Source organism: Strix aluco, chromosome 2 (genome assembly GCF_031877795.1).
Source record: "Strix aluco isolate bStrAlu1 chromosome 2, bStrAlu1.hap1, whole genome shotgun sequence".
Classification (NCBI taxonomy): Eukaryota; Metazoa; Chordata; class Aves; order Strigiformes; family Strigidae; genus Strix; species Strix aluco.
Genome location: NC_133932.1, coordinates 34042605 through 34111212, shown reverse-complemented (window position 1 = coordinate 34111212; position 68608 = coordinate 34042605). Strand labels below are relative to the sequence as shown.

At 41.7% G+C, this 68608-nt stretch overlaps 1 protein-coding gene across 1 annotated transcript; it reads left to right on the top strand.

Annotated features, from left to right (window-relative positions):
* The first annotated feature begins 9102 nt into the window (after nucleotides 1-9102).
* URB1 (URB1 ribosome biogenesis homolog) lies at nucleotides 9103-67583 on the top strand. Its single transcript, XM_074814216.1, is given in 40 exon segments — nucleotides 9103-9239; nucleotides 9538-9677; nucleotides 11066-11217; nucleotides 13256-13388; nucleotides 15831-15927; nucleotides 17376-17461; nucleotides 19368-19493; nucleotides 21256-21386; nucleotides 22519-22714; nucleotides 23990-24127; nucleotides 24522-24695; nucleotides 25302-25452; nucleotides 27947-28069; nucleotides 30267-30379; nucleotides 31596-31715; nucleotides 35054-35170; nucleotides 35829-35967; nucleotides 37059-37229; nucleotides 38455-38651; nucleotides 39223-39447; nucleotides 39989-40168; nucleotides 41177-42032; nucleotides 43209-43410; nucleotides 43602-43779; nucleotides 44980-45038; nucleotides 45775-45968; nucleotides 47701-47811; nucleotides 47903-47966; nucleotides 49732-49903; nucleotides 50464-50566; nucleotides 54971-55131; nucleotides 55511-55622; nucleotides 56615-56721; nucleotides 57254-57397; nucleotides 58156-58265; nucleotides 59458-59634; nucleotides 60581-60822; nucleotides 65110-65712; nucleotides 66333-66517; nucleotides 66519-67583. Coding segments are annotated over 40 exon segments (6855 nt in total). The 5' UTR covers nucleotides 9103-9106; the 3' UTR covers nucleotides 66552-67583.
* The last annotated feature ends 1025 nt before the right edge of the window (nucleotides 67584-68608 follow it).

The following is a 68608-nucleotide window of genomic DNA, read 5'->3' as shown; positions in this document are numbered from 1 at the left end:
GAGAGAACAGTAGCTCTGCCAGGTGTGTGAAGCTCTTCCTTCTGGCTGCTTCAGATAAGGACAGTGTTTTCCTTTGAACTGAATCAGCTACCCTGTACCTTCCAACTGTGGTACTGGAAGACTTGTGGGAGACTCCTGCCTACTCCTCATTTTTTCCCTTGATCTTGCCATACCTGGTCATTTAATCTGACTTCCTGCACCTGTTGTCACAGGTCAGTTCCACCAAAGGCAGAAATGAATGCCAGCGGAACGTTGTAAGTAGCACAGTAGATTTTTACCCCTCCATAAAAGAAAGCATTTGGGGGCCATACTCAGATCTTCTAGAAAGGTGTTTAGGTGACTACGATGAACTTACTCGTCTACCCTAACTTCATACCTGCCATGTCTACCATAACTGCATATCTACCATAACTTCATGTGAGTGCGGTCAGATGATCTATAGCTTCAGGATGCCAGACTCTCACTCCCTATACAGTCAATGGAGAGGTATCTCCTATTCAGGCCACCTGCTATAGCTCTAACAAGAAGTGTTTCACCTCCTCCTCTCTGAATTGCTCATTAATCCCTAGAACATACATGTCAATGATGGCAACTCAGTCTGCCGTGTGTGACTCCGAGTAGACAATGGATCTGTCATAAGTACACAATCAATGCAGAAGAATATATAAAATGTCAAAAACCACTGAGAGATGTGCTGTACTCATGCTTGAAAGGCTTTGAATTGGAAGATCCTGCGGAGCTGTTTGCCTAATGAGAACTTGTGAATCTTCTCTTTCCAATCGCCTTTTCTAGCCCCGTGGTGCTGTAAGAAAAAGACCATCCAGTGGAGCAGGAATGAGCCTGGTATGCTTCTGGCACTGTGCAGGTATAACCCAAAGGCAAAGGCAGTTCTCAAGTGGAATGACTGAACTGGGACGGATTCAAAATGCTGTAGGGAACCTCCAGGGAGGTGAGGCAGTGAGGGCTGAACAACAGTGCAAGAGGCAGCTGGGTGCTCCTACATGTAAATATCTGCCTTTTAGGGAAGTCTTCTTATGGAGGAGAGCAACTTATAAACATTGCAGCAAACGGGAATTGAAGACATGCTTTCAGTAAAATGGCACTGACAATGTTTTTTCCTGGCCCCCCCCCCCCCCCCAACATTAACCTAAAATCTGCAATGTTTTTGGTAATCCCTGCTATTCCCTGCTATGGATAGTGCTTAAATAGTTAGAGACAGCATTGTAAAACTTTAAGGTAAGGAGGCAGAAAGTATTATTTATCCTGATGTGCAGAATGTGTTTCTTTGCCACAGACTTGAAAGCAGCTTCTACAAGCTGGCAACACTCAGTAGTTGGAAGACAATATACTAATCCAGACACGTTCAGCATGTAGAATTACAGAATCTCTCAGCCTTGGCCTTCCTTGTGAGCAACAGGACTGAGATTCATTTTTTCCCCAAAGAAAAAATGAAAGCCGATAAGTTAAAATCCAGGCTAGATATCCTGTCTGCTTCAAACATTTCTCTCTTTTGAACTTGGGGAGAAAAGAAATCATTGCACTGTGTCAAAAATGCAGGAACTGCATGGAAGCTCAGAAAGAGCAAAGCCAAAATCTGAGTTCTTTATTTCTTATTTCTCCATATTATTCATTTTTCTCTGAACTTCAGCCAAATTGCCAATTTGAAACTCATATCATGACTTAGTGCATGGAAATTCAAATAAAATTGGTGCTGTCTGTTAGGAAATAAACAGTGTGGAATAACAGAAGACAGTTGAGTTAGATGTCCTAAAATTTTCTATTAGTAAAAAAATCACAAATTTAGTAAAAAAATTAGTAAAAAAATCACAGTAAAAAAAATTATCAGAAATACATAATCTCAGGAATACTTTTTTCACATGTATATATATACATGTCTCCCCACTACACATTCTATGTTTTTTCTTCCTCCTTTCTCCCCAATAAATTTATTGGAAGCTCATTTATGTAATTTTAGTTCTCCCAGAATAAAGTTTCCAAGAAGTTCACTAATGTTCTCTTTGGCTTTTGGAGTTAAAAAAACCTCTAGAGTACAAAACCCCAGGCTTTTCCCACATTTTTAAATGCTTTATATTCCTGCATTCTGACACAGATGAAATCTACAAGACAGTTCAAACAAGTGGGCTGCTATCCTCTCTCTGTTTCTATGGAAATGAGTGTCAGACTGGTTAAAACAAAGCACATGCTTTACAGTAATCACTATATGGCGATTATTTAAAATAACATAGCACATTTTTCCCAATTCAACCTCTATTTCTATGGATACAAGAATGAAAATAGTGGTAGAGAAGACTCTCTTGTATTTTTTCAATTCTAAATGTGTTTTGGATGCTGTAAGTTCTCACGGGGTGCTACAGATTTTAAGTTCTAACAAGGTCTTCAAGTGTGCAGTAATTTGAACTTGAGAGGACCAATTCTGCAAGCCGTAGTTAGGAAACATTCTCATGCATGTAAGTAGAAGTTTGAATGAATACAGAGCACAGTACTTCACCCAGCAGGTTTAGGAGGAGGGGAAATATTTGCTACTTTCTGCCATTTTTTGACTCACTTCAGAGAGCAAAGTTAGCTAACAAGTTTTGAGTTTTGTGGTCATCAGCTGCTTCTTGCATAGTCAGCTCCTGGCCGAACTAATCATATGAGACCCTGACCACTTCACAAAAAAGAAGTAAGATGTAACACATGAGGTTTGTAAAACCAATCTTCTTGCGTTTCTTCTCATGTTTCATTCCATCTGAAGGAAATCTCATTTCAGCTTCCTCACCACATGCAGCAGAAAGGTCACCGCTCCTCATCCTCCTGAATGCTGACAGTCTTACTGGCACCTCTCCTGTATACAGATTATTTTTTCGAGCATACACCTGGGCACTTGTATAGACATGAAGTAAGAGGCATGCCCCATCTTACAGAGTTTACTGCTGGAAACAAGAGAAAAAAAAGACCTAAGGTGGAAGAACAAACGCACCAAGAAAAAAGGCCTGGCTTTGTTGTTCTTGCCCTCTTAAAGCACTTATGTCATCCCTGGCCACTTCCTGACATGAATATTCAAAGTCAGACTGGAAAAGACTATGCATCTTGCCTCTCAGTTTAGGAAGGACATTAGGACAGAGTTTCTGGGTGGACCACAGTCTTGGAAATCAGCCTGTTTACTTGTGAAAGTGCCTTATTATGGGTTTATGAGCCTGCCTTTTGGCTGGTTGCTGTCACTGTTTCTCCTTTAATATGTATTTAGGCTAAGATTTTCCAAAATTACTAATGATTTTGTGTACTTGAAATTCAAGATAGCTGCTTTTTAAAGCCACAGAATCAATGTCAAAGCACTGAAAAAGCAGTGACTTTTCCAAAAGCCTTGGAAAATCAGGCCTCAAGGTCTTTCAAGTTAGGTATGCAAAGGCGTGTAAAACTGGTAATGTTTCAGAAAAAAGTAGCCTGTATCAATATCTAATCAGTGAGAGTTAATAGTTTTGAGATCCAGACCTCACACTAATTCAACCTGAGCACCCCAAAATTAGAAGCAAATAACAAAATCTGAAAAGAATATTGCATTGTTTCTAAGTGCTTGCTTTTCCTCTCAGAGCCCTAAGGGATCCATGGTAAATTCTGAATATATGTACAGTGACTATGTTAAACTAACTCAGGCTTGATGATGATTGAAGATTATTCCATGTATAGAAGATGGGAGGGATTTCAGTACACATGGAAGATACCCTTTTTCTGCCTCTGGATGTAACTATCCCATAGTGCCAAAGGTCCTGATCTGTACATTGAACTAAAGTGTTTATTCAATTTATTGCAAGTAGGTACCTGTGCTGGTTTTGTCCAGGATAGAGTTAATTTTCTTTATAGTAGCTACTATGAGGCCATATTTTGGATTTGTGCTGGATACAGTGTTGATAACACAGGGGTGTTTTAGCTGTTGCTGAGCAGTGATTGCACAGAGCCAAGGCCTTTTCTGCTTCTCACCCCACCCCACCAGCGAGGAGGCTGGGGGTGCACAAGAAGCTGGGAGGGGGCACAGCCGGGACAGCTGACCCCAACTGACCAAAGGGATATCCCATATCATATGGTGTCACGCTCAGCATGTAAAGCTGGGGGGAAGAAGAAGGAAGGGGGGGACATTTGAAGTGATGGTGTTTGTCTTCCCAAGTCATCATTATGCATGATGAAGCCCTGCTTTCCTGGAGATGGCTGAACACCTGCGTGCTGATGGGGAGGGGTGAATGAATTCCTTGTTTTGCTTTGCTTGCATGCGGGGCTTTTGCTTTATCTGTTAAACTGTCTTTATCTCCACCCACAAGTTTTCTCACTTTTTCCCCATCTCATCAGGGGGTAGCAGTGAGCGGCTGTGTGGTGCCTAGATGCTGGCTGGGGTTAAGCCACAACAATACTCATAGCTGCTTTCAGCTTATACCTCCTCTAGCTCTTCCCAGCCTGCTCACTGACCTTCCTGCTCTTCTGTCCTCTTCTCTTCTTTTCTGATCTTTCCATCCATCTTCAGCATCTGGGCAAGCAGCCTGATTCCCGACTCATACCGTGCTCTGGCTCAAAACTCTGGTGCTAATGCACGTTCATACTGCTGACGCTGCAGGCAAGTTAGGTCCTTTGATATCAATAGGGCTCTAGTGTAATGGTAGGGAAGATAAACTGTCATTAGTCAGGTTTTAAATGCACTCTTTAGCTATTCAGAAAAGTGCTGCTCCAGCTGAAATAACTAAGAAGCTAGCAGAGGAGGGGGAGAGGTGACTTTGTTTTTCAGCATCAAGAGCAAAAAAAGTTGTTTTACTACATTGGTGTAACTGCTTATGCCAGAGTGGCATTTGCACTGCAGAACCGTTTCACCGGGGTTATTGCCTTAGCCCAGCCTACCCACCCAGTTCCTGAGCCCAGACACCATTCTTGCGCATCACCCAGCCCCCTTGTTTCTAAACATCTGGAATTCAAGCTCTGCGATGTCTGCATCTCCAAGCGTGTGAGCTGGCACTGGGCTGATCAGGGTGAGGGTGGTGGGAGCATGGGGCTCAGGGCATTTGGACGTGTGACGACAAAGAAGTGATAGTGTTGGGCTGTGTTGGGAATATTCCCTTCTTGCGAGGCTGTGTTAAGGAAGTGGTCCTGGCACTTAGCCCATCTGTTGGCAGCATCCATTCTCTCTCCCTCTGTGATCCCATGCCTCAGGTGTCAAAGGCTGGAAAGCGGGAAGATCTGATAAACAGCTGTATCTTGCACAGGAACTTAAAATTTTAGGAAAAAAAAAAGGAAACTTTTCTGTGAAATAATTCTGTAAACCATCAAAGAACATTCAGAACAGCAGTTTCAAAGATGTGGGTTTTGATGAAATTCAGTCCCTCTGAATGCTTTCTATAATTAATTTATACATCAAATAAAAAATTTATGATAAACTAATGCATTTCCTACATGCTCTGGACCAGAGTTAGTGTGGAGTACGGGATCACAGATCATGTATGGCCATTAAGTGATACCATCACTGAGAGCAGTAGTGGTGCAGTGGTACTGTAACTGGCAGGGTCTCCACTAAACCAAACATCAGTGGATTTAAAGGTCAAGTCTGGTCTGGAACTAGCATGGGCTGTATAGGTCTGTTTAGGAACAGGTCTATCAGCAGCCCTACTCATAGTGGTAGTCATTTATCTGTAGTGTGAGGCTGCAGGCCAGGAGGTCAGGCCAAGTTTGGTAAGGGTCACCAGGGCATGGTTAGGGAATCATATAAATTTGCATCAACACACTTGAGCTTGAGGGCTGGCATAGCAAGTATTGCTGAGCTATAGATGAAGACTACAGATAGGGGCTGGGTGAGTGGGATGGGAGTGTTTATGGCTGAAATCAGAAGATAGACCTTGATCGTAAGAGGTGGCCTAATCTACCAAAACAGATTTTGTCTTCAGGATTGCATGACTGAGGATTCTAGAGTTCAAGTTTGGGAGGCAAAAACAAATTAGGCAGGGCTGGGACTTGCTACTTTAGACACTGTTCAAGCCAGTAAAGTCTTGAGAGGTCAGATTATGGCTGATGCAGGAAAGGGTCACGTGGCTTGATTAGTTTTGTATCTGGAATTGTTCATTGAACAAGAGCGAGAGCTAAGGTTCATGTGAGGGACTTGGTATTATTTTTCAGACTTGCAAATGCCAAAGGGGCAATACATATCTTGGGTATGATTATACGTTCATCTGGCAAGAACCAACAGAAGTGTATTTCAGGTTACTGAAAACTGGGCAGCTCAGAAATTAATACTTGACTCATTCACTGCTTACATCTGTTAAAAATGTAGGCACAACAGAGCAGTGAACTTTGTCTGAGCTTGATGTCTCATTCTTCGACTGGGCCTTCATGAATGGAGCTGGGCAAAAAACAGACTTGGGGAAGGAAAACTTTTATAGGTATAACAGAGAAAGAAAAGGACATAGACTTCAAAGTACACTATGGCAAGAACATGGAAGTAATCTGGCTTGAAGTGAAACTAACAGCCTTCCTCACCATCCTCATTAAAGCCTATGACAGCTACTCAGGCAGCAAAGGGAGAGAATAATTGAATTTAAAGTTGAAATTAAAATATTTTTTAGCATTTTGCAGTAATATTTTTATACTGATATTCTACGAAATATGGTTTGATGATAGTGATTAGGCTTCTAAGTCTGACAACTATGACTTTCACCTGGAAGATATCAGTATGGGTGCTTTGAGCCTTTTAAAAGCTGTGTTAAATACATATTTTTCAGTTCTACTAGCTCTATCCTTCCTTTTCATCCCCTCAGAAACAAAACAACTCCCTCTTGAGAATGTTGTTTACTTGCTATATTATGTGCCTCCCAATTTCTGGAATTGCAAATGTATATTTTCATACCTTCAATTAATTTTCAAGAAAACTGTAAGGCTGAAACAAAGGATTCCCATCATCCTGAACAACCCATCTATAATGTTTTATGGAAGAACTGAACAGTCTCTGCCTTTGCATAAAAATTGCTATACTATGGTGAATTCCAAATTAAAGTGCCATCAAAACAAGCAGAAAAATAGTTGAAATCTACTGAGTTAAAATTTAACTATTTCTGGAAACATCATGAATGATTAGCAGAGTTTGGAGTATGATGCAACTAGCAGCATTAAGGTGCTTTTTAGCCTTGTTCTTCTAAGCTAGTTTTAAAAAGCCTTTGTATCTAGTAACTAGCAATTCATATTTTCACGTTTCCTTTTCTCCCAGTCTCATGTACCCTTTTGTTTTACCCTTTTGTGCCTTCTAACTTCACCTTTTACTTCACCATCTGTTATCAAAATATCGCGGCATCTTTCATCAACATTAAAGCATTTGTCCACCCTAAATCTTAGAATGGCTGTTAATGTTGCCCTCTTCTGGATCACTTTTTTTAAACAGTATTTTGTTAAAAAAAGTTTTAACAAAAACTCATGCCAGGAAAAACAGAAAAATACTGATGTTGCTTTCATTTATTACTTGTTAATAGGAAAAAGAATCCATTTTTGGTAGATGTCTAACTTGATTTTAGTTTTTTCTTACTGACATAATATAAAAAATCTCCTTTATTTTCTGCTACTGTTTCAACTGCTGGCGTTTCATATCCAACAGTTTATCAGAACAAGGCTTTTTCCATTCCTCCTTATTGTTGTGCTTCTCCTGGAATAACTTGCTGAAAGCAAAACCTCTGGTTTCTGTTTAAGTCTAGAGCACAATATATTTGGCCACCTTGAGTGATGTGTTTCACAGGCTGACAGGCGACCAGTACCCTTGTATAGTGTCTCGTTGGTTGTAATCGTGTTTATGACATTTTAACCAGACAGATTTGAAAATGTAATGGAAACATGGCCTGTTAATTGGAAAGCATTTTATGACTACTGCTTTTGCAAATAACAATCATTTTACCTTTTTCCTAGTATCTGAAGATGTTTTCTCCTCTCCCTGCTTCCTAGCACCCCATGCTTTGCCCTTCCACTCCAAAGTTTGTGTCTCCTTGGTTCAGGACTGCATGGGACTGCAGTCCTGTGAACCTGTGATACCAATGGAGACAAAAACCTGCTTGGCCTTGTGAGCAGCGGTGGATGAGAGACTGTTGCAGGGTGCTGGAGATCTGCTTTCGAAGTCCCCTACTCCAGAAGTTTTCACCCCTCAGCGGTACCAGCCGGGACTGTGTAGCTGCACTTCAGATGAGGCGACTGAAGCACCCCGAGAGAGAAGCGCGAGGAAAGAAAACGTGTGGTAACTATTTTTAACTCTTTTTGTCAACTTGAGCACTGGCTGCTCTGACAACCAAATGCACACCTACAGTACAAAAGGTACTTCGTGCTTTTATGCAGGCACACGCATCCAGTGCTTTTGCATTCGCCCCCTGAACGCCCCACCGGGAGGTTGGCAGCCTGACAAGCGGTACCCCAGCACGGGGCAGCTTCGCGCAGGGAAGCGCCAACTGAAACGTGTGACAGGGACAGGGGCAGGTCCGCCAGCAGACGCGGGCGGCCAAGCGCCCACGGCTGCCTCGCAGGACTGCGCCCGCGCCGGCGGAGGGGGACTTCGGAGTGGGGACACTGTCCAGCAGACAAGCCCCGAGGGGACACGGCCGGGGGAGGCCTCGGGAGAGCGCGGCCGGGCAGCGGGCTCCGTACGAGCCGCCAGGCAGCCGGGGCAGAGGCGGGAGGCGCGCAAGGCCGGGAAACAGAATCACAGAATCGTCTAGGTTGGCAAGGACCTTGAAGATCATCCAGTCCAACCATTAACCTAACACTGACAGTTCCCAACTACACCAGATCCCTCAGCGCTATCTCGACCCTACTCTTAAACACCTCCGGTGGGGGGGGACTCCACCACCTCCCTGGGCAGTCCAACCTCACGGAGAGACGGCAGGCGAGGCTGGAGAGGCCGCCCTCGCCTCGGCTGCTCCCGGTGGGAGCGGCGCCGCGGTGCTGCTGCCAGCCGGCCGCCCGCGCTGAGGGCCCGGGCACAGCGCCACTCCGCTCTCGCCGGCAGCGGGGCCGCGGCGGGGAAGAGGAGGAGAACGCCGCGGCCGCTTCCTGCCGGGGCGCGGCGGCGCGGCCGCTTCCGGGGCGGCGCTGGGGGGGCGGCAGCGCCATGGCGGTGAAGCGCGGCGGCGTGCCCGCGGCCGGCGCGCCGGCGGCCAAGCGAGCCCGTGGCGGGGAGGAGCAGGAGTTCAACGGCGCCCGCTTCAAGGCGCTGCTGCGGGACCCCGCCGCCGCCGGGAAGGGTGAGGGGCCGGGCCGGGCCGGGCGCGAGGTGCGATCGTGAGGTAAAGGCGTGCTCCGCCGGCGCAGCGGGGGCCGGAGCGGGTCCCGGGTGTCCCCGTCGCCAGAGCGACGTCGTGGGGATGGCGATGGCGATGATGCCGGTTGCTGTCGCGGTACGGCGGGCGCGGGCCGCTCCCGCACGGCGCGGGCCGCCGCGGGCCCCGGGCGGCAGAACCGGCGTGTCCCGGCCCGGGGGGGCGGCGCGTAGCGCGTCACGGGCCAGGGGTTGGCTCCGCGGGTGAAACTCCCGCCTTGCAGGTCTGGAGACCTTCGTCTCGGTCGCCAAGACGTTGCCGTCACCTGAAATATATGATGTCGTGGAGGGATACGTGAAAATTTCCATGGAGTGTGCTGAAATATTCAAACTTCTGGACGGAGAAAGGAAGCCTGAAAGTGAGGTAAGTTGGCCGCGGGAGTTAACACTGACGACTGGCAGCGTGCGTCCCGACAGGGAGAGGAACTGCCAAATAAACGCTTTGTGGCATAAATAACTCTGCTAATTTGAAATGGATTTGGTTTTTGGTTTGGTTTTTTTTTTGAAAGTCACAGTGGCAGAAGCAGTGATCCAGTGGGAAATGGCCTTTTCAATCCAAAGAAGTTCCTGGACTTAATGATAAGCACAACCAGTAGTCCTGCCAAAATCAAGCTGTTAAGGTTTTTTAAATGTTATCAGAAGACCATTTATGAAATAAGAGGGTCAACAGAAGCAGTTAAGCAAAGAAAGTAAGTAGTCCAGTGAAAGTATTTGTTTTTAGATAACTAGACGTCTCCCTGATACGTCAGTATTTCTAGGAAGCCACTGGTAAAGTTGACCTCATTTTTCTCATCTGAGCTGGACACAATTTTTCCTCATCAGAATATGATGAATGAACTGAAGAATTAAAAAACTGTGAATACTGGGGCAGCATGGTTAGCTTAAATCTGCTTACAACATGAAGTTGGATAGTGTTCTTTTTAACCTCCACTTGTTGGTCTTTGCATTAGATAATCATTTGTTCTGTGTAATGACAACCTGTGTGATGTTCAGTGACATCCTTTCTTCAAGATCCTTTTACTAATAGGGTCTATTACTTGTAATGAATAGAGCCCCAGTGCTGTGTGGACTCTGGATTCATCTAGAAGGAGTTAATTGCAAGACTAGAGCAGCTCACATGGTTTTCTCCAGCGCATTCCATTGTTTCATTGTGCACTTACTAGCAGTTGTCTCTTAAAGCGTTGGTTCATTAGCTGTAGGCCTTGGCCTCCCACTTGAAAAGGGCCTTCAAGATCCATCAGCCTGTGCTGAGATTTGCACTGTGGTCAGTGTTTGCATCCCCAGAAGCGGCTGTTGTGCACATGCAGGTAAAACATTCGTATGTGTGTAGGTCCCAATTCACGAGTGAGGAGGGGTCCTGTTTTACATTCAGTTTATTTGTCCAGGATTGTACTGGTCTTCAGTCAGCACACTGACTTGGGCTTCTAGGGGAGGTTGTCCCTCCTTACTACTGAATTTCATGAGTTTAGTAACTGAAAAAAAAGGAGTCAGCTGACCTCCTGTGATTCTCTAGTCTTTCATATAGTATCTGTATAGGGTCTTCTTGAAAATTCACGCTCTCAGAACTAATCCTTTAGAAGAGGAAGCATTAATTTGGGAGAGAATTCGGAAGTTAACTTCGCCTTAATATGTGGAACCTTTCCTCTTATGGTGGGGTTACTCTTTTTTTTCATGGTGTTACTGTTTGCTCAGCTACTAATTTCAAGCCATACCTGATACTGGCGGATATTAACATAATTCTTTATCTTACAGATGCTGTTAATTTTTCAAGCTCTAGAAGCCATTTTACTGAGGACAGCCAGTGACCTCTCCCATTTTTCTGTTGTGGGAATGAACATAGTCAAAAAGTTGATTCATTCCTACATGAGATTGGTCTATGCTGCTTTGTATTCTGAAAATCACAGGTAAGCCTTCTCCATACGGTTGCGAAGAATCTCTGTCAGTTGATCCCGAGGGACTGTCTGGGTCTTGGACATGTGTACAAGATGCTGAAAATTCAGCGTGACTTATTTCTAATAATCCACCTTTATTTAATGATACTGTTCCACATTTCATAAAATAATTGCACGTGGAAGTCTTTACAAGGTAGAAGCTCTGGTATAATATATAACGTAATGCTATATGATACTTTCCCAAGGCTGTAGTTTTCATTGGTTGTGCCTGTACTAGTGAGAGGTAAAGTGGATGGTATCTTGAGTCCTATTATTTTAATGCTACTTGTTTGTGAAGTGAAATGTACTGCATGGACAGGGAGGAACAGGCTTTCGTGTAGTTCACAGAGGCTGAGCAGTCTTATCTTGTGATGACAGAAAGAACTGCTCTTGAGTGTTTTACTTCCCTGTATTTTTTGTAGTCTGATTTCCATGTTTATAATAGAATTTTTTCTTTCAGACTGGCTTTTCCTCTGTAACTTTTCCCATTTCTTAAATCTAAGGCCATTTTAGGTCAATTGAAGCACTACTCCAGTCTAAACAACAATTTCTCATGCTCTGTGGGCAGGCTGAAAGGAGTTCAAGTGCCAGAGACATTTTAATACAAACCGGGAGGAAGTGGAAGGGAGAGGAAAAAATTGGAGACTGCAAATGTCTTGTCCAAGGCCAGTGTCTTTCGGCCTTTGGACAGTCCAGAATTAGAAAAGCATTTTCTGCTTTCCAGTTCATGGACACAACCACACTTCCAGTACCACTCAGTTGATCTCATTGCAACAAGCATTTTAACTGTACATAGAATCCCAAATACATGTGGATAGGTATATTGTGAATAAATTTTGAAACTATGCAACATCTGGACTTCTTTATTAAGTATTTAAAGATTACAGCTTTTGGAGAAATCTTTCTAGAACCTGCAAGGAGGAGGCTGCAGATTTCTCATGGTACTCTGATGGTATATGCTCTGCTTTTTCTGTGCTACCTCTTTGATGTGCAAAGGGATTTTACTGTGGTGGTACATCTGGGTGGGATCTCTGCTTTAATCTTATGGCTTTCTTACAGATTGTCTGTGAATGAAATGTGATGGACAGATTCCAAAACCCTTTGTGGAGGTTTGGAGACTTGTGCCCAATGGCCCTGTAATGTTCCCATTGAAATAAATGGCAAACTCCCACAAATTTAGGAGTTCTTATTTTTTGGCACTTTCTTCCTTTTATCCTACTTTATAAAGTGAATGTCCAGCCTCTCATTACAGCTTTATTTTTGGGAAGAATATATAGGCATTCCCTTTTCCCTTCTTCTCTCCTTCCCAGTTGCCATTATCGCTGCCTAAAATAATGGTTTTGGTTGTTTTAACTTCCGCTCTATTTTCTCAGGCAAATTTTCCCAGTGCACAGTGAGCAAGAATCAAAACTGAGTGTAGATCTTGGGATTTAGTTAATGACAAGACCATGCTGCATACTTAAACTGAAGAAAACCTCTGTCATTCCGACAAAAAAATGCGGTCTTACTTGGGCCTACGCTGTGTGCGTCCTTAACTTTAGCATCAGCTGTAGCTCCTATGGACCTGCTTGTGGCAGTAAAGTGCATAAGCATTTGCAGGACTGGGGGCTCTGTCCAAGACATACGCTTGTAGAAATAGGCTGTTCACAAAGATGACCAAAGTTCTTTGTGAATAGCGGAGTAACATTTGTGTTTGGCCTAAATCTGTGTTGTGATTGTCATTAAAATGGTTGGCTACATATTCAACTAAAGCTGCCATCAACTGCAGCAAGAGCTTTGCATGACCAGGGATACTTTCCTAACGGCTGTCTTGGTTGCTTGTGTTGGGACTGACTCAGAACTGCTTCATGCCTGAAATGGCTGAAGGCTTGAGTGGGTGTTGGAGGTGGAGTGCGATAATTTCTTTTACAGGAAAATGGTCTTTCTTTAAATTTTAATCTCTTGATTTGGTTGTTTGTATAACTGTCACCCTGGAAGTAACCTGCAGGTTTTCCTCTGCATTTCGTTTTAGGATGAGCCGAGTGTGCCTTACCCTGTTGTCAGCAATGGTGGCTCAGGGGCCAGATTCAGCAAGGGATGTGTATAGCCATTTTGATTTCAATAATAAGTTTCTGCCTGGATTATTGAAAAAAAGATGTAAGAAGGTAAATTAAGTTTCTTTGTGCCATGAAATGGTACACCATGGCTCCATCAGTTTTCTTCTGCCAAGTATTTAAAACTAAGCTGTTGCCACAGTCTCTTTGCTGTATTTTGGTCTGCAAGAACTTACCTCTTCCTGTCCTGTGTCAGGCTGAAATGCTTCTTGATTGTTTCTAATTGGCAGCAGAACTGATCTGTGGGACAAGAGCTTCCCATCTCCTTACATGGAAAATCCCCAGGGAATGTTTCTGAGTATCTGCCATAGTGGGAGAACTGGCCTGCACCCTTGAGGTATAGGTTGCTTCATTTTCCGTCCTGCTCTGGTCATTCTCATGTTGTCAGGGTGCAGAGCTCCTCAGGATAGCCTTGTTTTTACACCGCTTTGTAGAATTTATTGCAAAACATCAAAGTGCCTCATCTGTTTCTAATAAGCTGTGGTGAAATGTATAGTTTAATGTATACATGCATAGTTTCTGTGGGCTACCCTTTCAATGTCTAAATGGAGTGAAATACTTCTGAAGAGTATTCAATGATGTGTTTTGGAAGAGCTCAGTTTTTTTCCAGTGTAAGGATTGCAGTTTGAAATAAATGGAGGTTGGAAGTTCTGTGGTTGTTTCAATGGAGAGAGGATTTTGCACAGTACTAGTACAGTCAGAGTAATTACATTTGGAAATATAACAAAGAGTTTTAAACAGACTCTTGGTGGAAATCCTTGAGGAGGATATGCAAGTGACTAGAAAAAAGTCACTCCTCTTTTTCCAAAAGGAACTTTATTTCTTCTTTCCTCTCCCTTTGCTAAAAATAATCAGGATTGACCTGAACCAGTGTTTTAGAACAAGAATATTTATACGTCGTTCCAAATACAAGTGGATATTTATTTATATATTTAGAACAAGAATATTTATATGCCATTCCAAATCCAGTACTGGTACATTGTTTCTGGTTTTTAAAGATGACTTGCAGAATGAATGTGTACATTTGTGTTGGGTTTGTGTCATCTATGTTGACAAATGAGACTGTTTATATATAAAGCAATCAAGTAGAAGGCAAAAAACCAAACACGCACCTTTTTCCCTGAAACCATCTTTTACAAGTCTGGGAATATCAGATTTCATGGGTTTTGACCTTACTTCAGAAGTTGTCTTTAGGAGTACCTCCACCCCTTAAATTTAAATGCTCGGATGTAGTCTTTTGACCACAAGCTTATTAGATATGCAAGTAAGGTACAAGGAAAAAAGTTTCCAAAACCAGATTGAAGCTTACTCTTGCTCAGCTTTCAGTGAAATTATTGTCACGACTGGCTGTGAGAGGGGAATTTTTAATACAAAAATATCAGGCCCAAAGCTTAGAGCTTTCTTTCTCTTTATTTCTTCTTTCAACCCTTTCATGAGACACTTCTGCGCCTAGTCAGTATCTTCTTCCAGGCATTTTTACATGCAACTTAATTTTGCATAATAAGTTTCAAAAAATTACAAATCATGGAGGGACTCTTTATCAGGGAGTGTAGGGATAGGACGAGGGGTAAGAGTTTTAAACTGACAGAGGGTAGGTTTAGATTAGATATAAGGAAGAAATTCTTTACTATGAGGATGGTGAGACACTGGCACAGGTTGCCCAGAGAAGCTGTGGCTGCCCCCTCCCTGGCAGTGCTCAAGGCCAGGTTGGACGGGGCTTTGAGCCACCTAGTCTAGTGGAAGGTGTCCCTGCCCATGGCAGGGGGGGTTGGGACTAGGTGATCATTAAGGGCCCTTTCAGCCCAAACCTTTCTATGTTCACATCCTGTGATCCTTTTCTAGGCAAAGTTTTCGCTACTTTCACTGTGCCTGAATTTGTAGTTTTGTAACATATTAGCCCCTTTTTTAAGGGCTTTTTTTTTTTTTTTTCCTGGCCGGTCTAAGTCACATGACCTGCATAGCTCCATGAGCAGCTGTGATAGCCAGATGTGTGTAAGGCACAGAGATGGCAACAAGCTGCAAGGGTCCCTGAAACTGTCACTACTCTGGAAGGCTGTACAGTAAGAAATTGCAGCAGCACTACTGCGTTCTTGAGTATTTTTGTGAATTGACCAGTGTACCAAGCGGTGCAGAAGTGAGGATGTTCAGTGATGTGTGTACAGGGTTTGGCATGAAACTGTTAACGTTTTCTTTTTTTTTTATTATTTATGGCCTATCTCATATATTGAGAATTGAAAAATATGTGAACTAGAACACCTTCCTTTTTGACGCTAACTTTTAACAGACTGTGATCTGCTTAACACAAGAAGTTTTTCAAATGAATATACTGTGGATGTATTGCATATAAATGTATGTGTGTGACTATGTGCAGCATGTTTATAGAAGTTGCTTAATTTACCGTTTATCGTACGTAGAAGGGTAACCAATTGTTGCAGTATTGGTTTTGCAGTTGTGTGCAATCTGTATGCTAACAGTGCCTTTTATCTTTTTTAGGGGAGAGCTGATGTCCGTATGGCCTATATTCAGTTTGCTCTCTCCTTTTTAATTGCTGGTGACAATGCAATCTTGTCACAGGTGCTGGAATTAAAAGGTACTTCACAATTGCTTCATTTGGTTTTTTTTAAGGTGGAGTCTTTTATAGGTGATAATAAATATGAGTTAATTCAAAATGTGAATCAGTTAAACAGCATGAATAAGATACAAAATACTTGCTACTGAAAAGCTTTAAACTTCTACAGTATTCTAGTGAGTGCCTCTTCTGCTTGAGAATAATGTTTGCTATCCAGAAAAACTTTGCAAAAACAGAAAGTCCGTAGTGACACAGATGTAAAAAAGGTAAAAGTAATGTAACTTTGAGGCCATAGAGTCAATAAGCAGGAAAAAACTTCATGGCCTCCAGCCTTGCTCATAACACAGTAATAGTGTATGTGTTGCATTACAGTTTTTTAAAAAAGTGTTAAAGACTGTGCGTACTTTAGTTTACATTCTGCCCTCATGCAGGACAACTGTTGTGTACTCCCTTAGACCACTTTTTGTCTATGATTCGGGAGATGAGTGTAATGTCCTTTGCATCCTTTATGGAGGCATTACATGGGAGTGCAGTCCAGGAGTATGTTACACCCATGTCTCTTAGAGAAGGGAGTCAAACTGAACTGACAAAGAAGGGGATCTAGAAAGCTAGATCTTACATACTCTTGATTAATACGTAGTCACTTATGTGCTGAAGATAATGTAAAACTTCTTTTGACTTCAGTGATTTGAAATCTACTGCTGGTATTTCTTAAGTTGTGAATTGCAACCCTTGGTAAGGTTATGAAGGAATTCAGAAGGGATCTAGAAATACTCTAAAAAAACCTCCCAGAAGTAATTAGCTGGCAGAAATTCATTTTTTCTACCATGAGGGAATGAGAACAGGCCATAATTATTTACTTCTGTTGTTCACACTACCCTGGGGGCTGCTGATTTCCTTTAATTGCTTTCAGTTGTTCAGTTCATTCTGTACAGGGAATGGCAGTACACACCTAGACCCAGTCAGCACAGCTGGCTTTCATTCCCCTGTAAGATATTGAAGTTATCTATAAACTGAAGTTCTCTAACTTTGGGATGCACAGGTGAGCCAAAAGGTGATGCATGTGGTTGGAGATGTAACATCCAAACAGCTGAGAATCACTCAGTGAAACAACTGCGAGTCCTTCAGTGGAAAGTATAGGCACTTGCTCAGGTTTAAATACTGCATAGCACACTGGGGCCCAAAATGTATTTGAAGTTGACAGATACTGTTGACATAAATGTTAATAATCAAGTTGGCAAATTAGCTAGTTATGATGAGAGTAGGTTTGGCAGCATTACTTGTTCATCACTGTAGTTACAGACACATCATCCTTCTGAACTCTTGATTGCAGCCTTTTGGTTCATCCTTAAATATAACAGCAAGGTAAATAATATGACATTGAAGAGAAATGGGTATGAATTCCCTGAAGCATTTTAGTATGAAAATAGCTTTCATGTTTTCGCTTAACATTTGAAATGTCTTCTTAGATTTCATTCCAGATATTCTTCGCTCTGAAATAAAGGAAGACAAAGTTTCTACTGTCAATCTTCTGCTTTCCACACTGAGAACTAAGGTATGATATGCCCTTGAAACTGCATTGTTTCTTGTTTTTTATTTTCTTTGCTGCTGAAAACAGGTTTGTAGTAATTTCTCATAAAATGTATGGCTCTTTCAGATGTTGGCACTGTGCTGCTGCTGCTGAAAGTTTGTCGGTGTGTCCATTACTGGTAGTCTTTATTGGAGATTGATAGCTTGGCCATATTACTGTTTCAAGACTGAAGGTTGTTGTACTTTTTCAGTGCCCTCTTTTAAAGGAAGTCAGTGCAATAGCTTGTACTTGGATGCTAATTTCAGCTCATCTTTAGTGTGTGGTGTCCAACAGATTCTGATTGTTTCATGGGTTCTGATTGCATCAGTGCCAAGTCTGAAGGTCAAAAGTACTGGAGACTTTTTAGTGCTTCCAGTGACAGTAAGATTGGTCCTTCAGTTAATATGTCTCATGCTGAAATGGGGAGGTCAGCTAGATTTGAGTAGGTTTGTTAGCTCTGAGCTAGGTAATGACATACAATCTTCTTTCCAGGAGAAAAAGGATTTTGTGTGTTTTTAGTGTGGGGACTGTGACATGAAATGGGTCTCTAGGAGCTATCTGGTTGCAGCTGAAGGATGTGGGGTAGTCTTGGCAGGGCTCCGTTGAGACCACATCCTGTGGTCCTGGTTAGCTGGTCTTTGGACTTGCTTACTGTTAGGATGGCAAGGTTTCTGCTGCAGGAGATAAATTCAGTCAAAGGTATTTCTTGGTGGGGTAGAAGAAGAGGGAAGTCATATCATTAAATTGTCTTCCCGAGATCAGAGAAGTTTTTGTGAAAAAGAAGGGGTACATTCCATGTGCTAACAGAAAATACTGTTGGAGAGGTATGTCTGCTCCCCTTTGAAGTTGTTTTTACTGATTCTTTCATAGCAGACAGAAATAACCTTGTGATATAGCAGGGTTGAAAGCGGGAATTGCTGAAAGGTGTGAGAGTTGCTTTAGTCTCGACTGCCTTTCTTGTGCTCTGTTGTTCCTTAGCTTCTGAGCATGGCTGTGCCTCTTTCCCTGTGATGCACCAGCTTGTTGCTGCTGTGGGTACAGCAGCTGCACCAGAGATTTATTTTATGTCTATAAAAGAGTTTAAAAAAATGTTTTTAGTTCCAGTATCTATGATTTTTGAATCTCTGTTTTGAATTACTGTAGCAATGTTGCACAAGCTGTTGTATGACCAGTTGGAATGAAGAAAAAATAGTTTCAAATTTAGAGTGTAACCATAAGAGCCGGCCTCAGACTCAGGCTTTTCATAACTCACAATTTAAAGACAAAAGTATTCTTCCATTTTTCTGTTGCAATAACCTTGGAAGAAGAAGAAAGCTAGCATTTAAATGTAAAATAAACCTCCTTGAAACTTTATTTTCTAAATGAAGCTTTTCCCATGTGGAATCATACATCATGTATTGTTATGTTATCGATGAAACCTAATGCACTGTACGACTCCTTCAGTTTAGCAAGGAAAATGAGAATTAAAAAAATGCAGACAGGAGAACACAGTAGAACTTTTGAGAACTTCCCTCACTGTGTTTTCCCTTGCATTCAAACTTTATTTGTAGCAGGTTCTACCATCTCTATCAGCAGGTTTTCTTGATCCTAGTCTGTGGCTGTGCTGCTCTAAAGTTGAGCTCTTTAGTTGAGCTTGAAAGTCTATCCTGTCCAGCATGTGCAGTGTTTGCAGAAGTTGGTGTAGAGTCCTATGGCTTCAACCATATCAAGATGGGAGCAGAAGTGTGTGAAAGAAGAATTAACAGGACATGCAGAACCTTTTGTCTGCTGTAGTCCAGAGAGCAAGCTATGTGTATGCTAGAAGAATGAAGTATGTTGCTGATTTGCTATTGTTTTATGATAACTTGCAATAAAGGTAAGAGCTGTTTGGTTTTTTTCTCATTGTTTTCAGGTGGTTCAAAATAAAAATATCACCAAAACCCAGAAGGTGCGCTTTTTTACTGCAGAAGTGTTGATTCACATCGCTTCACTTTACCGGTGGAATGGGATTACTGATGTCAGCCCTGGGGATTTAAAGGTCTGGTAATTTATTTCTTTGTAACTCCTAGTCCTTGTCCTGCCTTTTTTTTCCCCCCACCTGTCCTGCAGCCCACAGGTTTTGAAATAGCTCCCAGTTACTCTAACCTTGATGAGCTCAAGAAGAGAGGGATCTGCTGAGGCTACTTAAGAAGAAACCCCAACTTTGTGCTGCTTCTCACCACTTGAGGACGAGGGTTTGTTTCCCCTCCCTGATTGCCAGAACTGGGTCTTTTGGGTGCGAGTACTGTATTCCATTTCCTGGACACATTTGTGTCTCTGTAGGAGAATATATCAGGGAGCAGTGTTCTGACCGCATGCCTCATTCCCATCCTACACACTGACCTGGTAGGAGAGCTAAACTCCCAAGATGGTTGCCAGCCTTTTCATCTTACACTGTTTGAGAGGATGGCAGGGTTTCTGAGGGTTGAGCTGTTATTGATTCTACTGGTCCATGAAATCACATTCCTAAAGTCATAGATGAGGCAAGGATCAGAGCCACAGCGTGGGTGCGTGTTAGTACTGCAGATGTTTTGTCATCTTCTCTTCATAAATAGTTTACAATTTTGCTTTTTTATTTTTCTTAATCATGTAATCTCTTTTTGTCCCCCTTTCACTGTGGGAATGTCTAAGGCGTGGCTGTAAGCTCAATGCAAACAGTAGAAAGACTTCTATGCTTCCACTGGGTTTTGGCTGCAGACTTTTCAACTTTGTGTTGCTTGATTTTTAGAGGCCCAACCATTCTTCTTCAAAATGTCTATCACTGAACAACTGTTAACCTGTTATACTTCCTTTACTGTTTGTTTATGCTTATGCCATTCCAATCCTGATATATTGTAAACACCTTTTGAAGAAGGTCTGTTTCTAGTAGGTGTCTGCTTGGAGCTATGCAAATCTATGACCCTATTCATAAACATGCATTTCAGTTTTGAGTAATTTTAAATTCTTACAATTCCATCCAGTCCTTGTGAGGTATATGGTTTGTGATTTTTCCCATCCACAATTGTCAAGAGACTTCTCATTTATAGGGATCTTGAGTTGTGCTGGATGTAAAAGGTTAATGGAATATGGGTTCATTTTTCTTTTTCTTGTTTGACATGGATATTTGGTTACTTCTTCCATTTTTGTATGGTGACTGTAATGGCATTTCTGCCCCACCTTTCTCTGAAGTCTTGGCATATTCAATCCACCTTTCTTGCCTGGTATTAAAGTTGTTCCGTCTTCTGCCAAATTGGCCCAAAAGGCATACACGTGCTTGCCTCACATGCTTTATGCTGAAGGCTTCAGTGAATTTTTTTAAAATTTTTTTTTCTGGTCTTTCTGAACTTTCTCATGGTGAACCTGGTCTGTATGATTGAAAGTTGGTTATTTCAGATTAAATATTAGATCCTTGACTTCAGAGTCCCAGGGTGGCCTTGCCCAATTTATGCAAGTTTTATATTGCTACTTTTCTTTAGCTTGATTTTCTCTGTCTTTTCCTGTCTGTTGCCTTAGCAGATGCCTTAAGTCAGTAATGTCCTGCAAATAGTACATATGTACCTAAATCTGGGAGGTTTGCTTTCCTTGAAACAAAAAGCATTGTAATATTGAATGTGTTTAATACAGAAACTGAAACTTGTCTTGTTAATCTGAACAAAAGCCAAAATGTCTTTTAGCATTTCTGTAAAAGGAGCCTCATAAAATTTAGAGATAAATTGATGGAAGATTTTCTTCTGTGATACCAAAAGTCATATGCCTTTTCTACTTTTTTTTGATTTTTATAGGTGACTCAAGGTTCTGAAGAGGTAGGAAAGACGATGGTACGGGATCTTGTTCATAATTTCTTAATGGACCTCTGCTGCTCTCTGAAACATGGCATAACTTTCTATGATCCAAGTCTTGGAACTTCTGGCAAGTAAGTCACTGGACAGCTGAGAATGTATGTGAGCTTTGTGCTAGGAACAAGAGAGACCTCACTAGTTGTCTGCCCTTCCAGGCCTTTGCCGGTAGCTATACTGAATTCAGCTTCCATCTCTTTCTTCTGTGGCAGACGAAGGAAATATGTTGGGATCTTTGTTGTTTTTGTTTTTAACTTACCAAGATCAAACTACTGGATCTCCTTATACCTCAGCATACTAGACAGTGCTCTGCCCTATTCACAGGGGCTTAACCAATGTCATGTTACTCTGAGCCATCTCCATTTATAACTAGATACAAAGTCTCCTGTTGTAAGGTGTGATTTTTGGACCATAGATTTTTTTGATGTGTCAATAAAGCATCAAAGCTGCAGTGTTAACCAGAGGGTGGTAAAATACCTAGTCTAATTTACATGTAGAACCAGACATGGTTTATCCCAGATTTTGGCAAAATGCTGACATTGATTTTGGTAGTGCCAGAATTTGGCCTGTGACACCTAATCTGGAAGCACCTATTTACCCTACTGTTTCCATTTGCTGATTAAAATATGTGTGCACTAAGATTATGACTGACAGAGAAAATAATTGAGGCTCTTGTAATTCCATGGAGGGGTTCTCATAGGGTGGATATATGCTTCATCACATTACCTGGGAAAAGAAGGTACTAGATTGTAGTAGCAGGTACTAATACTGAGTGGTGCTAGAGCAGGTTGTTTCTTACTTTGAGCAAAATTTTAACTGGTACTCATGTGGTATCTGCGGTATTCTCACTTTGTTTATGGACATACAGAAGAACACTTAAAAAAAAAAAAGGGACCAAAAGACCACAGAAAATACTTCCAAGTTTAATATTAAGTTTTAATTCTACATTTTTAGCTTTGTGAAGTTTACTTAGAATATTTCTGAAACTGTAGATTTAATTGAAAGTAATTACTGTTTGTGATGCGGAAAGCCTGGAGGTAAATTCAGTTCTTACTTTTCTGATTATGAACTCAGAAATTATGCCAGCATTGTGAGAGGTCTTGCCTTGAATTTCACTCCAGCAACAGTTAGAGGAGTTGCAGAGTTCCATCACATGTAAAGTATCGAAATAAGGATTTCTTTTTTAAAGTTTTTTTTTTCCTTCAATAGGGGAGGAAATGTGGTGCTTCTGCGCTTTCTGCTTGGTTTAAAAACTGCAACAGAAGATGAAATGGTTGCTGATCTCATGGTGAACATTCTTAAAGTATGCCCAGATTTATTGAATAGATACTTTAAGGAGACCCGGTATTCCTTTGTTCCTAGACTGAAGTCTGCTTGGATGGACAATATGAAGTTACTCAAAAAGGTAAGAGTATGAATGATGCACACCACCTCTCAACAGAAATGTGCAATCCCAATACTCTTTTTTTTTTCCTCCAAAAGTTGAAGTAGTTTTTATTAAACAGTAGTGCAGAATTACACAACATCTTAATAGGAAAGATGGTAAAGTCAGACATTCCTGATCTACAGAAAAGTTACCAAGCCAAGGAGCTTGGTAGTATATTGGTAAGCCTGCCTTTGATTGCTTTTATTACAGGTAGATATTATAATGCCATTCCTGTTACAGTTTGGGTACTGTGCAGTACGGAGCCCAGACGGCTTGTGGTGTGGCCATGTTAGGTTTAAAGTAACTCTGAATTCATGGATTTAGCCAAGGTCTTCCTAGTGACAAGGAACAAGATTCCACTGATTTCAGAGGAACTAAGCTGAGGATCAGGGTGTGGGTTTGTTTTTGTTTCAGAAGCAGCTGTCCTGTATCAGAGGAAACTCACATGTCTGAAGATGTATTGTGTTCACAGCTGTAAATGCACAGTGCTTCAGAGTTTATTAAAATCACTAGAAAGCAGACAGGCACAATATTTCATAAATAATGATTGTAAAAACAAACCAGTCCAGCAGTGGGGAAGTTAGATGGCTAAGTGAACTAAACAGGAAGGACTTAATGGTTCTGAAATAATACCATCAGTTACAGTATGTTAGGAAAGAAGCAACAGGATGCTGTTAAATGTTGAAGATGGTAAGTGATAGGGGGGAAGATGGCATCCTGTTTTCTATGGGTGCTGAGGGAAAACAAGCCATGGCTGAGCCACAGCTGCTTTAAAAACTGTAGACATAGAGTGAATTGGAAGGTCATTTGGTAAAAAGCCATACTCAGAGCAGGAGGCTATCTAAACATTTAACTAAACTGGAAAAGAAGGAATTGACATAAGAAGCAGTGGGAGATATCAAATTGATGATACCTTTTTTGAGATGCGGCAACGTTGAAGCTCAGCTAGAAAAACCTTTTGTCCTTTTTTGAGTGTTCCTTTGCTTTTTTGCTTGCCTTAAAATGGGCAGGTAGGATCTGTAGCCTGTTTGTTGAAAAGGGGTGGCCTTTAGCAGGGATGCAGGTCACATACGGATGTTCCATTTAGTTGAGTAGGAGTCTGGGGGATGCTCTGTAGCATTTCTGCGTAAAAGTTGACATTTAGTGCTGTCGTTGCTTTTGGCAAGTCAAAACCCTTCTGTAAAATGCTCCCCAGAAGAAGCTGTTATCTCCAGGACTATATTGATGTTGATTAAATTGTTACTTTTATTTCAGGTCTATGAGGCTCAACCAGAGATCTCCAGTTCTTTTAAGACTTCAGAGTTCATTCCTCTTCCCAAGTTGCTTTCAATGGTGATGGTAACAACAGTCCCTGCAGTGTGCAACAAAATAATGTTCACCCAAGGGCTAAATGTAAGAGCAGTCTGTAGTGTTACAGTGGGTTTTTCTGTCCCAGTTAGTACTGTTTGATTTTAAGTGTGTGGTCATCCAAGAAGTTTCGTAGGTTGGTTAATTACATACATTTTATATTGTCTGTCCCAGCATAAATCTGGCTTGGGGAAGCACTAGGAAATGAATTATAGCCCATTGATACTGCTTCTAAGAGCTGTTCACAAGCACCAATTCTGACAGTGCTCCCTAGTAGTTTAGGCTGGGGATCTGAAAACCTACAGATTCTGTCCTGCAAGCCAAGGTTGAGGAAATAATGAATTTGCTAACAAATTTTAACATATTTTCAGAGTACAGATTATGTGCAAAGCATAAGAGGAAGCACTGAAATGTCATTAATTCAACTTCCTTCTTGTAGTTACCCAGCACAGTAGTGAAGCACAGTATACTGTCACTTGTGTCAATGGTTCTGAGAAGAGCCTTGAAGAATATAGAATACTGTTTGAATGAAGAAACTTGGCAAAAGTCAGAAATCTACACACTGTCAATGATGCAGGAATTCGTACAGCTGTACAGAGAAGCCATCAGCAAGGTACAAAGTAAAAAGAAAATTGGGTTCTAACATGAGTCATTTTGCAGCTGATAACTACTCTGCACTTTCTCCCCAAGTGGTTGTGGCCTGGGAGTGAGGAGATGGTATCTTTGGGCAGGGGGAGGGGAAGGCTGTGGGTTAAAAGATGTTAATAATGGGTGTGGTAGTAGACTACATTTCCTAACACAGCTGGCTGATGGAAAGCAAATAAAATTTTGTTGGGAGACAAATTGGTAATATAACTCCTGTGCTGCAAATGAATTCCGAGAGCAGGCTCTGAAGCAATTATCTCCTGGTTCAAGTAAATTGTAGCCAGCAGAGTTCACTCAGAGTTAGAAGTTAGACAATGTAGCACTTGAGTTGAAAATACCAGGAGGGTGAAGAACCAAACAAATTTTCACAGGAAACTTCAATAACATGTTCTTTCCAATATTTATGTTCTGTAGAAGTGAAAGTCCATTACTTGATTTCAGATCTTTTTCTGATTGCATACAAGACCTTTGTGAAGAGCAGCAAATTCTCGTGTTGGTTGGTTGTGAATATTTTTATCACAGCGGCTTTGTGTCACGCAGGAGAGCTACTGCAATTTACTCTTTTTGCTTTTAGCTTTTACCAGACATGAATAATATAGTGGCTGTCTGGCAGTCCCTTCTGAAGCAAGGGAGAGAACACCACAATGGCCAAGAGGAGAAAAGGGGAAGTGATATCTCCGCTGTGAAGGCAATGACTGAGACAGCAGAAGTTACTGAACAGCATGGTAGGCAAACAGGTGGAGTTACTCCTTCTTCCATGTATGTGACTGGCTGTTGTGAAATCCTCACCCCATGTAAGGTTGTTAACTTCAGCAGAGTCCAGATGTAACTTGTGCATTTACTGTTCATATTTTGCTTTTTTCAGTTCTTTGGGCAGTTTAATTGTGACCAGTGTCAGTTTGACAAATAGGCTGCCCATTGCTACTAGGAGGTTAAGTTTGACTTTCTGCTGTCACAGAATGGTTGGACTTGGAAGGGACCTCCGGAGGTCATCCTGTCCAATCCACCTGCCTAAACCTCATTGCCCAGGACCATGTCCAGATGGCTTTTGAGTATCTCCAAGGAAGAAGGCTCCAACAACCTCTCTGGGCAACTTGTGCCAGTGCTTAGTCACCCTCACAATAAAAAAGTGTTTCCTGATGTTCAAGAGAACCTCCTGTGTTTCACTTGTGCCCGTTGCCTCTGGTCCTGTCACTGGGCACCACTGAGCAGAGCCTGGCTCCGTCCTCTTTGTACACTCCCTGCAGGTATTTCTGTATATTGATAAGGTTCCCCTGAGCCTTCTCTTCTCCAGGCTGAGAAGCCCCAGCTCTCCCAGCAAAGGCATAGGAGAGATGCTTCAGTCCCTTCACCATCTTTGTTGACCTTTGCTGGACTCTCTCCAGTATGTCCATGCCTCTCTTGCACTGGGAAGCCCAGAGCTGGACACGGTGCTCCAGGTGTGGCCTCACCAGGGGGGAAGTAGAGGGGAAGGATCGCCTCCCTCCACCTACTGGCAGCACTCCTCCTAATGCAGCCCAGGGTACCATTCATCCTCTTTGCAGCAAGGGCACATCGCTGGCTCAAGTTCAACCTGGTGTCCACCAGGACCCCAGGTCCTTTTCTGCCAAGCCGCTTTCCAGCTGGGTGGCCCCCAGCATGTACTGGGGTTGTTCCCCCTCAGGTGCAGGGCTCTGCAATTCCCCTTGTTGAACCCTCCTGTCCTTGATCTTCCTATGCTAGTAAGAGTATTTTTCAGTCATGCAATAAAGCAGGCGGGGAAACTGATACACCTGAAAAATAATTTTTTGAGGAATTTTTGTTTGGCCAAATTATTTTACTGTGAGATAATTTTTTTGAAGCAGTTAGTTATTGTGGCTACTGAAGTGCTTGCATTGCTATAGCACAGGAGTAGAAACATGCAAGTACTGGAAGAGGGAGAGAGGATTGGAATGAAGGCTTCAGTTTTCCTCTCTCAGAACCAGTGTCACTCCTGAAGGACTTGGTTTCACAGTCCCATTTCAGGGAACTGGAAGTTATAGTATTCTCTGTAGCTTGGATAGCAGCCTGCAATGTTTTACTTACAGACTGAAGGTAAATCTACAGCCAGTTTCATGTCCTTCACAGGGCATATTCCACAGTGAGACTTCCTGGAGCAGAGAGTTTTTCAGTGTAAGTCCTATGTGTGGCTTTGGGCAGCAAAACAGTTGTCAACGCTGACTCTCCAAGGCTCTTTATTGGTAGAGTTCCTGCTGAAATCAATGGAGCCGCTAATCCCTAAAGTACCGTAGTGGTAGTTTCTCTGCATACTAGGGTGATAATACTGTATCGCTCACCTTTTACAGCTTTATTTGCACTGTGGCCACTAGAGAATTCTTTTTTAATGGGAGTTGAGACTCAGGCAAACAAAGACAAAGTTATGCATGGCATCCATCCAGTTCTTCATAGCTCCCTGAGGGAGACCCAGTTAACAGGAAGAAAGTAGGTGTTAAAAAAAAATTTTGGCTGCCCTTCATTTATTTTGCTTCCTTTCATTAATGACTGGATAACAAGTAGCTTTTATGCATCCTCATGTTATAAACTAAAAGAATATTTAGCTGCTGAGATAGCTTTTCCTAAGAAGTAAACTGCTGCCTTAACTGGGGTTGGTGTTTCTCTCCTATAGGTATTTGTTGTCTTCCTCTTGCCAAGAGGTCGCACTGAGAAAGTATTATTTTGAAAGAGGGAAGGGAAAGAAAGAAACCTTTAATTGAAGTAATAAATTAGTAACAAATTAGTGTACTGTCTCCTGCACTTCCCCAGTCAAACCTACCTGGCATTAGGTAAAAATAGTGTCCCCGGAAACCAGCAGCGCAACTTCACTTTTTTCTGTTGTTCAGCCTTAAATTAAACAACAGTGGGACTGATTGGATTCCTGTAGTGAGTGTTAAAATGTTGAGGTTATCTTTTATATGTGTGAGCATTTTGAAATCAAATTACAAATGTCAACTGCAAATTTAAGCACTGAATAAGCTGATTTAGGTTTCGAAAGTATTCATGCAGGAATGCTGGGGAAGGAACCTGGGGATTCCATGATTTTTTGTCTGTTTCCTCATGTTAGTGAGGAAGATAACTGATCATTTCATAGGCATATCTATTGGACATATAGTTAGTAATTCTCATGTTGGATAATGCAGGTGCTACACTGTGCTCTCTTGGTATGAAGGAAGGAGAAACTAATTATGTAAACACTTTGTTTAGGTTCAGATGATGCTGAGACACTGTTTCTGAAAGCTGCACTGCTTCAGGTCATATGCCTTTATCAGAAGGTTGTGCCCCACTTGGTAGCACGGAGCAACTTTGATTTTAGCAAGCTGCTAAAAGGTATGCGATCGGTATTTCTATTACCTTCATTGTTTTCTCTGGATATTTACAAAGTCCACAGCAGAAGGGAATGTTTGCTCTTCTGTGTAGACAGAGAAAGAACTGTTTTCTAAAAGTAACCCATTTTAGTTTCTTCATTGTGTTGGCATTTATTGTTACTATTTCTGCAGTGCTCTGGCACTCTGCCCTCTTAAATTCCATAGCTGCTCTGCTACACTCAGTTGTTGTAAGTGGTAGTTTGTGCTACAGTCTTCCTCTTTGTGTGTCATATTCTTGCAAATATTTGGTCTTTATGGGGTTTTAATTCTAATGTTTCTGAGGAAGACTTACGTCCAACTCGTAATGAGATTTGGGTGTGTAATTCTCCTAGACTTATGTCAACAATCCCAACATAAGTAAGTTATTTCCAAACTCTTATTAGCTGCAGTGATACAGATTTTTTTTTTTTTTTTAACAGGATAGTTCATGGAACATTCGGGGTGGGGGAAGAGCACATACAGATTTACCAGTTTCCTCTGGAAAATATTTTAACGTTCAAGTATTTTTTCCATTTGCTGAGTTTTGAATTATTTTGTCATAGTTTGGCAGTCTGTGGGGAGAAGAACAGTATTCTGTATAGTATTATCTCCTGTGGAAAATCTATATGAGGAAGCACATTAGCAATATTGTTGTATTTTTGTCTCTGATGTCATGTTCATGGAGGGTATTCCTCTTCACACAGCAGAAATAAACAGAGACATTCTGTACCTGCTTAATGCAGCAAGGATGATGAGCCACAAATTATGGGCTGTGGGCAAGATCCTCCAATACTGTTTGTGGTGCAATAAATACACCCATTTAAAATGGAGACTGGAGGAGAGTGCAAAATGTTCAGGTGTCATTGCTGTCTGTGAGCCACCAAAGCTTGTAGGCCACCAAACTAGAGCAACTCTCTATGTTTTAGGCAGGTCTGAGATGTGTAGGGATGGGAGTTATGTAAATGCCTTAATTAAAGTCTGTCAACGAAGAAAGGGGCTTTAAACAAAAAAACCCCTCTAAATCAACTGTCTCATGCGTGAGGTTTTTCCTCTCTCTGTCAAAGCATATTTAATTGGTTTGTATACTTGGTGACTCACCAAATCACATACTCTGTTTATCGCTTTTTTCTTGCATTGGTCTGCTTTATTCAAAATGGACAAAAGGCAGGACACCTTTTTGTGAGGCAGAAATCTCTTTGATTATATGTTTTGTTACAGTATGAAAAAATAAAGTTGAACAGGCTGGAAAACAGTGTCATTCTCAAACAAATGCAATGAAGTGAACCTGAATATTAATTTTGATGAAAGATGATATGGTAGAAAATGATGGTGTAAATTAATCATGAAACTTCATTCTCTCAGATGTCAGATTGAGAGTTCTGTCGTTCCTTCCGCTCGCCCTGATTGAAACATACACTCCAAAGGCGGTATTTCTACCTTGTAGCCATACGTTCTTTAAACAGCTTTAAACAGTTTTACTGTTTGGTCTTACCGTTGGCTAGACTTTATAGTGACTTCTTAAAATTTATTGTTCTCTCTCTAATGTGGACCATAAAGATACTGCACAGACTATGAAAAGCACACTGATACAAACAAAACCTTTATACAGCTGATCTCTGTATGTAACTTAACTGCAGTTAAAGTGTGGGCAGGTCAATTTTTGGAGCACACTGTAAGGGTCTCTGCACAGCTTTGTGACCTGTAACGTGGATAATTCTGAAGTTACGCCATAGCAGTTGTTGTGAGCAGATGATAAAAGCGATGTAGGGAGAGACAAAAGTTCCATTGCCTGTAGCAAATATTGTAATAGTATAAGGGTTAAGATTTGTTGTTGACTTAAATTCTGTATTTTGGTCTCCAGTTTATCCATCCTCTTTACTTCTTGTAGGACACAGCTTTTCAGGGCTGCAGAGACTGATAGGAGAGATTTTTGTATTGCCATGCATCAGTCAGTGATGGCTTGTGCCAGAGGCAGGTGTTAGACTCTCCCTGCTGAGGGTTGGATTCCAACCTTATGTTGGCCAAACATCATCGTAGTGTGTCTGGGTCTCAGGGCAGGAAAATCATTTGTGGATTGCCAGCTTATCTCATGGTGGTTTGAAACCCGAAATGATTAGTGCTCCTGAGATCTCGGAAAGATGTACCAAAATAAAGTTGACTGTATTGCTTTCAAACCTCAGGTATCGTCACTGAAAAGGGCCTCCGAGAGGAGGTCCCTCCTGTTCTGCAGCACCATATACTTAAAGTGGCTTTGGAACTTCCTGCAAATAAATTTGCCTGGTTCAGAGTACAGGTAAGAAACTTTAAGGCAGATTTTTGTTTCCTTGGCCTGTTCTCAATTCTTTACATCTGACACTGCCTAGTTTTAAACTAGTCCTAGCCCAGTCGTTTTAGGAGTTGGCCCTTTTGTAAAACCAGTAGGAATTACAGTCTTAGCAATAGTAAAGAATCCCTTCTGAACTGAGAAGTTTTTCTACAAGGACAGATATTTTTGACACCCTGACAAGGGTTGGTCAGGGTTCCTTCAGCTCTTCTTGTCTTTGGAGAGGGGCACGAGTCAGAATTTACTGGTTTCCACTTGTCTGGAAAGTGTGAGATTTCAGACCAAGGGAATGAGCTGCTGAGGGGAGCCATCCCACCCATTCCCAGGGAAAATTGTGACATTTGTTAAGGCTGTCCTTCCTTTCCATAATTACTGGAAACCTTCAGGTCCACTGCCCTCTTCTTTACTGCAGACTTGTAACATAAGAAAGCTGTAGAGGGCCTGCTTTTCATATCTGGAGAGAGGAGTGGGCCTAGCTTTGTGGGGAAGCAGAGAGACCCATGAGTGTTGTGATTATGACCCTGCCTTGTAGATTTTCTGTTCTCTCCAGTTGACCATAAAGGAAAAGTGGGGAGAGTTAAGAGCAAGCAAAGGAAAACGTGGAAATAGGCAAAGAAGCTGAAGTATTTTCTTGTGACTTTACCCTCCTAGTATAGATAGGTTTTAACAGAAAAGATAAAAGCCAAATCTGGTAATATCACAGAGGGTTATGGTTGTTAGACATCAAATGCAAGTCAGTGAGAAGAGCAGGGGAGGTGGCTGAAGGATCGTCATTTGATGTTCAGGTAGCGTTCAGCATCCCTGTGACTTGCAGTGTTTTCCTGTTCTTTGGGGATCAGCCTTTTAAATGATTATATTCAGATGGTACTTGTAGGAAATCTGAATTCGTGGTGATAACAGAAATAGAAGTAGAATGGATGATTGGGGAGGAAGGTAGCTTTATCTTGGATGCTTGTATTAGTTGGTGTTTCTGTTACTCCTCTCTTCCACTTTCCAAAAACCCATTGTACTCATTTTCCTGGCTTACTGAATGCAAAGTGGTGTAAATGATCCCTTTCATTTCTGGCCTTGTTATTTTGGGGCAGGTCTGTACAATAATGTACTTATATTACATATCTGCTTCAGTGCAACATAATGCTGTACAGTGTTGCTATACCAGGGGAATTTTAATATATTTTTCTTTTAGGATGTCTCTGAGACAGAGAAGGTATCTGGTGAAAAATCAGTATTCTATTTACTGATGAAAATGTTTGTAACAAGTAACCATACTCATCTGAAAATTTCAACCAAAAAACTGGTAATCAAGGTAAGCGTTTGATCTGAAATATTGGGATATTCACTATATCCCATTAGTCTGAAATTTCAGGATTGTAAAATTTTTTCTTAAAGCAGATACGTTTACTGCATAGTTGTGTGGCCAACAGTCTTCTTTCCTGTTTTCTGTGACCGTTCTTGGAATTTGCTGTCAGATAACTATTAGCTAAATATTCTATGAAAGTAAATGATGTAAACTGAATTTGCAGCAACAGTTGATGAAATAGTAAGCAAAATGTCTTTAATGTTTGCCCACTCTCTAAGCTGAATTAATTCTGATACTGTAATAAATCAATGTAGTTTGTGCCTGCAAAGGTCTTGACATCAATCAAGAAGAGGTTATTTTTGATTTTTCTTTGTTATCCTCATTTATTTAATCTGTACTTCATCACTCTAGCCTTCCTAAAGCCTTAGCTAGTTTGCTGTGGCCTTACAAAATAGTCCTGTTTGTTACAGTCTGATACAAGCTCTGATGCAAGGAGTACTTTTGTCTTAAAATTTAATTAAAATGCCTTTCTGTGCTTTTAAATAAATTATCTGACTTTTCAGAAGTGCCGATCAACTACAAGTCTCATGAAGGCATCAGTGGCTGTTTTCAGTATCTTTTTAAAACTGGGCATCTTTTCGTTATCTAAGTAGGGGTAGAGACCTACATTAAAAACAAACCCAACCAAACAACTGTCCCCACGAAGAGAAAATCCAAAAAGCTGTTCTAAGCCCTGAACAGGGCTCCTTGTACAGTGTCCAGTAGTAATAGTGGCATGCAAGTTTGTGTACAGCTTTGTGCCTTTAATTTCTGTGTTTAGCTTCAATAACAGGTTGCAATTGTGATGTTCAATCCACTAAACAAAAGTTAAGAGTGGCTGAGCTAGGTTTGAGTTGCCCTTCATCCCTGCAAGGGATTAAAGTCAGGTTAACTGTCTCACTGTAATGAATATCTCAGTCAAAAGCTACCCAGTACTGTTTTTCTGGTGTATTTCGATTCTTTTGCTGAGTGGAGATGTGGGCTGCCTGACTCATTCTTGTTTCGTCTTTTAGATTCAGTCCATTTCATTTTTTCTGAAGAGAATACAGGAGCAGTGAAGTTAGAGCAGTTATGTCAGCAGAAAAGCTGCTAAGAATAGATGTTAATGAGTGTGTTTTGCTTATTTTTCAACACAGTCCCATATAATCGGAAGGCATGTTTTTGGATTTCACATTCTGTTCCTGCCTGTTTTCATGAGAGCTGCAAGTGTATTTCTATTTCGAGACTCTGCCAAAAATAGTTAAATATTTAAAAATGAATCCTTTTTTCTTTTTTTTTTCCTTTCTTTAAATGAATTATCCTGTCAGATTTGTGTAAGCAGTGGTGTTATTTTTATAGCTGCTGGTGGTGTACACAGAGTAAATGTAGAGCAAATGAGCTGTGATAGCTTTCTTTGTATTTTGTGTGTGGGGAGAAACGAAGACACAGATTCATCCTGCATAATTACAGTCATTTAATGTAGGTGCCAGAGTTAGGAAGCTGGTCAAGGTTTCTTCTTTGGTTGAGAGTGACGGACAGGCAGTTCTGCCATCATACAGTTAAAATTGCCTGTCGTCTGGATTGTCCTTCAGATAGCCATTCCCCCTTCTCCTCTTCTCCCTCCTCCTCCTTTCTTTTACAGATGGAGCTTAGGGTCACGAAGTTCCTAATTTAGGTGCCTCAGATAAGGGCCTGAATTTAGAGAGCATGAAAGTGGGCTAAAATTTCTAAATATGTTAATGCCTGTTACTTGATTGTGATAAAATTGTGTCTACCTCACCACCCACAGCAACCGTGAGTATGCCTATGCTTCTCTCTGGACCTTGCTGTGGTCATGACCCGCTGTTTGTTTATCTGACTGTTTACCCATCTGCCCAACTCTGCACAAGTAGCCTAATTTAGATTTAATTTAGCAATGATTTTCCTTTAAATGACATTTTTTAAGGGTATGGTGCTTTTTTTTTCTTGCTGTAATGGTATAAAGATGTACAACCCGCTTAAAGCAGTATAGCCTTCTCCCCTGAAATTATAAAAATAAGATTTTTCTAAGGTGGAGGGAACGAATACTCTGTGTCCAAGCAACTTTGACCTCAGTAGGGTTTGTGCTGACTGACTGCTGACAACGGAAGGACTTGACATGGTTGGACCAAAAGTCCTGCTAGCCTTTATCCTGGCTCTTACCTTTGGCTGTGCCTTAGGGGGACCTTCCTTGCCAGTGTGTGAGACAGCATTGTAGTAGCCCCTGTTGCAGGGGACACGTGCGGTGTTTCAGGCTGCTTGGTGGGGCAGGGGACACACTAGCTCCATTGAAGCTGTCTAACAAATCAGGCTCTTTGCAGGATGGGACCTGCAAGATGGATTGGCCCTGGCTGTGGTTCTGTGCTGTAGTGTTTGAGTTCCTCTGTGTCCCTGCAGGCTTTCAGCAGCGAAGCGGCAGAGAAGCTGCTGCAGCGAGCAGCACGGCAGGTAGCACAATGGCCTCTAGGTCTGGTGCATACTGCCCTGGCACGTGCTTGGCTCCTGTGTCCCGAGTGCTTGTGGAAGTCTTGTGTTTCAAATGCGTGGGAATGAACGTTCCTAGTGAGATCGCCATGTGCTCGCTGCCCAGTCTGGTGAATAGGTGTTTGCAGCAAACTTGAATGGGGTGCATGTGGGATCCATCCCATACGTGTGGTCAGTGTGAGGGCAGCAACCAAGTGGAGTTGTACTGGGTTTGTGCTGCAGACAGCAGGTGAGAGGAGGAGGAGAGGCTCTGAGAAGACAGGAGCAGAAAGAAGTTGCTCTCAGCTGATTTTCCCAGTTGTGAGAGAGTAAGCCATATTTTGCCTCTTATTTTGGTCATTTGTAAAGCCCTCCTTTCTCTGCCCCAGGACTACTTCTTGCCCTTTTCCTACAGAGCCCATGTGTGTCTGTCAGAGCTCAGCGGGTTTTACTCGTCAGCTGTAACATAGCCATGCTTCGCCTCCTACTGCTCTCGCTGAGACACCAGTAAGCAAACAGCCTTGATGAAGACCCTAGAGCTTGGTCCTAGTTACACTAAGGCCAGTTGATACAGTATTGGGAGATTTTGTTTTAAAAAATGCATTCAGTTTTACCCTCTGTTATGCAGTTTGAGTGGCCCTAGTGAGTGGGAATAAGGCCTCTTGAATTGAGGGAGTGAGAAGAGAATGACAGATAATGGATATTTCTTTTCATCAACCTGTTCTTTTTTTCTTTCCAAGAAGAAGAAAACATAAAGTTGCTATACAAAAAGATCTGTGCTTTTTTTGGGTTTTGTATTTTAGTTGTTTTGGTTTTTTTACCCTCCCCTTTGGTTTTCTGGACAGGTTTTACGTGACAGTGGAGTGTTTGAGTACACGTGGAAGGAACTTTCAGTTTGGCTGGAACACTTGGATAATACAAAAGAAGACAAAAAGGAAGCAGTGATTCAATTTTTGGAAAGGGTAACAACTGTTCAAATTAGCTGGATAAACAATGCCAAGAATAGCATTAATGGAAACTAACTATTTTGTTGCTGTTGTTGAGAAACCTGTCAAAGATCAGTGAATGAATTCTGAGAAAACCAGTGTTTGTAATTTTTTATGCAGAACTGACATCTTTCTTGTCTTGGGTGGGAGGACAGCAAAATGATTTGGAGGAAAATTAAATCCAGAAAGATAAGTTGTTATTACAGCATTGTTGATATACGGGTAGGGTGTTGTGTGTGTGGGTAGCTCTTATCTCCTCTTTTCTTTATGTGGCAATACCTGCCAAAATTATCAGACCTAAGTAAATTGTAATGTTTTACAAGAGAAGTTGATATTTCCTGTTTACTTTTCAGGATGTTAAATGCCCAGTGCTTCCTTTTCATTGCAGATTCCCCAGGGACTCAGTCTGTGGTAGCACTTCAGGTGCAGTGGACATTTCTTTTTCCATCAGACCTGGTGTTCCATGTGCAGCAGTAACCATAGGCAGATTCCTGCAGAAGTACATGAAAGCTGTCCTCCTAAAACTTTCCCAGCTTACAGTCACTTTTAGCACAAGGTCTTTCTTAACAAGATATGGTTCCTGTAGACTTAATAGCCAGTGCACTTAGGTTTCTCTCTCAACCTTTGTTAACAGATCCTGTTGAAACTGGTGACAAACCCCTATCCATATACAGATAAAGCAGCAGACCTTGTTCAGGAAGCCAGTATGCTCCAGGTTAATATGTTTAAACAAGACTCTGATAACGTCAGCATCCCCATCTCTCACATTGACGGTATGTGGCAAATCCCTCAACAACAGAGAATTCCAGGACTTTGTGCTAAATTTTCTAGTCCTAATCTGCAAACTAACAACTGATAACTATAGAAATCCTGCTTAAGTAAGGACCTACAGGATTCAGCCTTCCGGTTGTACTTAGTATCAGAAGTAGTAGTCTGAATTGTAAAGTTACCACTTCACACCCAAAAGTAATTTCTGATGTAGTTACACCATTTTAACAGTATTTTAAATCTCTCTTCAGGCTCCTGTAGCAGCATTTTCTAGCTAAAACTAAAACTGTTACAGTTCCTCTCCCTGGGGCTGCTCATATCAGTTCATCCAGCAGGAGGGGGCTGGAGTGCCTGGGGAACTTTCTTACTCCCAAGCACACAGCTAGAATTTTGCTGCTTCTGCTTTCTGGGACCAGTCACAGCCCTACTGCAGACAAACTCAAAATTCTGCAAACGTGGACTCTTGGACAACTTACCATGTGCTAGCTGATCTGCTATAACAGTCCCTGTGTAGGATTTTGCAGTACATAAATGCAACATAATTGAGGTAGTTTAACAGTCAGTACCAGATGGATCAGTTGCCTTGAGCTGACTGTATTAGAGAGATGTAATGCCAGCCACAGAATACATGGTATCTTCTTTGTATGTTAAAGCTGTCTTTGACTCTTTTATGACCAAGATTTGGTTCTCTGGCCACGTAGAGCTGAGAAGGTCTTCAAGGACTGCTCAGGATGTTCTTTTAATGGGGAAGTGCCTGTTTCCTTTGTACTTCCCATACATGTTTCCTGTCACTGTTATGCTCTGATAGTCCTTACCTAATGCCATCATGATAGCAGTAGGTGAGGCACCTCTTCTCTTACTTCTGTCAGCTGGACAGCAGTGTTGAAAGGCAAAAAGTAAAGTTAAGCACATAGTAAGAGACACTGATTTTTAGAGTTGCATTTACCATTACACCACTAGACAAATGTGTCTTTCATCCTTTTTTCTGCTTCGGGAATTCAGAAGCTGCCTTGTATTCTTGGAGTGTTGGATTCTACCTCTGTTGTTTTCCAGTTAGTCTGAATCCTCTGCTTACATTTTTTAATTCACTTAATAGATGTCCTGGATATGGTGGATGTCCTAATTGAGGGCAGTGATGGCTTAGATGAAGAAATTGGGTTCACTTTAAATGAAGACATGATTATCCAAACATTTCCATTCAGTGCTGTTGTCCCTGCTGCATTAGAAGCCAGGAATACACTGTTGCTTCAAACTGAAAATGGAACAGGTACAGACTTCTTTGTTTCTATGTATCATCTATGCGAGTGGAGTGGAAGTGGGATCATTTTTACCCAACAAGCTCCTTGAGACTTTTTATTTTTTTTGTTGCAAGCACAAGGAGGTGCAGTTCCATGGTGTTCCCTGCTCAGGAGAGGCATTAAAGCTTATGGGGTGCTTCTGCCCTTTTTTCCTAACCCTAAAGAAGCTTGCTCTTGGTTTCTGGAGAAAGGAAAATAATTGGCAATGCAGGCATTCTATAAACTGTCATTTGACTCTAGCGAGCTCCTACTGTGGGAAAACAAACTTGTGCAGGTTAGAAAAAGAGAGCCCACCTATGAGATGCAGGGAGGTGGAGGAGGAGTATGAGCCCAGACTTTGAGCACAGTATAGAGGGGACTGAGAACAGTGCAGAGACACTGTCCCTGCATGGACAAGCAGGTGTGTTTCAATAACAGTGTTTTAAGCACAGAGTATGCAGGTCGTGAGAGGAAGGTGGTTTCAATGGCTGTAGGCATCTCTTCCACTGAGACCAGTCAGTAGGGGAGGGGGGACTGGGCTGTTGAATAGAAAATGGATGCATTTTCGAAAGAAAACTTCTTCAGAGATGAAGCTCCAGGGGTGAATGCTGCAAAGTTCTACCACCTCCTTGAGGAAAGGGTTAGGTGGAGTGAGGAGTCACAGGGGCAGCAGTTGTCCTCAGAGCAGGATTTGCCAATCCCACAGCACCTCACTAAGTCCTCTGTATATTTGGCTTTTGAGTAGCACCTGGGGTAGAACTGAAAGTCCCAGTTCTGAAAGAAAATCCTCCATATTTAACCAGTGTGTGTTAACCTGGGTGTGTTCCCTCCCAGTACAAATCAGTTCTCCTTAGGTGGTGTTTGGCTTGGGGTCCTTATCCATCAAAATATAGACAAGTTTAGCACAACACAGTAAAGGGGGAGTTAGTTTTATGCTTGTCTGGAAGGAAACAAGCCAACCTAAGCATGTATGTTAAAGCGTCATGATTATTTTAACAAAGACTACTGTATGGAGGATTTTTCCAGATACCTCAGTGTGTCAGGAGCACTTGTCTAGTTTATCACAAACACCTTTTAATCCTATTTAGTACTTTTCTAAATGACGCTATATGACCTGTTGCCCAGGCCTTAAGAAAAGAGGGTTGTCATAGTGTCTGTGCTTGTGCAGATTACTTCTGTTGACGGAATTTTCATTTTTTTATTTTGCTTTTCTAGGAGCACACATCATAGAGTATCTTGTTGCTGTTTTCACTGACCTCCTGCACTCTCAGAGAGAACCCCTTGCCCTCTGCTTGATGTTCCAGCTCTATGATAAAGATCTGCAGTCCCTGAAGATTTCTAAGTATCCTCAGCTCTACCAATTTAACCAGTATTACAAACTCTGGATACCCCAGCAATCTCAGGAACCTGTGGTATGGAATAACTGAAGCACTTAAATGCTTGAGCCAGTATTACTATAAAACCGCACAGTGTATAAAGGTTACATTCCCATCAGAAAGGGCATTTACATTAAGCTAATTCTGTATTTCTTTTTGATCCCACTGGGATACAAATTTGCTCAAGGACTTTTCTCTAATGACACAAGAGATCTTTGTTGTGGTTGGGAAGTGAAGCCAGGACTCAAGCGTTGCACTTGATGTATGTGATGAGGACTACATCTCCTCATCGGGCACAGTGTAGCATAATGTGTGACATTGCCCGAGGAGCCAGTTTACAGTGGTTGGAGTTCACCCAGATATGGGTTGGGGATGCATGGACCAGCTGTGCTAGGCGTTGATGTGTTTTTCTGCCCAGCAGTGACCATGTGCAGATTCCCCATGGGACACCTTTGACTAGCTCTGTGATAGTAGGACTGTACACATGTGCTCCTGGAACTTCAGCCCTGGTTTCAGCAGAGAACTGGTTTCAAAACAAAGGTAGCTGAAGAAACTTTTATTCATACTCATCTTTATTTTTCTCTTCCTTTTTTTCCATTTTAAACAGTTTAAAAAATTCAAAGAGGTATGCAAAGAACCTGCAGTGGCCCTGGATTCTGTATTTACCACTTTGCTAAAGAAAGCCTATGAGAGAGGAAGCAATACCTTACTGGAAGATGATATCCAGACAAAATTGAGAGACTTGGCTTCCCAGCTCCCACCTGAGCAGCTTTTGTTAGAAGTAAAGCATGTGTTGCTATATCTGAAATCCACAGTGGAGAACTTTGGCAGTGTAAGAGCAATATTGTGATGATATTGTGGGTTTGTTTTATTTTAACACAGAAAGTACAAATGACCTGGCTGTTAAAACTTAAGGATCCAGTCCCGCAGCTTTTTCAGATCCTCATCTCTCACTGAGGCTATAGAGCACCAGACAAACCTGCACCTAATTTCTAAACAAACATCTGTCCTTCTAGTTGTTGAGGAGTCTTGGATTTACTTTGCATGGGTTACCTTACTGATCTGTGTGTAGTGCAAATAAACTCCAGATTTTAATCCAGCTCCTGGGTCTCCATAAGAAGCCTTTCCAGAGAATGAAATTCACTGGCCTGTGTTACACCAAAAGTTGCAGTATAGATGAAAATCTATGAATATTTATTTGGCACCCTGATACTTCTCTTAGAATCAAGGTTCTACAGAGGGGAGTGATTCCTTCCCCCTCAAAAGGTTGTAATCTAGGAAGTTCTTAGTTAATTTCTGTTCCTGTTGGATAATTATCCTTCTGCTCCCATCCTGCTCTTTTCTCAACTTCCAAGGTGTCTGTGTTTTCACAGCTTGGTAAAACTTTTGGTCCTCACCTTGTTGACCTCTATGTGGACCTGCTGAGCAGCTTGTTGTGCCGGGGAAATCAGATAGAGTTGAATAATCAGCAGAAACGAGAAGAGCATCAGAGTGAATCCGATCTCTTTATGGATGAGGAATCTCTGATTACAGAGGAGTCTTCAGATGACAAGGTACCAAATCCCTTGATGCACAGGCCAGAAGCTTGTCTGTTAGTAAACTTTGATTTGATTAATTCATAATAAGTTTTGCTGAACTATTAATTAAAGCAAATGGTCTTAAACATGAACAATTTTTGAGCACAAATTATGTTTATCTATTTTCACCGATCACCAAAACATGGAACTGGCTAAATGTAACAGAGAACAGGGGGGGATTTAGCGGGGATCAGGCTTTGTGAGAGCTGTGACTTCATAAACAGTCATGAGGATTTCAGGGGTTTCAGTTAGGATTAAAGTGTGTCTGTCACACACTCACTGTATAAGGTCTTGAATAGGATTTTACTGCTTTGTAGAAGAATTACTATAGCTTTTGCCAGGTCCTCAGAAGGTCAGAGGGTGAATGGGATATGATACACTCTGTATTTCAGAGTTGTACTGAATGGAAACAGGTTGATGCAGAGAGATGCTGTTAAGGTCTAGGAGGAGGATTTAGGAACTTTGAGCATGTGGTCCAGCAGTTAGGAAACTACTGCCTGGAGATTTGCCCAAGCTGCATCATCCACAGTCTCACCCCTGAGCTGGAATACAGTCAGGATAGGTCCTGACAGATCACTTGCCTTTGCAGAAGAAATCCTCTTCTCTAAGCCCTGTATAAAGCCTGGTTATGAAAATTATGTACCTGGAGGAGTGAATCTTTACCCTTCTTTCATCTGGTCTGTGGATTTGTGGAGATTAGAATGGAATTGTATTGACAAACCCCAGAATATACAGTTTTCCCTTGGAAAAGTGCTTCAACATGTGGAGAATGTTCAGCCTCCCATGTCATAAATATTGAAAGAATGGTATTTATGTGCTTGTAATTCATTAATATTTTTATCCTCTGACCGGTTAATCGACAATTTCACGTTCAGTAATTGTGACTAACAAGTTCTGGAAAATAAGCAGATGAACCATACTTTTTTTTCCTCCCACGAACTATAATTATCCATTCAGTAATATTGTTACAACCATTTGTTACAGACACTAGAAGATACACTCATGTTGATTTTCAGACATCCTACACTGGAGAGTTGGTTCCTGGCTTTAGAACAACGTTGTCTTCCTCAGCACAGTTTAAACCCTGTCACTGTGAAGCTCCTGTCAGCTCATCTCAATTCTGGTGTGCTCCAGCTGTTGAAAACAGGTGCCCCGATGTTGCAGAGCATGGATCACAAACATGTGTTATCGAAGTATTTTGAAGCTATAACAAAAAGTGTCTTGAAAGAGCTACAGGCTGTGGGGAACGACAGAAGCCCGGTCTCTCCCAAGAAGTCTCACCAGCTGGAGGCTCTGGAGGAGTTGCACATATACATGGCTGCAGCTCAGCTGAAGGAGATCACTTTAACCATGCTGCGACTTCCTGAGGCAAGCTTGACTACTCAGAAATCTGAAAAATCCCCTAAAAAAGGGAAACAGCTAAGCTTCTATGGACAGATTTTGGTGCAGCTCCTCACAGAAAGCTACCAAAGGCAGCACCAACAAGGAGAACTACTGCTGTCCACAGAGCACATTAAAGCTTTGGGAATATTGATGTCAGCATCAGCCAGCAAAGATTTGGAGAAAGTTTTCCTTCACGCTCTCCAAAGTGAGCCAGTCCTTGCACACGCAGTTAATGTAGAGGTACATGTTCACTGCCTTAACCAGAGGTCAGAAACCTCCCTTGCCATTGTGGGCATGCTGATAAAACACTGTAGGACTCACCTGCTGCAGTTCGAGCTGTGGTGTCTGAGCAGCACCACTGGAAAGTACCTCAGGAAGAATATGGAGAGCTTTCTTCCACTCATTAATGTGTATTTGCAATGCAGAGACCAGTATGAATTCACCCGACCTTCCACAGGTAAAACCACAACTGATACCTGTTCGTGCTTCAGGAGGCCAGATTCCCAGTGTAGACTCTGCTGGCCTTAAACTCTTGGATCCTCTGCATAATAAGTAGAGGTGATAAAATTTACATGTCTGACTTCTAATGATTCTCTTATAAGTACCTCTGCACCATAAAAAGAACTGTAGTGAAGATTGGCCGTTAGACTGAAGCAAAGTACTCTTACAGTTGCTGTTGCCCAGTTTTCTCTTTTGAAGCCCGTATTTAATACTTAATGCATGTGAAAATCTGTCTTCGTGCTTATCTTTGTTTAGTATAGGAGGGAAAACCTTTTTCTTGGGCATAGATAGAACACTGTCTGGTGAGTGGAATGCCATAGCCATATGGTTTTGCAAAACGCAAGCTTTCACTTTTGTAAGTGTAAGAGTCCAAAACTTTCTTCTAAAATAAATCTCCAAATACAGCTTCCTACTGTAATGCCTTCCTAAGATGGCAGTCCAAAACTTTCCAAGCCAACAGCAGCATTAAATTGACAAGACAGTTAAATTTTCTACCAGCAAAATGATGAGTTAGGATTTAACTCAACAGAACAGGATCACTTTAATTTCGTTTCTCTTATTGCATAGAAATGTAAATAGCACAGAACAGGCTGACTGTAGCTGTTGTTGTCGAAGGCTAGCTCTATCTAGGAGAAGTTCAAGTCATGAAAAGACCTCGTCATCACACAGAAATGCACACCAGTGTTTCATGCTTGAACACTAGAAGGGGAAACTGCTGTCCGACTGACTTGATTTATAAGGTATCTGTTAGCTGTCTGTTGATGTGAGAGAAAATTTCCTTTGAGCCCAAGGTCAGAGTAAAGTTTCATCCTTCCTGAGATGCAAGGACAAGGCTTCTTATTAGGAAGTTGTCCCTCTTTTGAAGGTCTGCATTGTTTGCCCGTGTCTAATCATTTCAGCTGTATAGCAACCAGTTGTCTGGTACATATGCTAAATACTTCCTAATGGTGCTATGGAGCAACAGAGAGTGCACTCCTCTGTAGCAGATTAGCAGCTACTGTGGTATCATTTCCTAGAAACTAAGTAATCTGGGCCTTGATTAGGAAAGTGATTTGGGATTTTTGTAATTACAAGTCTATTGTTGCTTAACACACTCATGGTGGAACCTGTGCCCCCTGCTCTCTCCTAACAGTTGTCTCAGCTGTTATACCTATCTTGAGGAAGGCTCTGTGGAAGGAGCTCTGCAGTGTATTTCAAGACACAGAAGCATCACATGAGGCCACTGTGAAACTGCAAGTTCTTTCAAAGTTGTTGCCATCTTCAGAAAGCAAAGTGGTGCGAAACCTTATTGACCAGCTTCCTGCTGCTCTTGAGAAAGCAGAAAATAACGAGAGGTAGGCAAATCCAGCTGCCCTGGACACGGTTTGTCCTATAAAGCACTGTGATAGGTATGCACCCATGCAAATATTGTAGCAAAATGGCATCCTTTCCTGAGAATCTGTCACTCTACACTTTGGCAGCAAGACATCTTTTAACATATACAAAAAGCATGTTACAACATTAAAAAATAAATATCTTTCTGCAGCTGGACAGTGGCAGATGCCATATCTAGAGTGCTTCAAAACTCTGAAGAGCTGCAGTCCTGGAGGAGACGCCTGTTAGCAGCCTGCATGAAGGGGTTAATTGTCATGTACAACAACAATAAAGATGAAAGCAAGCAAGATGTGGAGAGATCCATGTTGCTGAGGCTTGAAGAATTATTGGTGAGACTTCTTATCATCTGCATTTCTAGAATGTGACTGTGTGCATATTTGTTATTGTGCTCTTGTACCTTGCATAAATATAGATTGGACTTTATTTTCTGTTTTATAGATTATGGCTTCTGTGGGCTTTTAATAGCTTTTGCAGAGTTAACTTAGCCCTGCTAATCCTCTATAAGAAGCAGTTGTGAGTTATTCTTGATGATGGCTTTCTGCTAACAGTCCCCTTTGAAAATCAGAGTTTGAGGTGTTTGGGAATTAAAAATCAAAGGTTGCCAGTGGATGTTTTTATTTAAAAAAAAAAAAACCCCAAATGATAGAGACACTTCTGACAAGACCCACCTGCTATGTCTTCTGAAGTCTGTGGCAGAAATACGGTTGATCATAGATAGAAATCTGGACTTTGATCATAAAAAACACTGCTTGATCATTCGCTCTGTACTACTGTTTGGGGTTTTTTTGTGGTTCAGTAAGGTAGACAGATCCATGTAAGACATAAAAATGAAGAGCTCTGCAGGCAGCAAATGCCTTTGACCTCTTGCTTGCTTCTGGTGAGACTCTTTTAGGACATGACTGGTTGTGCAGGACAAGGTCTTGCAGGACCTGAGGGGCCACCTCATAGTGTTCATCTGAACTGTGTTCACCGGCCTGACAAGGTTAGCACCAATCATTACTGGCATTGCTGACATGTGCAGCTGTCAGTCATCTTAAAACTGATTGTGGTTTATAGCATTTCAGAGAGATCAGTTTTTGTAACAAACACATACACCCAGCCACCCTCTTTGCCACTTGCAAAGGCTGGTTAGCTTAAGCACATCATGGGTACAGAAAAATCTAGTGCTTGAGTCTCTTGCTTTGACTTGCTGACTTTTTATTCCTTTCACGCTTTGAGAGTGTAAAGAGTTTCAAGACTCTGGGTTTTTGTGGTACCTACAGACCAGCTTGCTTTTTAATTGCGTACAGCCCTTATATGCTCCCTTGCTGCCAGGACCAACAAACCAAGACTTGCAGTTTCATTTGAATCAGGAGGTAGGGTTGTTGTATCCAAGAGATTTCTTCCCTGTTATCCTTTGATCATCCCACCTGAGTATTTGCCTTGTATGTTGTTAGTGTGTCTGTTGAACAAAAGTTGCTGGTCTTGATGATCTGTATAAGCTCTGTGTGCCAAATGATAACATCTGCTTTGACTTGCTACATGCACAGCGCTTTGTTGAAGAAGTGGACCCAGATGACTGGTACAGCCTTGTGAAGGCGGGACTCAAGTAAGTAATTTTGAGATGCACCAAAGCTGCTGTAGGAGGTACAGTTCTGTTCACTTGGCCTTGTCCTGCATTATACTGGAAACACCCTGTCTCCCTTGAATTCAGTCAGATTTAACGATGCTCCTTGTTTCTCAAGATGCACTTTATGTCACATCCGCTGGCTTCATTGGAGCCTTAACCTGCACAGCTGCAGGCAGGTTTGGACTTTGTGCTCCAGCTGCATAGCTGGACTAGCTTCCTTTCAGCTGGCATAAAGAAGCTTTATGCTCATACAACTTCTTTTCTTTTTATTTAAGATATTTCTTAAATACGATTAATATGAAAACAGAATCAGACCTTTCACCTTTAAATGTAAACTGTTTAAATAAAAGAAAGAAAAGATAGTTTAAGATAATCTTAGCTTCTGTGAAGGTAGAAGTGTTAATCTGAAGGATTGCTGTCTGAAGGGTTACTAGGCAAAATTCTAATCCTTTGTTAAGATCAGTGTGGCTACAAGTATGACTGTGTGTTGATTCTCCTTTTATTTTTTATAATTAGATACTAGTATAACTTAAAAAGAATTAAATCAAAACAGCTCAGGGAAGGAGGTGTATGTGCTTTCATTTTTAAAAAATTTGTTTTGGTTTTACTAATTTTCTTTCTTTGCAAATTTCTCATTTTTAAACACTCATTTTTTCAAGCAGGTTTCTTTGTGTTTGGTTGGGATCTGACTTCTCTGTGATCCTTGCTTCTAAAGGTACCGCTACAGAGATGAAGCATTTTTGAAAGTCCTGAACATTGCTATTCAGTTATTATACAAGAAAGAATCCTCACTTAGTCAGAGCTTAGTCAAGCTCTCCAAACTTCACATGATGGTCACGCAGCACTCTCTATTTTTATCAGCCATACTGAGGTCAAGAGAAGAAGATGGCACAAATATCCAGACAAGAGGTATTTTTTTATCTTCTTCCTTTTAACTATATTTAGTAATCTTGTCCTTCTCATATTATATTCTATCCATCCAGTAACCTATCCACCTACATATACTTGCAGAGCAATTAAACAATTCCAGAATATTAGTTTTAAATTCTACCTCTGCTTGGATCCAAATGTTGCATTCATTTTATTGCTGCCATTTTTAAACACTTAAGTTTCTAAAACTACTGAAAAAGTGCGCTTGAGGGTTTTTGGTTAGTTGATTTTGGTTTTTTTAACCCTGTTGAAATCTTGAATTGATTCTTTTGGTTTCTGTGAGGCTCTTAGTGTAAGCTCACTGAAGTGCATATAGGTTCTGTTAGAAACATGTGTGACATTTAAACCTATTTTAAAATAGGTTGATACAGAAGATTTTAAGTTGATTTTGCAAGTTGTATCCAAAATGTTAATTTAATTGATGTGTATTTGATAGTGTAACCTTTCATGAGGAATATCCTTCCATGAGCAGTATAAGCTGGGTACTAGTTCATGTGTAAGATTTGCTTTGTTTCTTTGTCAGTGTCGTCTGAAATACTACCTGACCTTGAAGCAATCATTTAATCTATATACACCTCAGCTTTTTTCCACTGTACAGGGCTTTCAGATTCAGTGATTGAAGGAGCTGTATAAGAAAAGGGGAGGAGATTCTCAGGGTAGCATATTGATAACAAATTTTGTGTATATTGGTGAGCAACATGTAAACAAACTTTAAAATTTTAAATCGCCTGAAAAGACCAAAAAGCTCTTGTGAAGTCAAAATTTAGTGAAATAAAAATAAGTAATAGATTTTGCTTTTTACTGTATGCATTTTGCCTTTTGAATGTATTTCTGTAGAACAGGGAGGTGGATTCTTTGAGGCTAACCAGTAATTCAGAAGCTTGGTGCCAAGAGTGCATTCATTCAGGCTGTTGTCTTTATGATCTGTTTTGTTTTGACATACATCTTATATTCTCGTAGATACTAGGGGGAAAAGCCTGTGCCTTTTCACATTCTGGGAGTGAAGAAATCAGGATTCAGGCTTTGAATCTGCCACAGATAGCCTATTTGCCTTTGAGTGACCTGATCACTTATTTGATCTGTTTCTCAGCTAGTTATAAAATATAGGTGGATAATTTTCGTATGCCCCAGGACAGAGTTCCTGTAGCGTGCTGACTAATAGGATTCTGCAGTGATGACCCCTGTTTAAATGCACAGTGCAGAAGCATTTTGATAAGTTACTGCAGCTGGGGTGTGAATTCACAAGTTCTTGCTGAAACTTCTTGAGTAGTTTGGGGAGGCTGCTGGAATGTCTGCTTTACTCTGTGCAACTGCTGAGCTAATTTAAGATGCCTTCCTAGAAGAGGAGGGAGCTGTGGTGTGGTAGGATAGAGTATAGCATTTCTTTTTAACCAGAGAGCAGATGCATACACATGGAAACTTTCTGCAGGGTAGTATGCCACATTGTGGACCTCACCTCACGATAACATATGTGTGTCCAGCTTGGAAATACTTTTTTAACTTCTTCAAAAACAATTGTTCCACTTGAATTAAATGCATCGTAATTATCCTTTAGTGTAGTCGAGGAAATGTTTTTTGATATTTTTGGAGACAGATCTTGATCTAAAATGTACAGTACTGTGTGTGCATCTATTTAGAGAGGGGATATGTGAGGGGAATTTATATATGCACTGAAGAGAGCAGCAAAGCTAAAGCTATGTGTTTATTTCAGAGGCCTTGGTGGATATACTGCTGACAATGGTGAAACTCAGCCCTTCTCTCTGTGAGAGCAGTCACCTTGCTGTGTTGCTGGGTGCCTACGGGGCTACACTGAGTGCTGTAGGTAAGTGTGCTAGCCTGGGAAAGGTGCTTCCTACTAGATCTGGTTTTCATCTTCATAGGTGACTGACTTTGGGTTTCATCTTGTTTTTTAGATCAAAAGATACTGCTACTGCTTCAGTTATACGAGAAGAATAATCAAAGTCTTATAAATTCCAGGTAAGCTGACCACCTTCCTTCGTTCAACTAACTGCACACAAATAAGCAGTCTCACAATTGGCATTTTTCCAGGGTATTTTTTTTAATTGAGATAAACAGTGAACAAGGTCAAATCTAGAGGTGAATGTTGCTTTTGGAAACATTTTTCCGATGTATTTTCTATTCATAATTCTCGTGTGTTGCCTCAACTTTTGCGTGTCTGTGGGTTGGGTGAGGGACTATCTCATTTCAGTAGTCCTTCGCTCTCCATAGTAAGAACCCATTATAGGGATTTCATCACAGATGAAGGCAGCCAAAGCACAAGTTGCTAGTGTAGGACTCCTTTCCCTTCCCTGTTCCCTTGGGATGCAGGTTTCACCACTCAGTACAGCCCTTGGCCTTACAATGATCTTGCCCCTCTACGCATGATATTCATCTTGTGCTTTTCTGGAGAGGAGAGGAATATGCCAGTGGAGAAGTGATGTATAACCTCTTGCATTAACACATGTATTGTTAGTTTTGGGGTACTGACATGGTGTCAATGCCTTCCTTGTCTTTCACCGGTCTGGACTGTAGCTCTCCTTATAGTGCAACCTTGCAATACATCTGCATACTTCATAAGAGAGAACTATGTACTGTATAAAATAATCAGTTTCTTTGCAGGCCCTGTGCCCAAGCAGTCCACAGGAAAGTCTGTTGCTAACAGTTCTTACACTGATGTTTTTGGTATGCCTTGCTCAAAAGCACTTTTCTGTCTTTGAGGGTATGGGCATAAATATTAACAGCAATGCAGGACTAGTGGCTCAGGCAGTTGAAGCAGGACTGGACTCTGAATTAAGAACCTCCCTTAGCTTTGCCTGAGGATATAGATAATCCTTGCAGCCTGTGAAGGGGGTCGGGAAATGAAGGTTCTTGTCAGCAGGGAATTGTAGTGGCTTCCAGAAGCCAGGGCTCTGGCACTAGCCGCATCCTGCATAAATCTTTACTGAAAGTGTTTGCAGATGAGAAGGTATTATGTGAGGAAGAGACTGATTTTAGAGGTAGTTAGGTTCCAAAATTTTGTAGCCTTTTTAAAGGAGAAACAATTTCATACTGTACCCTGAAGTGAATTGGTAGCCAGACACTTGGTTAGACGTGATCCCAGCACTGAAGATTTTGAGCAAATATAGAGAACATTCAGGAAAAGTGCTGTACATGCAACCTAACAGAGCCCAACTTGTGTTACAAATGGGAGCCTTCAGGTTCTGGGTGATAAGAAGCCTAACACCATCCATCCCTCCAGCTGGTGGCCATACCCACATAATAAATGACAATATCAATAGCACTTTAAGTACAGTGGCAAAGTAGGTGAGGTCTAAGGAGCAACTTGGAGGAGAGGAAGGATTTATGTTACTGATCCACTATGATTCTGGTTTGAAATATCAATTGCATTTGAGACAACCTTGTCTGACCAGTTCTTGATCACTGTCTCTTCACGCAGCTGCTATCATACCTACCAGCATTTATAGCTTAAATAAAAAAGTGGTTTTTTTCTTAGAAGGTAAGTTCTGACTTGGATTAACAGGGTAGGAAATAGCTAATGAGACACCCTCAGACTGAATTTGAAAAGCTTTTGGATGGATGAAAAAGGTGTTGCTAGGGAAACGAGTTCTAGTTTCAAGTTCCCACAGGATAATAGGTACAAATGAAGGGAAAATTTAAATACTAATTTATATCCTCTGTAATTGCTTTTCGCTCAGTGCTACCTGTCTGTTGACTAATGCCTTTACTTTTAACAACGTTTAAGAATCCTGCTATGGGGTCCAGCTGCTGTGGAGCATCACAAGACTTGCAAGAGTCTAGGGAAGTCACTATGGCAGCAGCCAAGCATGGAGGAGATTCTGTGTCTGCTAGATCGAGAAAAGATGATGAAGACAATTCTGTCTTTCCCTCAACATCGCCGTCTTCTGTCATCACAGGTGCTTTGGTTCAGACTGCTGAATTATTCTTCTTTTGATGTAGAAAAAGAGCCTTTCGCTTCAGTCATTTCTTTCTTGCATTCATGTAATACATTACAATTTGTTTATATCACGAGATTAATTTAAATTCATAGGAGGGCTACAATTAATTATTTAGGAGCACTTTTAAAATCAGTTGCAACATACGGACCACGTCTTGTCGGCAGGTGTGATTGGGCAGTGTTGCAAAGATTGCCATGTATAAGTGAGACCAGAATTTGACTTTTAAAGAGTTGTTTAATTTGACTGTCCGAGGATCCACTGACAATGGGCTTTTCAGTCTTTCATACAGTTTGCTAACATGCTTCTATACCTGTTTGCGCAAGTCAGTGGAAATAGTTTTGGAACCCTGATAGTGAAAGCCAGATTTAAACACAAGCATGTCTTGCCCTGTGTTGCATTATATTTTGCAAGGTTTAGTATAGGCTGCTTTATAATGGGATGAGGTGGATGGGGAGATCTGAAACCAAGCTGGAAATTGATGTTGTTCATTACAAATACTGGTTTGGATTTGATTTCAGGAGGTACAAGAATCACTATATAGAGATGAAAGTGTCAAGAGTCTTGATGACTTCTATGATCCTTGTTTTCTACTTCAGCTCTTTAGTGAACTGACCAGACCAGGTAAAGAGAATGTTTCTCTTTGACATTTAGTGTCATTTTACTCTGTTGCAGGAGCTGCATGGCTCAATCTGTAGCTCTGTTATTCTCCATCTAAGAGCTAATACTACAAAGAAATTTGTGCCTGGCTTTGGAGAGAAGAAACATACATCATTTAACCACCTACTGCACTGCACTGTAATTTTCAGAATGACTTAAAAACTAACAAGGTATAATTGGCATTAAAGCTTTTGGTGTTTTTGTAGAGCACTTTTCCAAATAATGCAAGGTATCTAGTGAGATTTGACTGCTCAGAAATAGAGCAATATAGCAGCAGACGGGCATTCTTGCCAAGCTGCTCTTGTCCAGACAACTAGATGCTCCCTCGTAGCTTTTTCAAATGTAGTGGGTTTAATCGTATGTAGAGAGACTGGTCTGCTTAAGGTGAGGAGAGGTTTTTAAACTGGAACTGGGAACAGCTTGGGAGAGACAAAAAGTAGACAAAGGTTTATGTTCTCTGATCTATTGCACAGCATTCTGTATATCACAAAACTTAGCACAATGTAATTATAAAATAGCATAAGAGGGATCAGTAGAGAATATTCCCCACTGGAAAGTTGTATTTTTTTCTGGTGAATGTGTAGAGCTGTATTCTGCATCAGCTATGGTGTCACAGCAACACAATGAGCAAAACAGGCATGGGAGGGATGGTACCTTCTGCTGCTACACGCAGTGCCCCACCTGCAGCTGACAGGACTGCTCTGATCTGGGGCTGCTTTGTGCCTGAGTTTTTGGGAGAACTAATCAGCTCCTTTCAGCTATGCTCTCTCAGTGGGAGCTTGGCAGAGGTAAGGGCAGGTTGGAGAACATGTCTTGCATTGTTGGAGAAGTTCTCTGAGCATAAACCAGAAGCCACTATTGCTGGGGAAGGGTGAAGTTGTTTCCTGACCAGAGTGAATCTTTGCAGGGGTATTGATTTCTGTGAGGGACACTGTGACTGAATTGACTGGAGATCTGGCCTGTTACAGACTGTGGTTATAGTAGAGGGAAACTTCAGCCAACTCATTTTCCATCAAACAGAGATGCCTGGAGCCATTGTATGTCATGAACAGGCCTGTGCTCAGAGTCACTGGAAAGTTTGATGAGATCTACATGGTGCTTGAAACCTAGCTTCTTAGACTCACTTTTCTTGTTTGACATAACCCTGCATCACATAGGCAGATTCCTGCTGTACTTCACAGGCATGTTGTCTGTTTAGAGAGCCCTTAAAGATCAAAGCGAGACAGTTATCATAAGGAATTTCCCAACCAGCTCCCTCCCTATGTTGATTATGGTTAACCACTGCGCAGTTACAGCTGGATTTGACTTTCCACAACAATAATATCAGAAGCAATTGGCAGGCTGATAACTGTCTTTCAGGGATATCATACTTGCAGTCCTTCTTTGTTCACCTGTATCCTTATGGTACAGTACCTGTTTTTTGTGTTCTTAGCCTATACTTAGCTATAGTTGTAAACCGCTCCGTATAATTTTGACAGCAGTAAAAAGAACTGTTTTTTCATCTACTGAGGAAAAAAAGGTACCAGAACTATTTGGCGTTTTGCGGGATGAGGGATCTTAGATGATCCAGTTAATGGTGGGTCTTTGAGAATGGACAGCCAGTATGTTTTGAACCTGGGTGTAATAGTTGGAAAAAGCACTGCTGTCATGCACCTGTCGTCATCATCATCCACCACCTGGAGGCCACCACCTTAACCGGTGTGAGGGATTTGGTGGCTGTTGGTCAGCCTCGGCAGCGCTACAGTCAGCCAGCAAGGACAACTGCTTGTGCAGGCAGAGTGGGGTTGAGGGAGCTCCTGCACATCGTGTTCTTGCAGAGCTGTGGAGGCAGTGGCTGTCCAGACGTAGGCTGACTCTAAAACTAGAAAGGGGAAAAATAGTTCTCTTAACTGCTCCACGCTGAGTGAGAGTCTGTGTCCTAACAGGGGCATTTTTAAAGGGCCCAAGTGATTTATGAGTTCAAGTCCCATGGTGCTCCTAAAGCATGTCAGTTGCTCTTGGAATTCCCAATTCCTCTTTATTTATTTGCTCTTTGTACTGGCTGCACAGTGCCCTGTGCACAGATGTTATATAACTGCTGAATTTATAAACATAGACTTATTGCACAGTGTTTAGTGCTCACTGAGTAAAAAGTAAATCTGGAGTTGGGCAGATAGCAAGTTCTGTCTAACTTTAGCTCTGATAAGCATCTTGTGGAAAGCTTTTCCATCATGATTCTCAAGGTACTTTAAACAAACTGTATGTCAGACATAGAATTTTATTTTTTTTAATAATAGCTTGTTATTTTATGTTAGTTGTTGAACGCACTCTCCAAGGTCAGCTGGATGGAAAATATTTCCACTGCATGTTTTCAGTGAAAGAAAGTTTTCCAAATAAATCTTTCTGTGATCAGCATGAACTTTACTGCTGAAGTGAGGACCCTGGATTTCACTATATGGTAGCACTCCATAAAATTATCCACTTTGTCTGCCAATTGGTGTACATTAGTAGTTCTCAAGAACTGCAGTCTGAAGGAGAGCCATGTGGTGCCTTGCTGTGGAAGGGCATACAACACATATTTGATCCTGTACTGAAGAAGGGTTGTTGTATAGGCCAGGGCTATGTGTGAGGTATCCATAAGTGATGGAGAATTCTCTGCAGGCAGACGAGTTTTAGATCATCTTTGTGTGTTCCCTTGGGATTCAATAGAAAGTGTCCATTTCCCAGTGCTTACCTTGCACCCTTGCACCTTGCCTGAAGAGTGCGAACTGCGGAGTTGTGTTGCCACAGGCAGAAGGTAGCAGAAGGCATAGATTAGGTGTCTCTCTGGGCTCTGTTTCTCTTTCACCTGCCCTATTGTTGCTACTCCTCTCACCATTTTTAGCGGTCAGGTGGTGGCCTGGCCCAGTGCCTAGAAGTAGAGGCGGGTAGAGCTGTATCTGTACGAGCTCTGGTGGTGAGAGAGGTATCCTGTGCTAACCAGAATCACTGAGGTGTTTTGCATTACATCAATTAAACTTCATGTGCTTTGGTGGTGTAGGGAAGTGTACAGTAAATGCTAGTATTGAAATAACTTGTAAAACCACTCAGTGGAAAGATCTGTTATTGCAGTTCAGTGATGCCTTTGCACTGGTCACGGAGCAGTGGGCTGGTTGGGAGACAGTGCTGGGAGGTGGAGACCTTACCGTTGCCTGGCCCATAACTAGCAGAACTGGGTATGAAACTGCCAGGCACGAAATTGAAGTAGGAGTTCTGGCAGTTGAGGAAAAGATGAGAAAAACAGCTCAGCTGCTGGTGTGAGGACATAAATAATCTGTGATTTTTACATAAATATATAAAATATATATATTTTAGTTGTGTGTGGGTGGTGGTTAGGGATGAAATCAGTGGACCAAATATAGGTACTTGTCAGTAAGACTACAGCCTCTACTTAAATAGGAATATTTGTTTCTCAGAAACTTCCTCTTGACCTTCAGTGTAAATTACAAGAAAATATGTGAATATTGTTGATAAACTCTGAACTGCAATTCATTTGCACTTTAGCTGGCAAAATACAGCTGAGGTGCCGTTGTATTCCATTACTGGTGAATGGAATAGAAATAGCACAGGAGATACTCCAGAGGTTTTATGTCAAATCATTTCTAGCCATCAGTGGGTAAAAATGACACAAACTCTTCCACACCCCTTAAATGAGAAACTCTAAATCTTGATGGCGAAATGCTATGGAAGGTAAATGTTAGATTCAAGGGTGTGTTTTCTGTTTGGTTGGTTACTGTTCATTGCTGGATTTTGTTTGTCCCAGAAGGGCATGGGGGTACAGTTTAGTACTTTGCTTGGAACATGCCTTACCAGCAGAATCACTCATGCCTGCACAGTAACAACTGGTGTGGCTAATGGCTTATTTATGTATTATTCTTCTGTCTGTTCTGTTAGAGAAGCTCTTTAGTGCAGATGGGTTTTTCATAGGCTATGCTGATCTTTCAGGCACAGACTTATCAAGTGCCTAGAGAATGTTTTGAGGAGGAGAATTTTCTCTCTTGTTCTTCTTTATACTTAACTTTCCTGAAACAGTGAGATATGTGATGTGTTTACAGAATTTACTCCTAACTTTGTATAGTCTAGCAGGCAGAATTGTGTTCATCTAATGTAAATGAGACTAACCACATTAATTTCAGCTCAGGTAAAGAATTCCTGTTCAGAGTAATTTGCAGAATGCCTTTGTTAGCTGAAGGAGCCTTCAGCATGCAGGGAAGTAATAGTTTGTAAGGGTAGATCTAGAAATTGGTGTTTATGAATAGAAGTTTTGTTAAGGATTATAGAGCTGTTATATACCCTATGATATAATGCACTGGGTGTTTTTCTTTCGTTTTTTTCCCTTTTCCCACACAGAGTGTGTAGTGGCATGTCACAAGTTTGTCGAAGTCAATGCCCTGGGTCTAACAGTAGCTGCCCTTAGCAGCTATGATTCCAACATGAGAGCAGCCGCATATTTTGTTCTGGCTTCCTTTCGTTCTCATCTGGAAGGAGCTCGCTTCCGAGAGAAGAGTCAGGTAAGACTGAGCTCAATTGATAGTTTGCCAGGTTAGACATTTTAGGTCATGGACACTTGCGGTAGACTCACTGCTTTACTCATCCATCTAGGTGCACATGGTGAGAGAGCTAAAAGAAGCTTTTTATCCTCTGTTTCATTGTTGCTCCTCTATCGCTTTGTGTTTTCCTCCTGTTATAATCGATGAGCAGAAAAAAGGGGGGAAACTGTTTTAGAAATTCTCAGGAATTTTATTTGTAGGAATGGAAATCCTGATGGGATTGGTATTTGATCTATGGCCTATAAAATATCCTAAAAGCTTATTTATGTATCCCCACTCTCCTGTTGTATTTGTTTGGGTTATGGTTCAAGCTTATCTTCCTTGGGCTCTTGTGCTGCAGTTGCTGTATCTCTTGGATGCTGTGCAAAATGGAATCAGGCAGCCAAACCTCAGATTTACCTTCTCTTTGACGCTGTACATTGCTCGTGTGGCACAGCAGATTCTGAAGCCAGGTACTGTAACCTACTGTGCATGTTGAACTCCTGGGGTGAGTCACTGTGCATGGAGTACGTCCTTGGCCGATACTGTACGATGAGATAGCTGTGACCCTGGTAGGAACCATGAGGTGTATGATTTCCCATGTTTCAAAGAAAAACTTCCAATGCTTGTGTAGACTGCCTTACTGGAGAAGTGGGAAGTGCCATTTTGATCTGTGTACAAAACCAGTCTGATCCATCAGGGGTGAAGCCACTACCTCCTTGTAATTTTCGGGTGGAGGTGGGCAGAGGGCTAGATGAGTAAAACTAGATGAGTGTCCTGGTCCTGTTCAGCAGATCAGAGTAGGTTGGCCCGAGTATCCTTATGTCCTTAGACACTGAATCAACATTAGTCACTGTTGCGAAGGAGAATTGTAGCACTGGGGAGTAGTTCAGTTTGGAAGGGACCTTGTGAGGTCTCTAGCTAAACCCTTTCCCCAAAGCAGGGCCAGCTCTGAGGGCAGACCACTTTGCACAGGGCTTTATCCTAGAAAACCTCCAGACCTCTAGACTGATCCTAGAAAGCCTCCAAGGATAGAGACTGTATAGTGCCTCTGGACAACTTGTTCCGGTGCTCATGGGGGAGATGTCTGGTCTGTAAGTTAAAAATTATGGTTGCCTAACATGAAGTGTTGGGCTTGAAACGTGGAGAGATTTGCCTCTCACTTTGCTGCAGATTTCTGTTTTGTCAATGAAGTAACATTGGATTTGCTGAAATCAGAGCCATGTTGAGTGTTTATCTTCTCACCTGCTTTGTGCGCATTCTGAATAAGCTTTTCATTTTGGGGAAGAGAAGGGGAGGGGTGGCCAACGATATAATCAGAGCAGAAGGCCTCCTCGCTGTAATTAATGTACTGTTCTGACAGCTAGCTGAAACACTGGAAAATACAGGTTCCGTTTATTTTTCTGCGTGGTTGTGTATTGTGAACGTTGTCCTCCTCCACAATAACTATTGTTTCTCTTCACAGAGGAGCACATGTATATAAAGGTAAACAGATTCCTTCTGTCACACCAGTATTTGGACCTGAGGAAAGTACCAGGGTTTTTCCAGCTTTTCTACAGTTTTGATTTCGAGGTAATGTAAGAATCCCATCTTAGGTGTCCGCTAATTCTTCAGAAAATAATAGAAGAAAGCCATAAAAATGCAATGAAATCTTATTCTTCCATAGGTAATTAATTAGAGGCATCTTTGGGTTTTTTTATATTGGAGTTAGAAATATTTTGGGGTTTCTTTGTTGTTTTCTTAATAGTAACATATAATGAAATCATGAGTTGTGCTGTGCATGCTCTGTAAGCACAACAAACAGAATGTTCTGCCCTAGCTAGCTTACATTTATATTTGAGTTTAGATTATTAATGTTGAGTTCAACTAAGGTCTTTTAGAAACGGCAACTTTTAAAGTTCCATTATCAGTGCATATTTGGGCTGCAGAGTTACTGTTCCTGATGGATGTTATTGATTAAATTTGATAAGGATGAAAATTGAGAAGTCTAGAAAAACCTGTTAAGCACTGTGCTACCGCTCCAAGGGAACCAGGTTTTTTGTGCTCTTATGAGCAGGCATTATTTTGAAATGTCTGATGGTGGTATTTTTCTTATGGCTTCTAGTACAAAACAGAACGTGAGTGGATTCTCAGATTTCTTGGAGAAGGGCTGCGTGATAAACATTGCTATGAGCTTTACGACTACCAGAGGATTTTCCAGGTTGTTCTTTCCTTTTTCAACAGTCCTTTGTGTGATGAGAGCTCCCAGGTAAGAATCTTTTTTTAAAAAAATAAAACAACCCACAAAAAAACCCCAAACCACAAGAGTTTGCATGGTTTGGAGATTTTAAACAAATACAAAGCAGAAAGGAGCAGTTGACTCTTCCCTTGCCCTCTTGAAAACCTATTCCTTGTTGATTTTGTGCCTGTGTGGAGCGGGAAATAATTGCTTATGTCTAAACCAGAGTCACATCCTCCTCCCCTGAAATTGGAACAGGTCCCTGCCATCAAGGACTTCACTCAGTTTCATCAACTGGTGGCCTGGCACTAGTCCTATTTCTACTGCTTCATGGAAGATATTGTAGAAACCACAGTTTTACTCATACGGTCAGGGCCTTTGCTTTTTTAGGTCTCCTTATTCCCTAACCAGCATGTTACCTGCACAGTGCTTTAGCAGGAAGAAAACTCACATGCCAGAAGCTTTCATGTTCATAAGCATCCACCCTGAGAAATCCAGCCTGTTAAAAGTATCTCAGTTAGGTATCAAAATCTTGGACAAAAAGAGAAATTGTCTTGCTACCTTAAGACTTCTTTTCAAGAGTAGTGTTTGTGTGTATAAAGCCTTGAAAAGAGAATGTCTTTTTTTTTCCTGGGGTTGCTTAAAAGATGTGGTATTTGGTAATATGTTTTAACTTTAAGTTGATCAGATCCCAGATACCATTTATATCCTTCTGAAAGATTGATAATAATTAGATCCTGACTGTATTCTAATTTTGTAAAAAGAACAAATTATGTTTTCTGTTTCAGAGTCGTATTCTGGAGATATTACAAAATGCTGCCCATGTCACCAGAGCTGCCTATGAGCTGATACAAGATCACAGCCTCCTAACCTGGGTACTGCACATCTTAGAGAAAAGGTAACTAGGGAAATAGTAGTGAAATGGGAACAATTTTACTGTCTGCAGTAGAATAATTGTGCAGCTGAGTATGAAAACAAGGGTGACAGATATGGAGATGGCCTATCAGCGGCTGTGACATTTGGCACCTAGGGCCATACTGGGAGAACTTGCTGAACTCTGAAGCGTTCCGTTGTGTTTCTGAAAATGAAATCAAGGTGTTTTGAGGTTGTAGTAGGAGGGATGATGGTGGGGTGGCTCCATGTTTTTGATAACACTTTCTTGAAAAACTTAGAAAACAAAATGGCACCTTATTTTAGCATATGTGACTCTTTCAGTTCAAATACTCTCACTTCACGTGCTATCATAAGACCTCCTTACACAGTAATTGCCACAATAATGAATTTGAGCCGTCTGTAACATTTCTGCTCCTGCTGCTTCCTCCTCCCCTTGCCTCTCCCCCACATACACTCACACGTGTGCACACATACACACGCTCTCGTCCGCGCACTCACAAAATCTCTTTTCCATAGATTCCCCTGGCAGGTTCAAGCAAGGTTTCAGGATCATCAACAGTGTGATTGGCCTGAACAGGTTCCCAGTACTGCTCCCTTGTTATACACCTCTCTTTGGTACAGTTTGGTACACTTGGAAGTGAAAAAGCCTGGACTTGGCCTCGGGCACCCAATATTTTGTGATTGTACTTTTGAGAAGTATTCTTGCATCCACTGTACAAAAACGAGATAGCTCCCTTCCCTCCCCCTCCAGCTCTTAAAATAAAAAAGTAAATAAGGCTCCTGATATTGTGCTGTAAGCACTGCTGTTATTACTTAAGGTCTTAGGAACATAAGGAACCAAGCTGTCTCGAACAGTAACTTCTCTAGAGAAATGGTGGCACTGGTTGCAATGTAATGGAATACTTGGCAGAGCTGTGTAATGAAAGATGCAAGTCAGAAGTCATTCGTTCCATGCAGGGGCTGTGATACATGGCTGTGTTCCACAGCTGCAGCATGGCAAGAGGAGGGCAGTAACCAGGGATGGGGCTTCAAAGGGGTGCACTTTCATCCTCTGATGGGGCCCTGGCTGAGAGGCACCTATTGCCATTCAACAGCTTCAAAAGTGCCCTAGAATATGGTCCCTCTAGGTGATGGACTGGTTCCTGATTCGGATCTGCCTTCCAAATGAGTGTTTGCTCCTTTTTTTTGTTTTTCAGGTTTCTGGAAAACAAGCTGTTAAATAAAATTATTTCCTTACTCCATACTCTGTGGCTAACAAATTTAGGAGGCAAGAGAGAAAACAAGAATCAATCCCAGGAAAACAGGAAGTTTCTTCCTATTCAGCTTGTAAATGAATTTCTGTATGTTTTGATCACATTAATCAAACACATTCGGTGAGTCCTTTTTTTTTTTTGTCTTTTTAATCAAGTTGCATGTCATCTTCTGTCCAACGCAAAATTTATTAAGGCCAGAAGAATTTCTTGATCTCTGGTAGTTTAATGCTTTTTTTTCCCCTTCAGTTTGAGTGTTGAGTAGTGAATTTTGATGACATTTCTTTGACAGGAAGATAAAGCTATTTAAATACGTGGGGAATGAAGTAACAACTGAGGCACAGTTACAAGTTCTACATCCTTAATTACGGGCCATTTTTAAGCTGCTATGTTTCACCTTTTTCCGGCTGGATTAGAGCCTGCAGTTAGCAATGCTATTTACTGCAAGGATCTTTCATACCTTCTGAAGTTTTAGACTTTCTGTGTCTGTACCACACGTGCAAATTGTATGAGGAGAAACCGTGTAAAGTTCTACATGACTGTGTTAAGAAGGGGTCGGTCTCTTCTCTCCAGATCTAGAGTACTTAACCTGTCTAAGCACAGCAGTTGCAGCAGGGATAGTAGAAAGTAAATGGGTAAACAGTTCTGCTTGGGTTCATAATAGCACCTGCAGATCTTCATGCAGACAAGTATTGTCACAGTCTGGAGAAACTATGTTTATTTTTATTTCCTCAAGATTTTGAACATTTTGGAAAATAAAGAAGCGTAGGGAAAGCTCCAGACCGCTGGTCTTTTCCTCGTGTGCTACCCACCTTTGCTATATACAGGCAGGAGGGCAAAGACTATGTCTCATGGTCTGTTCTGCCAAACACTGATGGAGCGAAGCACTGGGCATTCAGTGGGAATTAAACTAATTATGACTGACATCCTGAGAAACCAAAGTCTGTGTCTAGAGAACTGCAGGAGAAAACTGTAAGAAGAGACTGTAAGGAGAAAAAGAATTGTACTTATTTTATTTTATTAATTAGCATGCAGAAAAATACATGGCACTTCTGTTTTCTTTTCATAGGACTAATTTAGATCTAGCCAAACTGACTCAGTTTTTCAGTACACTCAATTCTGTGCTGGAATATCGTGCTATAGTTGTTGAGGCCTTCAAAGAAATGAGCCGGTTCACTGTGAATGACAGTGTTCTCTCAAACAAAGAGATCCTGCTGCTGCTGCATAAGTGGAGCATCATCGAAAAAGACCTGCAACTGCAAGAGGATGTGCAGACTCTTGCTCAGAAATACCAAATCAAAGAATTGCTTAGTAAGTACTAAAATATTTCAGAAAAGTAATATCGTTTAGGCTGTTAGAAGCTAACCATACAAGTGAGGCAAACTTCATAGGAAGTAGTAATATTAACTTTTGTTGGATAATCTGATATATCTTGGGGGAGGAGGAATGGAAATGGAAAGCAATTTTTCAGGTCTGCATTGGTAGTGATTTCTAACTTTAACATAATTCTGGTAGCTTTGGAGAAACACAGTTTTAAAAAGGGAAGGAGCTTTAAAATGAAACTTCGTTGCAGATCTAGTGTCAGGCTTTGAAAAATTGTATTCTTAAATGAAACCTTAAAAAGCCAGTGCCTGGAGGCTTTGTGCTCAAAGATTTGAATCATTCTGAGTGTGGATGGGGCATCTGAAAGTGAAATATGGGTGAAAACTCAGTAAAGCAAGCAAAAATGAAATAGTTAATTTTTCTTACTGTCATCAGTGTTGGAAGAAAGCAAAATACATTTGGACTTGTATGACTTCTCTTGTTATCTCTGTGAATAAAATGTACAAGGAACTTTGTAGGGGGAGGTGTTAAACAGCGCTGGTTTCCTGCAAATACAACTGCTCTTGGTGCACATGAAAACTTCTGTAGGTTTCTTTAAATGTTCTGTATCAGTTAAACTAATTATTAACCTCTCACTATATTTAAGGGATACTATAAAAGCTTTAGTTTTTCTAAAGTTTTTCACACCCTTTTAGTGTCTTTCTGCCAATGTAGTGCATGGAGCTCTGCTTGGGGATGAATGAGGAGCTGACCGAGGGCTTATGGGTCAGGATTAAAGGGAGGGCAGGGACAGGAGACATTATAGTGGGGGTCTGCTACAGGCCACCTGACCAGGAAGACTGAGCAGATGAGGCCCTCTATATAGGAGCAGCCTCACGTTCACAAGTCCTGGTCCTCGTGGGGGACTTCAACCACCCTGATATCTGTTGAAGGGACAACACAGCAGGGCACAGGCAATCCAGGAGGTTCCTGGAATACATTGATGATAACTTCCTTCTCCAAGTGATAGAGGAGCCAACAAGTAGAGGTGCTATGCTGGACCTTGTTCTCACCAACAAGGAGGGGCTGGTGGGGAATGTGAAGCTCAAGGGCAGCCTTGGCTGCAGGGACCATGAAATGGTGACGTTCAAGATCCTTATTAGGGCAGCAGGGAGAGTGCACAGCAAGCTCGTTACCCTGGACTTCAGGAGAGCAGACTTTGGCCTCTTCAAGGATCTGCTTGGCAGAGTAGCATGGGATAAAGCCCTGGAGGGAAGAGGGGCCCAAGAAAGCTGGTAAATATTCAAAGATCACCTCCTCCAAGCTCAGGAGTGATGCATCCCAACAAAGAGGAAGTCAGGTAAGACTGCCAGGAGGCCTGCATGGATGAACAAGGAGCTCCTGGAGAAGCTCAAACACAAAAAGGAAGCCTACAGAGGGTGGAAGCAAGGACAGGTAGCCTGGGAGGAATACAGAGAAACTGTCCAAGCAGCCACGGATCAGGTCAGGAAGGCCAAAGCCCTGATAGAACTGAATCTGGCCAGGGACATCAAGGACAACAAGAATAGGTATAGGTATGTTGGTGATGAAGACTAGGGAAAGTATGGGCCCTCTCCAGAAGGAAACAGGAGACCTGGTTACCCAGGATATGGAGAAGGCTGAGGTACTCAACTTTTTTGCCTCAGTCTTCACTGTCAAGTGCTCCAGCCACACCACCCAAGTCACAGAAGGCAAAGGTGGGGACTGGGAGAAAGAAGAACCACCCACTCTAGTAGAAGATCAGGTTTGAGACCATCTAAGGAACCTGAAGGTGCACTAGTCCATGGGACCTGATGAGATGCATCTGTGGGTCCTGAGGGCACCGGCAGATGAAGTGACTAAGCCACTATCCGTCATATTTGAGAAGCTATGGCAGTCCTGTGAAGTTCCCGCTTGACTGGAGAAAGGGAAACATCACCTCCATTTTTAAAAAGGGAAAAAGGAAGACCCAGGGAACTACAGGCCAGTCAGTCTCACCTCTGTGTCTGGCAAGATTGTAGAGGGGATCCTTCTGGAAACTATGCTAGAGCACATGGAAAATAAGGAGGTGATAGGTGACAGTCAACATAGCTTCACTAAGGGCAAATCGTGCCTGACAACTTTGGAGGCCTTCTGTGACAGGGTTGCAGCACTGGTGGAAAAGGAAAGATCAACCAGTGTCACCTACCTGGACTTGTGCAAAGCATTTGACACTGTCCCATACAACATCCTTGTCTCTTTAATTGGAGAGACACGGATTTGATGGATAGACCATTCAGTGGATAAGGAATTGGCTGGATGGTTGCACTTAAAGAGTTGTGGTCAAGAGCTCAATGTCCAAGTGGACAGCAGTGACAAGTGGCGGTCCTCAGGGGTTGGTGTTCGGACCAGCGCTGTTTAACATCTTTATCGGTGACATGGACAGTGGGATTGAGTGCACGCTCAGCAAGTTTCCCAACAACTCCAAGTTGTGTGGTGCAGGCAACAGGCTGGAGGGAAGGGATGGGCCATCCAGAGAGACCTTGGCAGGCTTGAGAGGTGGACCTGTGCAAACCTCATGAAGTTCAACAGGGCCAAGTGCAAGGTCCTGTACATGGGTCGGGGCAATCCCAAGCACAAATACAGGATGGGCAAAGGGTGGGTTGAGGGCAGCCCTGAGGAGAAGAACTTGGGGGTATTAGTGGATGGAAAACTGACTATGAGCCAGCAGTGTGTGCTCATAACCCAGACAGCCAACAGTATCCTGGGCTGCATGAAGAGAAGTGTGGCCAGCAGGTCAAGGGAGGGGATTCTCCCCCTCTGCTCCACTCTCGTGAGACCCCACCTGCAGTGCTGTGTCCAGCTCTGGGGCACCCAACGTAAGAAGGACATGGACCTGGTCGAGCAGGTCCAGAGGAGGCCACGAAGATGATCAGGGAGCTGGAGCACCTCCCTTATGAGGACAGGCTGAGAGAGTTGGGGTTGTTCAACCTGGAGAAGAGAAGGATCCGGGGAGACCTTATAGCACCTTCCAGTACTTAAAGGGGGCCTGCAGGAAAGATGGGGAGGGACTTAATCAGAGAGTAGTGACAGGACAAGGGGTAACAGTTTTAAACTGACAGAGGGTAGATTTAGATTAGATATAAGGAAGAAATTCTTCATTGTGAGGGTAGTGAGACACAGGAACAGGTTACCCAGAGAAGCTGTGGCTGCCCCCTCCCTGGCAGTGTTCAAGGCCAGGTTGGACGGGGCTTTGAGCAACCTGGTCTAGTGGAAGGTGTCCCTGCCCATGGCAGGGGGGTTGGAACTAGGTGATCTTTAAGGTCCTTTCCAACTCAATACATTCTATGATTTTTAGAGAGTTATTATAGTAGCATCTGTAACTTACTGTATATGTGGTTTTAAAAAAAATCTGTTGCTCCAAGCCTCAGGAGCTTAAAAAGCAGTTACAAAAATGGATCCTTACCTGAAATTTTGTTTCTGAGGTTACATTTCAAGAGTTGTCTCCATCTCCCACAGCTCCTGGGGGAAAAATGCTGAAATGCATGTAGTTCATTTTAAGCTGCGGAGTGCAGCAACATAATTGAAATTTCTGATTATTTTATCAATGACTTCTCGAAAACAGATTGCCATAAAATGTTCTCTGTGTGGTATGGTAGCAGCAAAGTGCTGTTGCTGTTTGGGAGATTTGCTGCTCCCTGTGACACAGGCAGCATCTAATGGAGGGCAGCCCTGTATCAGAGAGTTCAGCTGTCTATCTCTTCCGTTGGGGTGTGAAAAATTCATGTGCCCTTGGCTGACAGCACCTCACCCAGCCAGACACTCAGCCAGGATGCGGCTGTGCTGGAGGGAGGCAGACTTCGCAGCTTTAGCCTGCGCCATTCCAAAGCGACGTAGCTGTGCTGATACCTCCTTCCATAGGCAGGCGTGTGCTATGCCTTCGCTAGCCCAGAGAACAGCGGCTTGAGCATTTCTCATGATGTGGTGTAAATAATGTAGCCTTCCTCTTGTGGCCTTGGCTTCGCGGGGCTGGGAGCCAGGGTCTGGGTGACATTATCGCTCTCTTCAAAGTTAGGTGATCCAGTTCAGAAAAGTGTTTCAGCCTGTGAGTCACCAGGAGCTGCCTGTAGCCCATTTGCTCTGAATTGCATAGACTCAATTAGGCTGCTAAATGAGGCTGGTCCTTACCCTTTTAGCAACCGAAACAACACGTGATACCATCTTTCTTGCTTAATTTTGTACCAAGAAAATCTTTTGGAGTATCTGATGTTTGTTTTGGTGGTGTTTTTCTTCTTACAGAAAATATTAAAGAAAAGAACAAATCTCAAGCTTCATCTCATACATATCATCACATTCGGAAAAAGAATGAGATAGAAAGAGAAGATGACATTGCTGCAGACCTGAAGGTCTCTGAGCTGGAGAAGTGCAGAGATCATTTGAATTCCATATTTGCCCATTGGGAGCCTGTTTTCCCAGCACCACCTACCAAACACCACGGGGAGCCCCTCAAATCTGCTGACCTTGCCGATGAAACAGTCAGTCTGAGCTGTGCGTCCACTTACATAGTAACTAAATGGCTCGTGAAGTCCATGGTTGAGCACAGCCTCAATGTGCAAAATGTTTCATTAACTCTGCGGTGGCTACAGAATTGCATCTTGCCACATCCAATGGCAGTGCAAGAGATGCTCAGGGATGAGACATTGAGAAACAACATCTTCAAGTTTTACACCCAGATCTGTGAGGCCAGCAGTGGGACGGCTGGACTCTTTAAGGAGGTCTGTTTGTTCAGTTCAATCATGCTTCATCTAATGGATGCTCAGGGCCTGACCAACAACAGCTTTCATGAACTTGTGAAAACGTTGTGCCTCTCAGCAATGGCGGAAGAGGACGTGAACAAGAAAGGTAACTCATCTTTTCACTCACATTACAAGGTGGTAATGGTAGAAAGTAGGTAGTTCCATGTTTTTCTTAATTAATCAAAACAGTCTGAAGTTTGCCTGTGCCCGTTGGTGCTCATAACTTCAAAAGTAAAAGCTGTGTCTTTGTTGATGTCGGCACAGGGGTTGGTAGCACAGATTAGGGTCACACTGTAGGGGTTTCTGATAGTACAACAGTCATACTCTCTCAAAGAAATTTTCCTTTCTGGGACTAAAATGGTGTTCAGTGAGGTATGAAAAATATAATTCCAAGAGGAAAAATAGTCTGCAACAAATGAGTCCATGTGGGTATGGGTTCTGATCCATATGTTCACTGTTATCATTTGATATCAAAAGCCACAGGTCAGATGTTCAACTTTTTTGTTTAAAGAAGTCAGAAGGTTGTGCTAACAAGAAACTGTTCTCTTTCCTTAGTGTGAGGAGGATCATTGGCTTTGCATGGGCAAGAACTCCACAAATTCTCCATCTAGAAAAAGTTAGGAAACTATTTTGAAACATAGATCTGGGGGTGAAATGGTTTGGTTTTGTATTACTGTGTGGAAATAGAATATCTGTTCTGATTTTTCTCTAATTTTTCTTCTACAGCTGTTTGTGTATTCCTGACTTCTGTTTACATTGGGGACATATGGCTTGGAGCACAGGAGCCAGATATGTTAATAACCCATGTCAAATTGATCTGCAATAGTACAGATGATAAATTAAACAATGATGACTTGGAAACTCATAAACAAGGAGAAGAAACTATTATGCCTCTTTGCAAAACCCTTTACTTGGCTACATTGGGGCATTAATTCAGTGAATTGACACTTAATCTTTAATGTTATATGCTCTGCCGTCATTGCTGCGAGCCATGAAACCTTCCTGAACTGTTCTCCATACAAATCTAACTTGTTTTGTCATAAAGATCAATATTTTATTACTGTGTGCAAACTCAGAGGGGGAAAATTGTATTTGTCATCTCTCAGTGAAACATTAAAGCTATAATTTCCCTTTTCTTGAACAGTATGGGGCAGTGAATGTTATTTATATCATTTTTATTACAATTTTAACTTTATGAAGAACCAAAAAAGACTGATTAGTGCATTGCCTCTGGACTGTATTTCAGTCCCCATGTAGTTAAACTCCATCCTCTCTCCAATATAAGATGGGGAAGACAGACTGCAGAACTTCACCACAATGTGGTATAAGTGCAGTGAACAAGTAGGCAGAGATTTAGCCACAATGATTTACTATTTCTTAAAGAACCCAGTTTCTTTCATGATACATGATACCAAAACCAGTATGAATAGAAGACTGAACACTGGAATCATGATGGTCTGGGATTCTTCTTGGTTTTAAACTAAATGGCTTTTGAAAGCATTTATATCTGAGCTGGTCTGGTTTTATTCTCCCTTCTGTTGAGTTTTGGGTGTTGGTTTTTTTTTTTTTTTTTTAATTAAAAAAAGCCCAGACCACCGCTGCTGGGACTTGCAACAAAGGCCCATCTTCTTTTCACTCTGAAAAGATGAGAGATGGAACTAAAACCCAAATGACTTGCTGCTCATTGATTATACATGTTTTTTATTGGAAATTCTCTGTGAAATCTGATAAATATTTCTTGAATGTGGCCTTGAGGGCAGTTTAACATATCATTCCAGATATGCAAACATGCAGAGTCTGAACTTGAACCTTTGAAATGTAAAACAGGATTTATTAAATTGACTCATGAATATGTGCAGTGCCTAGGTACTTTGTACAGATTCTGTACAGGGAAAAAAATCAGAAATGCACACTCCTTGTGATGTTTATTTAATTTGTTTGGGTTTTTTTTAATAAAAAAATGTGAGATGCAAATAATGAGGATTGTTTCTGCATCTAAATGTTCTTGTCCTAAAAAATAAATAGTATCTATATCAAGACAATTTAAAAATAACACATATTTCTTGAAAAAGCTGCAAGCCTATTAGAGGCTAAATCTTGTGTCATATAAAATCCCTAGGGTCTGACATCAGGAAATCTTTGTGATGAAAAAAACTTATTTTACTTAGTTAAAAAAAAAACAGGCACAATGAAACCGAGGGAGTTCCAAAACGAACGATGTCTTTCTATCTCATCTAACTGGGAAATAAAATGTCATGACACATAGGCAAGGGAGTTTCTCAGCTGTCTTGAGAGACTGAGCGCATATAACAGTGGTTTATAGTATGATTTGCTTGAGAGAATTAAAGAAATGAGGTAAGACCATTCAACCAACCTAAGGACAGTAGTACAGAAACATATTTTCTCTACCCAAATCTATCTTAACTGGCAGTAAATTAAATTAATTTTCCCCAAGTTGAGCCTCTTTTTCCCATGATGGTGCCTGCTAAGCGATCTCCCTATCTCAGTCCTGACCCACAAACTTTTGCATCCCATTTTCCCCCCTGTTCTGCTGAGGGGGAGTGAGAGAGCAGCTGGGTAGGCATCTGGCAACCCACCAAAATATGTATGGTGATGTAGCCCCTTCCGATCCCTTAATAAAGTAACAAAACCCAAATCCTAAATGCCACAACCCAGTTGTTATATGCTGTCCAGCAAGTTGCAAAAATGTTTTTGGGTGTGTACTTGCATGCCTTGCAATAGCCTTTCACATGCCCTTTGGCCATGTTTGCTTAAAAAAATAAATTGTGCAACTGTGGATAGTGCAATAAATATATGAAATTTTGGAATCACAGTATCACCTACTTCAGGCTTTCAAAGATCATGTCTGTCCGCAGAAATCCATAAATACAAAATATTAGCTCTACTTTTTTTTCAACCAGTTGAACAAGTGATTCTTGAGTGAGATCTCATTGTAGAAGCAGGCACGGCAGATGCAGACAGGCGTGCTAAATTACCTATGC